This window comes from Hordeum vulgare, chromosome 1H, assembly GCF_904849725.1.
Source record: "Hordeum vulgare subsp. vulgare chromosome 1H, MorexV3_pseudomolecules_assembly, whole genome shotgun sequence".
Taxonomy (NCBI): Eukaryota; Viridiplantae; Streptophyta; class Magnoliopsida; order Poales; family Poaceae; genus Hordeum; species Hordeum vulgare.
The window spans coordinates 37,120,782-37,192,870 of NC_058518.1; the positions used below are offsets into that span (position 1 = coordinate 37,120,782).

The 72,089-nt window shown below is 43.3% G+C and overlaps 1 protein-coding gene across 1 annotated transcript; it reads left to right on the top strand.

Moving 5' to 3' along the window:
- Window positions 1-30,237: 30,237 nt before the first annotated feature.
- Window positions 30,238-33,522, top strand: LOC123406147 (the record flags this gene model as incomplete). The annotated part of the gene is made up of 3 exons (XM_045099626.1): window positions 30,238-31,926; window positions 32,041-32,290; window positions 32,567-33,522. Coding segments are annotated over exons 1-3 (2,895 nt in total), but the record flags the coding sequence as incomplete, so codon positions are not given.
- Between the last annotated feature and the right edge of the window lie 38,567 nt (window positions 33,523-72,089).

Below are 72,089 nucleotides of genomic sequence, written 5' to 3' on the forward strand. Positions count from 1 at the left end.
GCAACGACATCGATGTGTACCTAAGGCCATTAGTTGATGAACTTTTATAGCTGTGGGGCAGACCTGGTGTCCGTGTGTGGGATGAGCACAAAGAAGAGGAATTTGACCTATGAGCGTTGCTTTTCGTAACCATCAACCATTGGCCTGCTCTTAGTAACCTTTCGGGACTGTCAAATAAGGGATACAATGCATGCACGCACTGCTTACATGAGACTGAAAGTGTACATTTGCCAAATTGTAAGAAGAACGTGTACCTTGGGCATCGTCGATTTCTTCCGAAAATTCATCCAGTAAGAAAGAAAGGCAAGCATTACAACGGCAAGGCAGATCACCGGCCGAAGCCTGCGGAACGCACTGGTGCTGAGGTATTTGATATGGTCAAGGATTTGAAAGTCATCTTTGGAAAGGGTCCTGGCGGACAATCAGTTCCGAAGGGAGCTGACGGGCACGCAGCCATGTGGAAGAAGAAATCTATATTCTGGGAGCTAGAATATTGGAAAGTCCTAGAAGTCCGCTCTGCAATCGACGTGATGCACGTTACGAAGAATATTTGCGTGAACCTCCTAAGCTTCTTGGGCGTGTATGGGAAGACAAATGATACAAAGGAAGCACGGCAGGACCAGCAACGTTTGAAAGACCCTGATGACCGGCATCCGGAATGGTTTCAAGGTCGTGCCAGCTACGCTCTGACCAAAGAAGAGAAGGTCATCTTTTTTGAATGCCTGAGCAGTATGAAGGTTCCGTCTGGATTCTCGTCCAATATAAAGGGAATAATAAACATGGCGGAGAAAAAGTTCCAAAACCTGAAGTCTCACGACTGCCACGTGATTATGACGCAATTGCTTCCGATTGCTTTGAGGGGGCTCCTGCCGCAAAATGTTCGAGTAGCCATTGTGAAGCTATGTGCATTCCTCAATGCAATCTCTCAGAAGGTAATCAATCCAGAAGTTCTACCACGGTTACAGAACGATGTGATCCAATGTCTTGTCAGTTTCGAGCTCGTGTTCCCGCCATCCTTCTTCAATATTATGACGCACCTCCTGGTTCACCTAGTCGAAGAGATTTTCGTTCTCGGTCCTGTATTTCTACACAATATGTTCCCCTTCGAGAGGTTCATGGGAGTATTAAAGAAATATGTTCGTAACCGTGCTAGGCCAGAAGGAAGCATCGCCAAGGGCTATGGAAATGAGGAGGTAATTGAGTTTTGTGTTGACTTTGTTCCTGACCTTAAGCCGATTGGTCTTCCTCGATCGCGGCACGAGGGGAGACTAAGTGGAAAAGGCACGATCGGAAGGAAATCAACGATATGTATGGACGGCCATTCTCTGACTGAAGCACACCACACTGTACTGACCAATTCCAGCTTGGTGGCTCCGTACTTTGAGAAACACAAGAATATTTTACGCTCGGACAACCCGGGGAAGCCTGAATCCTGGATTAGGAAGGCCCACATGGAGACTTTCGGCAGTTGGTTGAGAAAACATTTAATGAATGACAATGATGTTGTAGATCAGCTGTACATGTTGGCCAAGACACCATCTTCGACTATAACGACTTTCCAAGGGTACGAGATAAATGGGAATACATTTTACACGATCGCCCAAGATAAAAAGAGCACCAACCAAAACAGTGGTGTCCGCTTTGATGCAGCAACCGAGAATGGGCAAGAGGTCACATATTATGGTTACATAGAGGAGATATGGGAACTTGACTATGGACCCTCCTTTAAGGTCCCTTTGTTCCGGTGCAAATGGTTCAAGCTAACAGGAGGTGGGGTAAAGGTGGACCAGCAATACGGAATGACAATGGTGGATTTCAACAATCTTGGTTACCTTGACGAACCATTCGTCCTAGCAAAAGATGTCGCTCAGGTTTTCTATGTGAAGGACATGAGTAGCAAACCGAGGAAACGGAAAGATAAGAAAACGATCAGTACATCATGCGATGATCCAAAGCGCCACATTGTTCTTTTAGGGAAAAGAAACATCGTGGGAGTGGAGGACAAGACAGACATGTCAGAAGATTATAATATGTTTGCTGAAATTCCGCCCTTCAAAGTGAACACCGACCCAAGCATTAAGTTAAATGATGAGGATGCTCCATGGATACGGCACAATCGTAAGCAAGCAGGGACACAAGGGAAGAAATGATGTGTAATAATTTATTGTACCAAACTTTGTTGAATGGATCATGTGAATTATATTACCCGTGATGTGTTTGGTGTCCATTTTCGAATGATTCGAGATACCACTGATGATACATGAAATTTGGAGTGATTTAGTCATACTCCTGCCTAGGCGTATAATATGCATACTCGTAGTCTTCATAGCCGCTGTCGTCGTTGTACTGGTAGTCGTCGCCTTCTAAGTTGCCGCCGTCGTCGTCGCTGCTGTCGTCGCTGTCGTCGGGCGGCGCTCGTGGCTCGAACTGAGGGTAGCGCAGGCGGGGGATATCGCCGGCCGTGATGTAGTCCATGACGCTCTGCAGAGTCCGGCCGTACCACCATAGCCGACGGCCGGCCTCGTGGAAGTTCCCAGGAGGCAGACCGTCCTCCTCATACCTGGCGAGCGCCCTCTCACGCCGATTGATGAAGAAGGCGTCCCAAGTATGCTGGTTATCGGGATGCCAGCGGGGATTCATCCGCTGCTCCGGCGTGAGGTCGAGGTAGTAGTGGTTCGTGATGGCCGCCCGGCGCGCAGTACCCTGAGGGACGGGAGGGACCGGCACGCCGCCGGCGCTTAGGCTCCAGCCGGTGGGGACGCGGTAGCCCGGTGGACAAGGGTAGTTCGAGGCGCAAAGCTCCTCCACCTGCTGGTAGGTTAGAGTGGGTGCGGTGGAAGCCATGAGAGAGTGATGAGAGATTGTAGAGATGTGATAATGCTGGCCAAGCCGGGCTACATATATGTAGTGAGAAATGGCGGGAAAAATGGGAGCGGGAAGACAGGAGGCGGGAAGAAAGTGGCGGGAAGAAAGAGGCGGGAAGACAGGGAAGAAATGGCGGGAAGAAGAGGAATCCAGAGCTGGTCATCTAACCTTTAGTCCCGGCTGGTTGGTGCAACCGGGACTAAATGTGGTTTTTGTGTCATCTAAGAAAACTGTCGGTGGGATAAGGACGTTTGAATTGAATTAGTTTTATTTTTCTGAATTTTTTGATATATTATTTGTATTTTTAACATTTTGAATTGAATTAGTTTTATTTTTCTTAATTTTTTGATATAATTTTTGTGTTTTTAACATATTGAATTGAATTAGTTTTATTTTTCTGAATTTATTGATATATTATTTGTATTTTTAAGATATTGAAAAAGAAAAGTATTTTGAAAAATACCTTTAGTCGCGGTTGGCCAGACCAACCGCGACTAAAGGTCGTTGCGCGCGGGAACGAAAAAACCCTTTAGTCGCGGGTCGGCTCCCCAACCGCGACTAAAGGGGGGGGGCGCGGGAACGCAAAAACCCGCCAAAAACCCTTTAGTCGCGGTTGGGGAGGCGACCCGTGACTAAAGGTAACCGTTAGTCGCGGGTCGCCTCCCCAACCACGACTAAAGGGGGGGGGGCTATAAATACAAGGGCCTGCCGCCGTCTTCTCCGATTCTCGTCTTCTCCAATTTTCTGCCGCGCGCGCCGAAGGCCTGCCGCCGTCGCCGTCGCCCTCGACGCCGCCCTCGCCGCCCGCCGTCGCCCTTGCCCTCGACGCCGCCCGCTGTCGCCCGCCGTCGCTCTCGCCCTCGACGCCGCCCTCGCCGCCCGCCGTCGCCCTCGCCGCCCGCCGTCGCCCTTGCCCACGTACGCCGCCCGCCGTCGCCCGCCGTCGCCCCTCGCCCTCGCCGCCGGCCGTCTCTTGTCCGAATTGCTAGATTAACTTTGCGGAGTATCTGTGGGACGAGACTTAGTTAAAAATCTCTATCCCCACACTAATCTTTGTCAATACGCGTGACCCCGTGCAGATCATCATCTACATGCCACTTCGTGTTTGCGAGAATTCACTATTCTTGACTATGAGGTTGTCCAAATAACTGGTAGCAAATCGTTGACAACCAAAGTCAATCGATTGTCAGAACTTTGTAGAAAGCTATATCATGCCTCTAATGAACGAAGCCGAAGTAACACTTGAGGGAAGAAAACAAGAACATCAAGTAAAAGATTGTGTCTAACATAATAGATTTATCTTCTACTCGCACAATTTTATTAAGCACTAGAACTCATCTAGTTCCTAATTCTTTTTAGCAATAAATGAAATTCATCACTAAAAACTTTGTGCAATACCCTCATAATCACATGTGATCTAGATTGTAACCTGCATGTACTCATAGAATTGCTCATGATGTCACTGTTTTGAAATACAGTAGAAAACAAAAGAAAAATAGCCCTACGATCAAGGTCCTGGTTCACTATGAAGATGCATATAAGGTTAGATCGGATCTTTACCAACTTCGAGATGCAGAGGAAGAAGAGTTGGTGTAGGTTGTTCTTGATGTCCCTTGAACAGTCCACAACAACCCCTCGAACAAAAGATCAAAAGCACAACCTCTATAGATTGCAAGCATACAAACTTCACGATCCGGACACCCTCTCCCACCCCTTCCTCGCCCCCTCCTTTTGCCACCGCCCTTTCGCCACCGCCACCGCCACCGCACCCCTTCTTCACTTAATTAATTTGTTTTTACTACATGTTTTCAGGACTGACATAATGGCGGACGATAGAGCTGACCCGATTATGGACAACTATGATCCGGACGGTGAAGCACATATGTTCGGCATCATAAACGGCGATATTCTATATGTGCCGACCGGACAAGATCAAGAAGATGATATCTCTTCTTATCTGAACCTTGACGGTGAAGATGAAGGGCGCCGTCAGCAAGATGATGCCGAACAAACGTCGATAAACGACGATCTTCAAATGGAAGTAGCAACCACCTCCGGCGCCGAGGTATATATATATACATTGAGCCTCTGGTGATACAAACTAACTGATTTGAATAAATATGTGTGTACTAACGCGCGCGACTCTCTTTCTTATTTTAGCCCTCGGCCGGATCGTCGAAACAATCGAGTACGTCGTCAAAGCGTGGCGCAACCAAGACGATGAAACAAGGAGAAACATGCACCATCGAGGTTGTCGACAGTGCAACCGGCAGGCCGCTGGAGCCCCGCAAGAACGCCACCAAGTTTGTCAGCCAATGCGGAGCCGTTGTTAGAGACAACGTCTCGATCACCGTCCAGGAGTGGAATGAGCCAAAGAAGGCACGAAATGCTGGTTTCACTTTTGTCGATAAGAGAACAAAAAAAGATTGCTTCAAGAAGCTTATGGAACATTTCGTTCTACCTCCGGAATACAACAAATTCGATGAGGAGGGTAACAAGATTGAGGAAAACAAGGAGAGGAGGAGGCTAGTCAAACAGTTCGCTCTTCATAAGATGGCCGACGCATTCCGGAAATTCAAGCAAAATCTAGCCCATGACTTTGTCAAGCAGAACAAGACTCCGGATTTCAAAGGACAATATGAGAAACTGAAACATGATTGGCCAGAATTTGTGAAGCAAAAGAAATCGGAGCAGTTCATTCAAATATCGAAAAGAAATAAGGAAAATGCGGCTAAGAAGGAGTACAATCATATTATGGGGCCAGGAGGGTATCGCATTTGGGTGCCTAGGTTGGAGAAGATGGAGAACGAGCTGAGGGCGCGAGGAATCCGTCCAGGTACGGAGGGATGGGACCAAAGGGCCAAAAGCTGGTGGTACGGGCATGGGGGAACGCTGAACCTGGAGACAGGGGAGTGTGTTTACCGGGGCAAATTAATTAAACCCACCCAAGCCCTTATTGACGCAATGAGGGATGCTCAAGAGGGGAAGATCAAGTTCAACAGAGAGAACGACGCGCTGACAAAAGCCCTCGGGAATCCTGAACACGGAGGACGTGTACGAGGCATGGGGAACATTCCGTGGAAAATAGGGTTCCCCCAGAACGATGACCCGTACGGTTACAGAAGCCGTAAGAGAAAGATGGATCGGGAAGCAGATGTTGTGGCGCGGTTGGCATCGGAAATGGATGTGATGAAGAAAACCGTGAGTGTACTATTAGCCGAAAGAGATGTAGCTCGGGCGCAGCATGAAGATCATCCAGCGGATCTCGGAAGCCAGCAGCGGAGAAGCAGCGTGGCTTCCACGGAGGCCCCACCAGCTGGTGCAGATGCACCGACGATCGAAATTACTGCACCGGAGCCTCTGGTGGTCGAAATTACTGCACCGGAGCCTCCTCGCTACCCCGTGGACGATATAAAGGAGATGAAAGAATGTCATCTGTATTATCCTATCGGGAACATGTCCATGAAGGTAGCCATCGGCAGTGCTTTACCATGTTTACCTGGAGCACTCCACCACAACAACCCCATTCAAGATGGCTATGCTCGTGTCACGGTGGAGGACATAGTCCAAGGGTTTGAGGACCTGGAGATTGACATTGCTACACCTGAAGGGGAGAAAAGACTTGGAGATGTCAAGCGCCATTTCATTCTATGGCAAAAGAAGTTTATCAAGTTTCCAGGCGAGGCGCCAAGGACAACAAGTCCACCCCCCTACGGTGGTGGTGGTGGCGGTGGCGGTGGTGGTGGTGGTGGTGGTGGTGACGGTTCACCTACACCTCCGTCACGTCAGCCGACGCCCCCCAGTCCACAACGTCCGGCGGGTGATCAGACGCCGCCCCCCAGTCCTCGTCCGGCGGGTGATCAGACGCCACCCCCCAATCCACCTCCGGCAAAGAAGCAGAAGCAGTCCTGGATTATTAACCCGGACCCTTATGTACGTAAGACCACAAAGGTACCGGAGCCATCACTGAAGCCTCTCCCCACAAGGCCTTGGGAACGTAGTGCCGAGGAAACTGCCGCGAGGGCGGCTGCTGATCATGAGAAATGGAAGGCGGACTGCAAGAAGAAAAGAGAGCCCGAGCCCAAGCCAGTATTTTCTGATGAGCAAAAGAAGTGGGCTAAGTCATTTTTGAGCACACCGTCCCAAGCCGCGAAGAATCTGCCTGACGACTATGCACGTGAACTTCGTAGGCAGGCACTCATGTTGAAGGAGAAGAAAGAGCGGGCGGAGAACCAGGAGAACAAAGCCTTGGAGGAGGCCGAGAAAACGGAATTAGAAAGTAAAAAAAGCGGGAAACGAGTTGCCCAGCTCGGGGAACAAAGTAAACAATCGATTGCCCCGCTTATAGTGAAAGCCGCCGGTCCGGATGACCCCAATATCATAGCAGCTGCGGCAGCACATGGATTGACTGTAACGAGTGCCAGAGAACAAGCGGCCAACTTAGGTATTACTCTTCGTGAAATGTTAGGCCTTGATGAGGCGCCAGTGAAGGAGGTAGTAATTACATATGTGAAGAATGGGCCTCTCGTCGAGCCTGCGCAGGAAGAGGATCTACCTCCACAAATGAAAGGTCTGCTGAAATGGTACAAGGGTTACATAAAAAATAAAAACGCCAAAGATTATATTTATGCGGAAGTTAGATATGAGCATCACTTCAAACATTACTATGTACAAATTCATCTGAGTGAATTGTTCCAGCTTTTCAATCTGCGCGAGCTCGACAAATCTATCATCAGTTGCTACGTTCTGTAAGTGATTTATTTATACCCCATCTCGTTCATATTGCCTGCACTATATATATGTCGTAACTATATTGTTGTGTCCGCTATTATACATGCAGAATGAAGATTAAGGAATGCAGAGTAAGGAACATCCATGATGTTGGGTTCATTGACCCACACATCGTTAATGGATATGTGTTGGAGCATCACCCCGCCGACATGGAGGCAGACCTGTGGCAGTTTCTTACAAAGCAGGAACTCAAAAGTGATATTCTATTTCCTTACCATTTTGGGTGAGTGTTTCTGTCTTGAGCACATTCCCTTTTGTTTACTCCATGCATGATATGTGGCCGGCTAATCGATGAGTTATGCATGACGTACTGTGCATGTATCGTGTCCGCAGGTTCCACTGGATTCTGCTAGTAATTAAAGTTGACACCTCAGAATGTCTCGTCCACGACTCTCTGAATATGGATCCAAAGCTTTGGGGCGGCATGAGAAGAATGCTGCAGAAGTAATTATTTTCATTCATTTGCACTCTATATCGATCGGCCTATTTCGTTCATTTCCTAATATCAAGTAACTAATAACTCTCTTGTTCATTTAATTTTCTTTGCCTCGTAGGGTTTGGAGACGGTTCATAGATACAAAGGTCGGTGAATTCAAAAAAGAGCTAGAATTCAAAAGGTCAAAGGCTAAGAATGGTGGGGATATTCAGCCAGCGGGGACCAATCTATGTGGATACTATGTCTGTGAGATGATCCGGAGATACACCTCTGAGCGGGTTCCGAGTGATACCAATGCTCAGCGGAATAACCTCCGGGTGATGCTTAGTCCAGAAGCTCGCTTCCGACCACTTCAAGAGGAACTAGCTGGATGGTTCAGGAGGGAAGTCCTCCATCGTAAAGGAGAACACCATTACGAGGACGTAGAACTTCATATGCATTAAATTATGTATGGAAACTTGTTCAAAATTGTATATGGTCATCCGATGATATTGAATATATATTGTATATTCCTCTTGAATTCTTTTTGGTTCTAATTTCAAATTTGTTTGAAATTGTACATTCATATGCATGTATGTAGTACCGTAGAATATGTGAAACTCCTTCAAAATTAAAATAAAGCACAAAAGAAATAAAACAATACAAATTAAACAGAAAACAGGTTTAGGGGGGGGGGGCTAAACCCTGTGGCGGCCTTTAGTCGCGGTTGGCCAGAAGAACCGCGACTAAAGGTCCTCCGCCCCGACGGCCGCCTGGCGCCCACGTGGACGGGCCTTTAGTTGCGGTTCTTAAGCAACCGCGACTAAAGGGGGGGCCTTTAGTCGCGCCTATTTGGTCGCGGTTGCGCAACCGCGACTAATGGCAGTTGCGAACCGCGACCAAAGGCCCTTTTTCCACCAGTGTTTGAAGTACAAGTGACTAAACAATGGTGATTTTTTTTGCTTGAGCAATGAGAAGTCATTAAGATCCACATTAGATGTAAATAATCTGTTTTGAAATGCAAATGACTAAACAATGGTGATTGTTTTTTTTGCTTGAGCAATGAGAAGTCACTAAGATCCACATTAGACGTAACTTATTATTTATATTATATGTAGCTTTCTTGGATGTGTGATCTACGTACCCTTGTAGACCGTACAACAGAAGCGTTAGTGAACGCGGTTGATGTAGTGGAACGTCCTCACGTCCCTCGATCCGTCCCGCGATCAGTCCCACGATCTAGTGCCGAACGGACGGCACCTCCGCGTTCAGCACACGTACAGCTCGACGATGATCTCGGCCTTCTTGATCCAGCAAGAGAGACGGAGAGGTAGAAGAGTTCTCCGGCAGCGTGACGGCGCTCCGGAGGTTGGTGATGATCTTGTCTCAGCAGGGCTCCGCCCGAGCTCCGCAGAAACGCGATCTAGAGGAAAAACCGTGGAGGTACGTGGTCGGGCTGCCGTGGAAAAGTCGTCTCAAATCAGCCCTAAAACCTCCGTATATATAGGTGGGAGAGGGGGGCCTTGCCTTGGGGCTCAAGGAGCCCCAAGGGGGTCGACCGAGCCAAGGGGGGAAGGTCTCCCCCCCAAACCGAGTCCAACTTGGTTTGGTGGGTGGAGTCCTTCTTTCCTTTCCCACCTCCCTTCTTTTTTTTCTTTTCTCTTTGATTTTCTTCCTATGGCGCATAGGGCCTTCTTGGGCTGTCCCACCAGCCCACTAAGGGCTGGTGTGCCACCCCCAAGGCCTATGGGCTTCCCCGGGGTAGGTTCCCCCCGGTGAACTCCCGGAACCCATTAGTCATTCCCGGTACATTCCCGGTAACTCCGAAAACCTTCCGGTAATCAAATGAGGTCATCCTATATATCAATCTTCGTTTTCGGACCATTACGGAAACCCTCGTGACGTCCGTGATCTCATCCGGGACTCCGAACAACATTCAGTAACCAACCATATAACTCAAATACGCATAAAACAATGTCGAACCTTAAGTGTGCAGACCCTGCGGGTTCGAGAACTATGTAGACATGACCCGAGAGACTCCTCGGTCAATATCCAATAGCGGGACCTGGATGCCCATATTGGATCCTACATATTCTACGAAGATCTTATCGTTTGAACCTCAGTGCCAAGGATTCATATAATCCCGTATGTCATTCCCTTTGTCCTTCGATATGTTACTTGCCCGAGATTCGATCGTCAGTATCCGCATACCTATTTCAATCTCGTTTAACGGCAAGTCTCTTTACTCGTTCCGTAATACAAGATCCCGCAACTTACACTAAGTCACATTGCTTGCAAGGCTTGTGTGTGATGTTGTATTACCGAGTGGGCCCCGAGATACCTCTCCGTCACACGGAGTGACAAATCCCAGTCTTGATCCATACTAACTCAACGAACACCTTCGGAGATACCTGTAGAGTATCTTTATAGTCACCCAGTTACGTTGCGACGTTTGATACACACAAAGTATTCCTCCGGTGTTAGTGAGTTATATGATCTCATGCTCATAGGAACAAATACTTGACACGCAGAAAACAGTAGCAACAAAATGACACGATCAACATGCTACGTCTATTAGTTTGGGTCTAATCCATCACGTGATTCTCCAAATGACGTGATCCAGTTATCAAGAAACAACACCTTGTTCATAATCAGAAGACACTGACTATCTTTGATCAACTGGCTAGCCAACTAGAGGCTTGCTAGGGACAGTGTTTTGTCTATGTATCCACATATGTAAATGAGTCTTCATTCAATACAATTATAGCATGGATAATAAACGATTATCTTGATACAGGAATTATAATAATAACTATATTTATTATTGCCTCTAGGGCATAATTCCAATAGATAAATGTCTGACTAATTAGATCAGTTTGTTAACTAGAGTGTATTATTGGGAATAAACACAGATTTTGTCAGCACATGAAATTTGGGATGCATTAGAAGTCGTTGATGTTATCGTTATATTTATTTTTCTTTAGAAAGTATACCTATTCTCTCACATGGTTACTGATATGCGATTTTTATTTGCCTCTTCTTGTGCTACAGGATGGAATTGGAACCAAACTTGGTAGTTTGAAATAATTCTCTCTCGTAAGTTGGATATCCTAAATAGTAATTTATAAAATTACGTTTTCACCCTTATGATATGAACATCAATGTTTCTTTTATTTTGTTTCATGGTAATGATGTTGAGGAACGTCGCATGGGAAACAAAAATTTTCCTACGCGCACGAAGACCTATCATGGTGATGTCCATCTACGAGAGGGGATGAGTGATCTACGTACCCTTGTAGACCGTACAGCAGAAGCGTTAGAGAACGCGGTTGATGTAGTGGAACGTCCTCACGTCCCTCGATCCGCCCCGCGAACAATCCCGGGATCAGTCCCACGATCTAGTACCGAACGGACGGCACCTCCGCGTTCAGCACACGTACAGCTCGACGATGATCTCGGCCTTCTTTATCCAGCAAGAGAGACAGAGAGGTAGAAGAGTTCTCCGGCAGCGTGACAGCGCTCCGGAGGTTGGTGATGACCTTGTCTCAGCAGGGCTCCGCCCGAGCTCCGCAGAAACGCGATCTAGAGGAAAAACCGTGGAGGTATGTGGTCGGGCTGCCGTGGAAAAGTCGTCTCAAATCAGCCCTAAAACCTCCGTATATATAGGTGGGAGGGAGGGGGCCTTGCCTTGGGGTCCAAGGACCCTCAAGGGGGTCGGCCGAGCCAAGGGGGAGGACTCTCCCCCCCCAAACCGAGTTGGACTAGGTTTGGTGGGAGGGAGTCCTCCTCCCTTCCCACCTCCTCCCTTTTTTTTTCCTCTTGATTTTTCTTCTCTTGGCGCATAGAGCACTTGTGGGCTGTACCACCAGCCCACTAAGGGCTGGTGTGTCTCCCCCAAGGCCTATGGGCTTCCCCGGGGTGGGTTGCCCCCCCCCGGTGAACTCCCGGAACCCATTCGTCATTCCCGGTACATTCCCGGTAACTCCGAAAACCTTCCGGTAATCAAATGAGGTCATCCTATATATCAATCTTCGTTTCTGGACTATTACGGAAACCCTCGTGACGTCCGTGATCTCATCCGGGACTCCGAACAACATTCGGTAGCCAACCATATAACTCAAATACGCATAAAACAACGTCGAACCTTAAGTGTGCAGACCCTGCGGGTTCGAGAACTATGTAGACATGACCCGAGAGACTCCTCGGTCAATATCCAATAGCGGGACCTGGATGCCCACATTGGATCCTACATATTCTATGAAGATGTTATCGTTTGAACCTCAGTGCCAAGGATTCGTATAATCCCGTATGTCATTCCCTTTGTCCTTCGGTATGTTACTTGCCCGAGATTCGATCGTCAGTATCCGCATACCTATTTCAATCTTGTTTACCGGCAAGTCTCTTTACTCGTTCCGTAATACAAGATCCCGCAACTTACACTAAGTTACATTGCTTGTAAGGCTTGTGTGTGATGTTGTATTACCGAGTGGGCCCCGAGATACCTCTCCGTCACACGGAGTGATAAATACCAGTCTTGATCCATACAAACTCAACTAACACCTTCGGAGATACCTGTAGAGCATCTTTATAGTCACCCAGTTACGTTGCGACGTTTGATACACACAAAGAATTCCTCCGGTGTCAGTGAGTTATATGATCTCATGGTCATAGGAATAAATACTTGACACGCAGAAAACAGTAGCAACAAAATGACACGATCAACATGCTACGTCTATTAGTTTGGGTCTAGTCCATCACGTGATTCTCCCAATGACGTGATCCAGTTATCAAGCAACAACACCTTGTTCATAATCAGAAGACACTGACTATCATTGATCAACTGGCTAGCCAACTAGAGGCATGCTAGGGACGGTGTTTTGTCTATGTATCCACACATGTAAATGAGTCTTCATTCAATACAATTATAGCATGGATAATAAACTATTATCTTGATACAGGAATTGTAATAATAACTATATATTTATTATTGCCTCTAGGGCATAATTCCAACAGTCTCCCACTTGCACTAGAGTCAATAATCTAGCCCTCACATCACCATGTGAATTACATTCTAATAAATCTAACACCCATACAGTTCTGGTGTCGATCATGTTTTGGCCGTGGAAGAGGTTTAGTCAGCGGGTCTGCTACATTCAGATCCGTGTGCACTTTGCATATATTTACGTCCTCTTCCTCGACGTAGTCGCGGATGAGGTTGAAGCGTCGTTTGATGTGTCTGGTCTTCTTGTGAAACCGTGGTTCCTTTGCTAAGGCAATGGCACCAGTGTTGTCATAGAACAAGGTTATTGGATTCAGTGCGCTTGGCACCACTCCAAGATCCGTCATGAACTGCTTCATCCAGACACCCTCCTTAGCCGCCTCCGAGGCAGCCATGTACTCCGCTTCACATGTAGAATCTGCTACGACGCTTTGCTTGGAACTGCACCAGCTTACTGCACCCCCATTAAGAATAAATACGTATCTGGTTTGCGACTTAGAGTCGTCCGGATCTGTGTCAAAGCTTGCATCGACGTAACCTTTTACGGCGAGCTCTTCGTCACCTCCATACACGAGAAACATCTCCTTAGTCCTTTTCAGGTACTTCGGGATATTCTTGACCGCTGTCCAGTGATCCACTCCTGGATTACTCTGGAACCTGCCTGCCATACTTATGGCCAGGCTAATATCCGGTCTAGTGCACAGCATCGCATACATGATAGAACCTATGGCTGAAGCATAGGGGACGGAGCGCATATGCTCTCTATCTTCATCAGTTGCTGGGCACTGAGTCTTACTCAATCTCGTACCTTGTCAAACTGGCAAGAACCCTTTCTTGGACTGTTCCATTTTGAACCTCTTCAAAACTTTATCAAGGTATGTGCTTTGTGAAAGTCCTATCAGGCGTTTTGATCTATCCCTATAGATCTTAATGCCTAGAATGTAAGCAACTTCTCCTAGGTCCTTCATAGAGAAACTTTTATTCAAGTAACCTTTTATGCTCTCCAAAAGCTCTACGTTGTTTCCAATCAGTAATATGTTATCCACATATAATATTAGAAACGCCACAGAGCTCCCACTCACTTTCTTGTAAATACAAGATTCTCCAACCACTTGTATAAACCCAAAAGCTTTGATCACCTCATCAAAGCGTTTGTTCCACCTCCGAGATGCTTGCACCAGTCCATAAATGGATCGCTGGAGCTTGCACACCTTGTCAGCATTTTTTAGGATCGACAAAACCTTCGGGTTGCATCATATACAACTCTTCCTTAAGGAAACCGTTAAGGAACGCCGTTTTGTCATCCATCTGCCAGATTTCATAATCGAAAAATGCAGCTATTGCTAACATGATTCTGACGGACTTAAGCATCGCTACGGGTGAGAAAGTCTCATCGTAGTCAACTCCTGGAACTTGTGAAAAACCCTTTGCCACAAGTCGAGCTTTATAAACGGTCACATTACCGTCAGCGTCCGTCTTCTTCTTAAAGATCCATTTGTTCTGAATAGCCTTGCGGCCCTCAGGTAGTATCTCCAAAGTCCACACTTTGTTCTCATACATGGATCCTATCTCGGATTTCATGGCTTCTAGCCATTTGTTGGAATCTGGGCCCACCATTGCTTCTTCATAATTTGCAGGTTCATTGTTGTCTAACAACATGATTGATAAGACGGGATTACCGTACCACTCTGGAGCAGCGCGTGATCTCGTTGACCTGTGTGGTTCAACAGAAACTTGAACTGGAGTTTCATGATCATCATCATTAACTTCCTCCTCAACCGGCGTCGCAATGACAGAGGTTTCCCCTTTCCCTGCGCCACCATCCATAGGGATGAGAGGTTCGACAACCTCGTCAAGTTCTATCTTCCTCCCACTCAATTCTCTCGAGAGAAACTCCTTCTCGAGAAAAGCTCCGTTTTTAGCAACAAACACTTTGCCCTCGGATTTGAGATAGAAGGTGTACCCAACTGTCTCTTTTGGGTAACCTATGAAGACGCACCTTTCCGCTTTGGGTTCCAGCTTTTCAGGCTGAAGCTTTTTGACATAAGCATCACATCCCCAAACTTTAAGAAACGACAACTTTGGCCTTTTGCCATACCACAGTTCGTATGGTGTCGTCTCAACGGATTTTGATGGTGCCCTATTTAAAGTGAATGCAGCTGTTTCTAATGCATAACCCCAAAATGATAACGACAAATCAGTAAGAGACATCATAGATCGCACCATCTCTAACAAAGTACGATTACGACGTTCGGACACACCATTACGCTGTGGTGTTCCAGGCGGTGTTAACAGCGAAACAATTCCACATTGTCTTAAGTGAGCACCAAACTCGAAACTCAGATATTCACCCCCACGATTAGACCGTAGGAACTTGATCTTCTTGTTACGATGATTTTCCACTTCACTCTGAAATTGCTTGAACTTTTCAAATGTTTCAGACTTGTGCTTCATCAAGTAGACATAACCATATCTACTTAAATCGTTAGTGAAGGTGAGAAAATAACGATATCCGCCGCGTGCCTCTACGCTCATTGGACCACACACATCGGTATGTATGATTTCCAACAAGTCACTTGCACGCTCCATTGTTCCGGAGAACGGAGTCTTAGTCATCTTGCCCATGAGGCATGGTTCGCACGTGTCAAGTGAATCAAAGTCAAGTGACTCCAAAAGTCCATCAGCATGGAGTTTCTTCATGCGCTTTATACCAATATGACCCAAGCGGCAGTGCCACAAAAATATGGCGCTATCATTGTTTACTCTAACTCTTTTGGTCTCAATGTTATGTATATGCGTATCGCTATCAAGATTCAATATGAACAATCCTCTCACATTCGGTGCATGACCATAAAAGATGTTACTCATAGAAATAGAACAACCATTATTCTCAGACTTAAAAGAGTAACCGTCTCTCAATAAACAAGATCCAGATATAATGTTCATGCTCAATGCAGGCACTAAATAACAACGATTTAAGTTCATCACTAATCCCGATGGTAGCTGAAGTGACACTGTGCCGACGGCGATTGCATCAACCTTGGAACCATTTCCTACGCGCATCGTCACTTCGTCTTTTGCCAGCCTTCGTCTATTCCGCAGTTCCTGCTTCGAGTTGCAAATGTGAGCAACAGAACCGGTATCGAATACCCAGGCACTACTACGAGAGCCGGTTAAGTACACATCAATAACATGTATATCAAATATACCTGATTTTTCTTTGCCCGCCTTCTTATCTGCCAGATACTTGGGGCAATTGCGCTTCCAGTGACCCATACCCTTGCAATAGAAGCACTCTGTTTCAGGCTTAGGTCCAGCCTTGGGTTTCTTCGGCGGATTGGCAACAGGCTTGCCGCTCTTCTTCGAATTGCCCTTCTTGCCTTTGCCGTTTCTCTTGAAACTAGTGATCTTGCTCACCATCAACACTTGATGCTCTTTACGGAGTTCAGACTCTGCGACTTTCAGCATCGCAAACAACTCGCCGGGAGACTTGTTCATCCCTTGCATGTTGTAGTTCAACACAAAGCCTTTATAGCTTGGCGGCAGTGATTGAAGGATTCTGTCAGTGATAGCTTCTTGCGGGAGTTCAATTCCCAGCTCTGCTAGACGGTTTGAGTACCCAGACATTTTGAGCACATGTTCACTGACAGACGAGTTTTCCTCCATCTTGCAAGTATAGAATTTATCGGAGGTCTCATACCTCTCGATCCGGGCGTTCTTCTGAAAGATAAACTTCAACTCCTGGAACATCTCAAATGCTCCATGACGCTCAAAGCGACATTGAAGTCCCGGTTCTAAGCCATACAAGACTGCACATTGAACTATTGAGTAGTCCTCCTTACGTGCTAGCCAAGCGTTCTTAACATCCTGATCAGCCGTAGCGGGTGGTTCATCTCCTAGCGCAGCATTAAGGACATAATCCTTCTTCCCAGCTTGTAAGATTAGCTTAAGATTACGAGCCCAGTCTACAAAGTTGCTTCCATCAACTTTCAACTTAGCTTTCTCTAGGAACGTATTAAAATTCAGGATGACTGTCGCGTGAGCCATGATCTACAACACAAATATATTCAAAGTGGACTATGTTCAAGATAATTAGAGTTCAACTTAATCAAATTATATGCTAAACTCCCACTCAAAAAGTACATCTCTCTAGTCATTTGAGTGGTTCATGATCCACTTACGCTATCCCAAGTCCGATCATCACGTGAGTTGAGTATAGTTTCAGTGGTAAGCATCCCTATGCTAATCATATCAACTATATGATTCATGATCGACCTTTCGGTCTCATGTGTTCCGAGGCCATGTCTGCACATGCTAGGCTCGTCAAGCTTAACCCGAGTGTTCCGCGTGCGCAACTGTTTTGCACCCATTGTATGTGAACGTTGAGTCTATCACACCCGATCATCACGTGGTGTCTCGAAACGACGAACTGTAGCAACGGTGCACAGTCGGGGAGAACACAATTTCGTCTTGAAATTTTAGTGAGAGATCACCTCATAATGCTACCGTCGTTCTAAGCAAAATAAGGTGCATAAAAGGATTAACATCACATGCGATTCATAAGTGACATGATATGGCCATCATCATGTGCTTCTTGATCTCCATCACCAAAGCACCGACACGATCTTCTTGTCACCGGCGCCACACCATGATCATCCATCAACGTGTTGCCATCGGGGTTGTCGTGCTACTTATGCTATTACTACTAAAGCTACATCCTAGCAAAATAGTAAACGCATCTGCAAGCACAAACGTTAGTATAAAGACAACCCTATGGCTCCTGCCGGTTGCCGTACCATCGACGTGCAAGTCGATATTTCTATTACAACATGATCATCTCATACATCCAATATATCACATCACATCGTTGGCCATATCACATCACAATCATACCCTGCAAAAATAAGTTAGACGTCCTCTAATTTTGTTGTTGCATGTTTTGCGTGGTGACCAAGGGTATCTAGTAGGATCGCATCTTACTTACGCAAACACCACAACGGAGATATATGAGTTGCTATTTAACCTCATCCAAGGACCTCCTCGGTCAAATCCGATTCAACTAAAGTTGGAGAAACCGACACTCGCCGGTCATCTTTGAGCAACGGAGTTACTCGTAGCGATGAAACCAGTCTCTCGTAAGCGTACGAGTAATGTCGGTCCGAGCCGCTTCAATCCAACAATACCGCGGAATCAAGAAAAGACTAAGGAGGGCAGAAAAACGCACATCACCGCCCACAAAAACTTTTGTGTTCTACTCGAGAAGACATCTACGCATGAACCTAGCTCATGATGCCACTATTGAGGAACGTCGCATGGGAAACAAAAAATTTCCTACGCGCACGAAGACCTATCATGGTGATGTCCATCTACGAGAGGGGATGAGTGATCTACGTACCCTTGTAGACCGTACAGAAGAAGCGTTAGAGAACGCGGTTGATGTAGTGGAACGTCCTCACGTCCCTCGATCCGCCCCGCGAACAATCCCGCGATCAGTCCCACGATCTAGTACCGAACGGACGGCACCTCCGCGTTCAGCACACGTACAACTCGACGATGATCTCGGCCTTCTTGATCCAGCAAGAGAGACGGAGAGGTAGAAGAGTTCTCCGGCAGCGTGACGGCGCTCCGGAGGTTGGTGATGACCTTGTCTCAGCAGGGCTCCGCCCGAGCTCCGCAGAAACGCGTTCTAGAGGAAAAACCGTGGAGGTATGTGGTCGGGCTGCAGTGGGAAAGTCGTCTCCAATCAGCCCTAAAACCTCCGTATATATAGGAGGGAGGGAGGGGGCCTTGCCTTGGGGTCCAAGGACCCTCAAGGGGGTCGGCCGAGCCAAGGGGGAGGACTCTCCCCCCCCAAACCGAGTTGGACTAGGTTTGGTGGGAGGGAGTCCTCCTCCCTTCCCACCTCCTCCCTTTTTTTTTTCTTTTCCTCTTGATTTTTCTTCTCTTGGCGCATAGAGCACTTGTGGGCTGTCCCACCAGCCCACTAAGGGCTGGTGTGTCTCCCCCAAGGCCTATGGGCTTCCCCGGGGTGGGTTGCCCCCCCGGTGAACTCCCGGAACCCATTCGTCATTCCCGGTACATTCCCGGTAACTCCGAAAACCTTCCGGTAATCAAATGAGGTCATCCTATATATCAATCTTCGTTTCCGGACTATTCTGGAAACCCTCGTGACGTCCGTGATCTCATCCGAGACTCCGAACAACATTCGGTAACCAACCATATAACTCAAATACGCATAAAACAACGTCGAACCTTAAGTGTGCAGACCCTGCGGGTTCGAGAACTATGTAGACATGACCCGAGAGACTCCTCGGTCAATATCCAATAGCGGGACCTGGATGCCCATATTGGATCCTACATATTCTACGAAGATCTTATCGTTTGAACCTCAGTGCCAAGGATTCGTATAATCCCGTAGGTCATTCCCTTTGTCCTTCGGTATGTTACTTGCCCGAGATTCGATCGTCAGTATCCGCATACCTATTTCAATCTCGTTTACCGGCAAGTCTCTTTACTCGTTCCGTAATACAAGATCCCGCAACTTACAGTAAGTTACATTGCTTGCAAGGCTTGTGTGTGATGTTGTATTACCGAGTGGGCCCCGAGATACCTCTCCGTCACACGGAGTGACAAATCCCAGTCTTGATCCATACTAACTCAACTAACACCTTCGGAGATACCTGTAGAGCCTCTTTATAGTCACCCAGTTACGTTGCGACGTTTGATACACACAAAGCATTCCTCCGGTGTCAGTGAGTTATATGATCTCATGGTCATAGGAATAAATACTTGACACGCAGAAAACAGTAGCAACAAAATGACACGATCAACATGCTACGTCTATTAGTTTGGGTCTAGTCCATCACGTGATTCTCCCAATGACGTGATCCAGTTATCAAGCAACAACACCTTGTTCATAATCAGAAGACACTGACTATCATTGATCAACTGGCTAGCCAACTAGAGGCATGCTAGGGACGGTGTTTTGTCTATGTATCCACACATGTAAATGAGTCTTCATTCAATACAATTATAGCATGGATAATAAACTATTATCTTGATACAGGAATTATAATAATAACTATATATTTATTATTGCCTCTAGGGCATAATTCCAACAAATGATCCGTTGGAAATGTTTTAGTGAATTGAGGAATCTGAGAACCCATAGTGATTTAACCCTAACCTATTAAATGGTTACATGGATGTTCATTCTTATAGGAATATTACCTCACCACCCTTCATCCTAATTCATAATGAAAATACTTGACCAATGTTCGATCTTGCACAACCAACTTTCCACTTTTATCACAAAGGTGAGAAGACTACCGAAGTGGTCAATGCCGACGTGAAGAAACTTGAAGCTGCCATGCATGGAAAGTCTCCACAAATAATATCTTATTTTCATCTTTTATCTTGCAGTGATAGTACACTGTTTCAATGATCTTGGCTATTGCAAAGTAAACAAGAATATACAAGCATGGCCAAGATCATCTGAATCGTGTAGGCTTGTTGCTAAACTAGCCACCGAAAGGCACAAGTGATGTTTACGGAAGGATTCAGAGATCATGTCTACCTTTTGTGATTAATAACAAATCCATGTGTTGGTCTTCACTAAGTTTTGCTACTTTTGTTTAACTTTGTTGTTGTAGGAGCTGGCAAAACACTTTTTCTTACTATTCATGAAAAAGGTTGCATATTTATAAATTAACTATAGTGGGGAAGTATTACTTGTTCGGGATGAACACCAAACTGTTCTAGGGAAAACATCTGTAACATCTCACCGATTTTTTCATGGACTCGGGACACCTATTTCAATTGGTCTTCATTCAGCCGTTAAACATCCTTCAAGTATGCTTGTGAAAACCACAAGACCAATATAGATTATATGAATCTTGGAGTACATTGTTGGTTTCACAAGCGGCGATGACTACATGAGGAGGGCAATATCAGTGAAGTGAGAATCGGCTAGCAGGGAGGACGGTAACCAGCTTGAAAACGGACTTCATCGATATAGATGCACTTATTCATATTTATTTTGTAAATGGTAATTATCCTTAAGAGGTTTTTATCTTTCAAATCGGAAATAATATACCCAGTTCATATGCAATGAACACACACGAAATATATGAATACTAATGAAGGCCATGTGTCTTTCTTATTTCATGCACTCTATGCCCAGTTACCTACTTAGAGTTTCAGTTTAGTGCATAATTCTCGTGCCACTGAAATATGTAATGTGGAACCCACTCCCATCTGTTGTCATTGTATAAGAGTGTAACTTTTTATATAACCAGACCCCTTCCAGGTGTTAGATTTATAGTTCATTACTACTTAGCTTAGTATCCAGGATGTTTCCATATTTTTCTTGGGTACACAATAATTTTCATGCTTCATGCAGGTTTGGAGATGACATGTACTAAAAATATAATTATTTTCTATCACCATTTTTGTGGCTAATTCAAGTAGGACCCTACATCTAAATGTAACAGAGGAGTTTATACCATATTCCATTGCTGGATTTCTAGAAGAATGAAAAAAGGAGAAATGGGTGTTTCATTTGGTGTGTGAATCTGGTTGAAAATATGTGTGCTTATATCTAGAAGATCTTGGTTGCAGAAGTATATAAGGAAGATTGATCTTGGTTGTAAAAGTAATCATATACACTCCTCTGTACCAAAATATAAGAAGTTTTTTCAGTTCAAGGTTGGTTCTGTAACTAAATCCCTAAGATCTTGTAATTCTGAATCAAATAGTTTGATTACACAAAGAATGATATTTGCTTTGCCAAAATATTGTATTTCTGAACCGAGTTAATTTTGTATCAAATATTTTGTCTGCTATTGTATATGTAATAAATAGAGCACAAAGAATGATATATTTTTTTCACCATGTCTACCATTGATCTTTTTTCTGAAACTCATCATAGCTTTGTGTTGTAGTTTTAGTTCAGACTTCAGAGGGGGATAGAAATAAAAAAAAGTGTACTAGCTTCTCTCAATGGTATGGTATAAAATATGCACATTCGTGTGCATGTGAAATTTAATTTTTTTTATCACAGCCTTGCCATTAAGAGACGGGAAAAATATCCATTATAATGACGGTTGGCTATGAGAGAAAGAAACAGTAAGAAAAATCAAACATCAAAATTGTTGTACAAGAATAGAGCCGGTCTTCATCTTAATAAAGACGGATGACTCAACTTTTCAGGACTGATTTATTTGTATCTATATATTTAGTTTGAACTTATGCAAGCAGATAGCACACAGATCCTTCATGGATGAAACTTTTTTTAAAGCATAAGTTTCTTTTTCAATGTGATTGCAAAGCTAGCCTAATTCCATGGTTATCTGGGATCTTTTTATCAATGAGGTTGAATTGACTCATGTCCATTTTTTGGTAATGTAGGTAAATTTGCATCGTTATTTATTTGTTTTCCTAAGCTATTCAGTTTGTTTCAAAGTGATTGCAGAGCTAGCCTAATTCCATATTTGTCGAGACCCATGGTCGAAGTCGCCGACAAGCCCCGTCGCGCATCACTTGGGGACTCCACCTTCCCGCCCCCGTCTTCCACACTCAGCTGCTAGCAGCAACGACCATGACCATGGCTTCTCCTTGCCAGTGCTCCCCTTCCCCCTGGAGGCCTCCACCAGAGGTGCAAAACAAGCAGCGCTGACAGAAGGAGGTGGGTTCAAGGTTGCGACGGACAGGAGGTAGTTCACAACCTTTTTCTCACGTCATACATTGCTCCTTTTTTAAAAGAAAGAGACCGATCCGCAGATGGAAGAGAAATCAACATGAATTTTACGAGACGGTTAATGCCCCTCAGTTCCTTTGCTTAGTTTAATCTAGTTTTACAGCTACATGGGATACCATGCATTCATAGTACTGGTGCATGGTATGCATTTTTCTAAGTTGATACAGGCGTTGGTGAATTTTTTAGGGTCTAATTAACTATGTTGACATTGGAGTTTGCAATGAAGATCAAATATGTCTCTGCAGTTAATAAATAGCAATCTAACGATTAGGGTTGAGTTTGGATTTTGTTTCGGTGACGGTATCATTGAGTTTGACGACTGAAGCAGGATTTAGCGTGACGCCCGTGGGTCGAATCGCAGCACACGCCCCGATATCAGACGCTGCTTGAATAATTTTTTGCTCCTCCCGATTTGGCCATTTTTGTGACGATGTTGCGATGGAATTGTTCTGATTGGAGCATATGGCGCTTGTGATTGTAGTCCTACACGGTGGTGGATCACACCTGCAATGTGGTCGTGGTTAGAGCTGGAGGCGCGGGGCTCAGGGCCGCGATTGGGCTCTTAGAGCATGGGTTCAACACTGCAAACAAGGATGGGTTCAACCTGTGTACATTGGGCTCTCGGAGCATGGGTTCAACACGTAATTGATAGCCTGCTTTTCTATACCTGTGTTTTTTAATCAGACTGCTGCTGTATTTCGTGTGTGATGCAAGCCGCCAACTAGAAGAAGATTTTGTTTATCAGGTTGCGTGCTTGGTTTCCATGGAGCTTCAGTTAGATATGCTGATGCTGCCACTAGATTTATTCATGCCGATAAATTTGCAAAATATAAAATAGCAATTGCGTGTTGTTCATGGACTTATTGGCTGGTCATTTTGGGGGTATACGTTACTGTGTTGTGAGTGTTATGGTTTTGTGCATTCCATGCTTTTTTAGGTTACACTCAGTGTTTATTAGCATCGAGCTAGATGGTAGACACGGGAGGAGAAATAAATCTAGAGAAACACATATCTTTTATTTGTGGGTCTTTATTTTCTTGGAAACGTCATTGTACTTCCAAGACCAGTTCACATGTTAATTGTGATGGATTATGAAGTATCCACTGTCCCACTAGAAATTTCATTCGTACTATGCAATACTGTATTTGCATTGCATTATGAAATATTGTATTTGCATTGCATAAACTTGTAGGTGGTGTAGTTTTAGCAGCATTCTTAGAAGAGAAGGTAGCTCGACCCAGAACTCAAGTTGCATCAGTGTATATGTTAATTGAGACATCAGGGTTTACATTCAGAATTTCTCACACGAGAAAGTGTGTTACAAAATTGGAATCTATTTCCCCCCTTTATTTTAACCCATTCTTTCATGTTTCTTGTGGAGCTAGCTGTGATTTTGACATTGCTTTTGTTGTGGCCTCGTCCATGGTTTGCAGGTGCTGCTTCTATTGGTAGATCCCCTCCTTGGATTCTTGTTTGATCTGTGCCGGTTAACCACTCTTAGATTCGGTTGGTGTGCAGGTTAGCCAAAGAGTCTATCCCTTCTTTGTGTTATTGTTGGTGGAGACAAAGGTTGTATCCCCCGCTTGGATTTTTTTGGCCTGTATATCCCATGATTGGGTTTTTGTGGCCTCCTTTCCATCCTTGTTTTGTTTCTGTCCGTTCCCACATGGATGCTTGTTGTTGTGGTCTCTTATTTGTTTACTGCTCTAGCTAAGTTTCAAGGAAAGGGCTTTTTGGAGCTGTCTTATATTGTTAGTGCCTTCCTGTCCAGGGGAGCATTGGATTCACATACATTTTTATGAAGTATGGCTTCATTATCATGAAGAGATTTAGTCTTGAGATCATATGATATCCTTAACTAGCAAGCCCTTTTTGGTATATGATATTCATATATACTTTTTAGGTGAGCATCAATGAGTGCTTCCTCGGTACAGGGTAGCTAGATGCAATCCTGGTTATAAATATATATTCATTCTAGCCTTCTCTAGACTAGATCTGATCATTATATACATAAGGTAGAAAATACATTGATCACATATATGTTTGCATTTCTTATTCTTTTGAACAATTGTCTAACAAACTAATTTGATATCTTTCATTTTTCTTGTGATTCTGCATTTTAGATACAAATAAGTATTGGTCCATTGATATTTACAGCATATTTAGTAGTCGAACATTTAGAAAAATAGGTTGGTGCATGTCATCGATCAACATCTGATATTTCTCAAGCAGATTAGTTGGTACACTTTTAGTTCATCTTTTGGTGGAAGTATATTCAGGTGGTGGAACTTCTTGGCATCTGTATTTATTACTACTATTTAGCTACTGAGCTAACAATCCAAATCATAATTTGGAAAAGATTTTGAAAACTAATTGAAGATAGCGCACTTGCCTTTTTATGCTGCATTCTTAAAAATACTAATTATAGTTTTAATGTACTCTTTTTAATGATTTGTGTTCTCTCTATTTAATCAACATAGTAAATTTGGGTCCCTACCTCTCGACATGTTTTGGTTGTAGTGGATACACTTTGTAATTTTTGTTTCTCTTTGTAAATTTTGTTTTTAGGTTCCTACCTCTCGACATATAGCTTTTAGGTTTAATTTTGTTTCTCTTTGTAAAATTTGTTTTTTGTTTGATCTCCTTGTTATCAACTCTTTAATGGTTTGGAAATCAGTGCGGGCACCTCGAAATGAATTCAGTTTAACTCTGCAATTAACCCGTATATTATAACTGTTCTGGCTGCACTCATCCATAATTCATAGCTTCACCAACAGGTGACCATATTTTCATAATATAACGTTGTCCGTTGTATTTGAATGGTGCCAGTTTATATGAGACAAACGGCCAGTGAGCTTATGTCATAAGAAACATAAAATATCTTTGATTATTTTAGGGATCACTATTGTTGTCCTTCTATAAATTAAGACCGCACTTGCTAACCTTTGTTGCATTGTTATTCATGACTCTATAATTGTCAACCTGGACACAGTAACAATACTCAAACATAGTTTTATCTATCAAATGTGAGCAAATCAGAATTTTTTTCATGAGTTTTATTCTTTTGGAATATTTTTCTATAACAGAAGTTCATGCTCGATCTTGTTATTCATTTCTTGGGATCATTTATTTATCTACTGTATCATTAACAACAGCTTGGGTATTGCTTCTAGGATTCTATGGATTTTCTCCCAGAACCTCTCGAAGTGATGCAATGCTGTAATCTTCAACCATGAAAATGAAACTATCACCAGTGACATACTGCTCCTATGATCTCACACGTACCAACAAAATGCAGCTCATAAATCTCTTTTTAAGAATTGGGTCGTGATGTTCTTGCATTTAGCTACTCATATATAGCTTTTATGTTTAATTTTGTTTCTCTTTGTAAAAAAAATTGGTTTGATCACCTTGTTATCAACTCTTTGATGGTTTAGAAATCAGTCCACGCACGTGGAAAGGAATTCAGTTTAACTCTGCAATTAACCCTTATATTATAATTGTTCTCGCTGCACTCATCCATAATTCATAGCTTCACCAACAGGCGACCAGATTTTCATAGTTTAACGTCGTCCGATGTATTTGAATGTTGCCAGTTTATATGAAACAAACTGCCAGTAAGCATATGTCATAAGAAACAAAAAATCTCTTCGATTATTTTTGGGGTCACTATATTCAAAAAGAATATAATACAATTAAGTGTTTAAAAGTTACATCATAATTCCGTGAAAAAGATGGCATCTTCTACGAGGTAACTAAGTGATAATGGTAAAGAGTTATATTCTTTGGGCAATCTCCATGTCTACAAGGTTTAAACTTTGAGATATTAGGATGTATGCATTAGTACTCCCCATGAAAAAACAACCGGCGGGAAATGAGAATAGCAACACAAATTCTTGATCCTATGATGTGTTTGTGTTCGAATTAAGAAAAGTATATGATAATAAAAAATGTCATGTGTCTTGATAAATGTTTAAAAAAAGTTGGATAGTAGTAGACACACGACCAATACACACATGCAATCACACATGGATGGTACCACCATCATGCTAACCATTTAACTATTGATTGGTTTTTAATATAAAAAATTGCACGCGGGGGCACATGCCATTTTTCTCCTTCACCATGAGCGCTGAATTGGCTGAACTCATGGCATGTCGATGGGTTGCTCAGCTTACACGTAAATTAGAAGTGGCAAAACTTATCCTGGAGACAGACACAAAAGATAGCGGCTTCTAAATTAAGAAGCTGAGATATTGATAGATCAATCTATGGCCCTATCGCTAAGGAGGTAAACAAATGCATGCAATCAAGGGAGGAGTACATGGTGGTGTGGGTGAGATGCTTGGCTAATGGACATGTTATATAAAACTTGGGTTGGGTATCCATCGGATTGTATTCATGATGCTATGGAATAAAAACATATTTTCTATAGTTCTCACTAAGATAGCATCTATAACCGGATTTAGCAAATCCATCCCCTAGACACGCCTGATAAGTGAGCCATTTTTCTCTCTGCATGCAGTCATGTTTCTCATTTTCTCCCTCTTATCTCTGATCACTTGTATGTGATTGATGAAGATGAAGAGGAAGAAAGAGAAGAAAGAAAGATGGTCCGGGGTGGGCAGTGTCCTATGTGACAGACTACCCGGACCCGTCCGGAGCCCGCATATCCTCTTCATATTTTGTGCATATTCAAGGGTTTGTGGACAACCTGGTCGTATAGTGATGATATGAGGGGTGTGGTTGGGTCACCTCTTTCCCTTCTCTCTCATGTTTGTGGAGGATATGAGCGGGAGGGTTGGAGATGCTCTAACATTATTGTGTGTGATATTATGAAGTGTGTTAGCTGAGATGACATTGTTTTCGATTATTTTAGCTAGCTCTATCATTAGCATCTTAATTTCTTTTCAAAAGCTCGTGACAACGCACGGGTGTTCTACTAGTGTTTATAATTTACGTTTCAATAGAGCGGGATGGTTCTCAAATAATACTCAGTAACTCAGGACATGCAGATCCATGCACAGTTCTTTTTTACAATAAATGTATCTCTTTATTTATTAGAGCATAATCATATCACAAGCACAATTCCGCAACAAGTGTATGCGACGATGCCAAGCTAACCGAATCTGGCAGCAATGTATAGTTCCCAAGACCTGCTAAGACAACGTACAACCTTTAGTTTTTTGTACGTGCAAAGTAAATAGTATAATTGTGGATATGGATTCGAAATTTATGTACTACAAATATTAGTATTTGTACAAATCATTTACCTTGTGTCATTTATATGATTACCTTTCTGAGAACATGATTTCTAAGGTGTACAATTAGCTTCCAGGATAAACAAGATACTGAGTTGATCAAAGGTTCGATGCATGCATGTGAATTTATTCGAAGTTCATGATCCCTATGTTCATGAGGTCATTGCCCAGTGACTCAGTTCTTATACGCTTGATCTTTGTTGTGGTTGCTAGTCACAACTTTTGGTATGGCGCTTCAGGCCATCAAGTTTATCTCCATGTGTTGTGCTAGGTCTAGGTGAGCTAGGCATCCTTTGTTGGTCGGTTTTTTTTACTCTAGGAGATTGAAGCAAGACATTGCTCTAGAGGTTGTTACACCAAGCTATTAGATATTCCAAACGTCAGTTAGAGTTTTAATCGTACACGTGAGTTAGTATGAGTCCTAGTTGGAGTTAGGTTGCAGGTTAATCGATTTTGTGTCCGTATAAGTATAAGTCATGTAATCAGCTATTATCTTTCCCGAATAATAAAGCAATTAGTGCCCCTAAAGATTGCATGAATTACGCCCCTATGCCACCGGCAAGTGAAAAAAAGAATCGTTTTCTTTTCTTTTCAGTTCAGGCGGTAATGTATGTTCAATATAAAACAATCCCTAAATACAATATAGACCTACGAGCGTCCGAATGGCTTGAGCCATGCTCTTCCACGTCGGAGACCCGAGTTCGATCCCTGTTGCTCTCTTTCAAAAGCCTTTTCTTCATCTTCAGTACAAAACAAAGTTTGACAGTACGTGCCATTTAGAGGAGTACTGCCATCAACATAAACTTTTTGTTTTGTCCCTCAAATTTTCCAGTTTTCTTTTAGATTTGAACGTGTTGTTGGTAGTTTGCCTTCATAGATTTTTCGTAGCAACTGGTAGAATATATTGTTATCGAATCCATAACTATACCACGATAGTAAATTCCACCAAGAGCTCGGGCGAGTACTGCCATCAACATAAACTTTTTGTTTTGTCCCTCAAATTTTCCAGTTTTCTTTTAGATTTGAACGTGTTGTTGGTAGTTTGCCTTCATAGATTTTTCGTAGCAACTGGTAGAATATATTGTTATTGAATCCATAACTATACCACGATAGTAAATTCCACCAAGAGCTCGGGCGAGTACTGCCATCAACATAAACTTTTTGTTTTGTCCCTCAAATTTTCCAGTTTTCTTTTAGATTTGAACGTGTTGTTGGTAGTTTGCCTTCATAGATTTTTCGTAGCAACTAGTAGAATATATTGTTATCAAATCCATAACCATACCACCATAGTAAATTCCACCAAGAGCTCGGACGAGCAGACTGTCACTGGGTCACATATCCTCATTTTTCTCCATCAAGTTTCATTAGATATTTCTCCCAGTTTAACTGAGAAGAAAAAAAACATCTGCTGAGTATTTCAAATGTGTAAAAGTAATAAAATTAGTAGCAAGCTTAGAAATTTTGCTTCGGTTGTGTTGTACATTCATGTCATAATGACACTTTCATCATGGATAATTGTCCATCTTTCCAGTGAAATAATGTGTTTTCACTGGTAGAAAAAGAGGCTTCCGTCCAGCCCCATAAGTCGCGAAACTGTAGGAACCGCGACTAATGAATTCTTTAGTCGCGGTTCGGAAGACGAACCGCGACCAAAGTCCTGGGCCCAGGGCGCTCGGTGGCCAGCTGGTGCACGTGAGGGGCTTTAGTCGCGGTTGGCCAGGCCAACCGCGACTAAAGGTCTTTAGTCGCGGTTTGCCATGCCAACCGCGACTAAATCTCCTCCCCTATAGATACCAGTTCAGCACACTCACTTAGCCATTTGGTGCCACTTCTCTTCACAAGCTTCACAAGGGGGTGTAGGTTTGCTTTTGGTTCCTCTTATGCACACAAGGTGTTTGATGAAATGCCCCAAGAGCGTGAAACAAACATGATATGAAGTGTTGGAGCCACACTTGAGGTTCCTCATTTATTTTTTCCTCCTCGATCGCGGTTAGCAACTTGAACCTTTCATGCATGTGTGTCATTGATAAAATATGCATGTGTGTTGTTCATTGTTTAATTTCTATTGTTTATAGCTAGTTAGTTTAACAAATGCATGATGGTTAATTATATATTTTATATTATAATAATGCAGATGAATCGGCAATGGATGTACGGTAACCGACTCTCCCGCGAGTTCACTACGGGTTTGAAAGATTTCCTCGTAGTGGCTAATGCGAACAAGCAAAAGGGTTTTGTTATCTGTCCATGTGTTGACTGTAAGAATCAGAAGGGTTACTCTTCCTCAAGAGAAGTTCACCTGCACCTGCTTCGGCACGGTTTCATGCCAAGCTATAATTGTTGGACCAAGCATGGAGAAAGAGGGGTTATAATGGAAGAAGATGAAGAAGGGGATGATTTCATGGATGAAAGCTATCTTGCTCATTTCGGTGATACTTTCATGGAGGATGCTGAAGGTGAAGGGGAAGGTGAAGGGGAAGGTGAAGGTGAAGAAGAGGCACGTGATGAGACCGTTGATGATCTTGGTCGGACCATTGCTGATGCACGGAGACGCTGCGAAACTGAAAAGGAGAGGGAGAATTTGGATCGCATGTTAGAGGATCACAGAAAGTCGTTGTACCCCGGATGCGATGATGGTCTGAAAAAGCTGGGCTGCACACTGGATTTGCTGAAATGGAAGGCACAGGCAGGTGTAGCTGACTCGGCATTTGAAAACTTGCTGAAAATGTTGAAGAATATGTTTCCAAAGAATAACGAGTTGCCCGCCAGTACGTACGAAGCAAAGAAGGTTGTATGCCCTCTAGGTTTAGAGGTTCTGAAGATACATGCATGCATCAACGACTGCATCCTCTACCGCGGTGAATACGAGAATTTGAATGAATGCCCGGTATGCACTGCATTGCGTTATAAGATCAGAGGCGATGACCCTGGTGACGATGTTGAGGGCGAGAAACCCAGGAAGAGGGTTCCCGCCAAGGTGATGTGGTATGCTCCTATAATACCACGGTTGAAACGTTTGTTCAGGAACAAAGAGCATGCCAAGTTGTTGCGATGGCACAAAGAGGACCGTAAGTCGGACGGGGAGTTGAGACACACCGCAGATGGAACGCAATGGAGAAAGATCGACAGAGAGTTCAAAGATTTTGCAGCTGACGCAAGGAACATAAGATTTGGTCTAAGTACAGATGGCATGAATCCTTTTGGCGAGCAGAGCTCCAGCCATAGCACCTGGCCCGTGACTCTATGCATCTACAACCTTCCTCCTTGGTTGTGCATGAAGCGGAAGTTCATTATGATGCCAGTGCTCATCCAAGGTCCGAAGCAACCCGGCAACGACATCGATGTGTACCTAAGGCCATTAGTTGATGAACTTTTACAGCTGTGGGGCAGACCTGGTGTCCGTGTGTGGGATGAGCACAAAGAAGAGGAATTTGACCTACGAGCGTTGCTTTTCGTAACCATCAACGATTGGCCTGCTCTTAGTAACCTTTCGGGACTGTCAAATAAGGGATACAATGCATGCACGCACTGCTTACATGAGACTGAAAGTGTACATTTGCCAAATTGTAAGAAGAACGTGTACCTTGGGCATCGTCGATTTCTTCCGAAAATTCATCCAGTAAGAAAGAAAGGCAAGCATTACAACGGCAAGGCAGATCACCGGCCGAAGCCTGCGGAACGCACTGGTGCTGAGGTATTTGATATGGTCAAGGATTTGAAAGTCATCTTTGGAAAGGGTCCTGGCGGACAATCAGTTCCGAAGGGAGCTGACGGGCACGCAGCCATGTGGAAGAAGAAATCTATATTCTGGGAGCTAGAATATTGGAAAGTCCTAGAAGTCCGCTCTGCAATCGACGTGATGCACGTTACGAAGAATATTTGCGTGAACCTCCTAAGCTTCTTGGGCGTGTATGGGAAGACAAATGATACAAAGGAAGCACGGCAGGACCAGCAACGTTTGAAAGACCCTGATGACCGGCATCCGGAATGGTTTCAAGGTCGTGCCAGCTACGCTCTGACCAAAGAAGAGAAGGTCATCTTTTTTGAATGCCTGAGCAGTATGAAGGTCCCGTCTGGATTCTCGTCCAATATAAAGGGAATAATAAACATGGCGGAGAAAAAGTTCCAAAACCTGAAGTCTCACGACTGCCACGTGATTATGACGCAATTGCTTCCGATTGCTTTGAGGGGGCTCCTGCCGCAAAATGTTCGAGTAGCCATTGTGAAGCTATGTGCATTCCTCAATGCAATCTCTCAGAAGGTAATCAATCCAGAAGTTCTACCACGGTTACAGAACGATGTGATCCAATGTCTTGTCAGTTTCGAGCTCGTGTTCCCGCCATCCTTCTTCAATATTATGACGCACCTCCTGGTTCACCTAGTCGAAGAGATTTTCGTTCTCGGTCCTGTATTTCTACACAATATGTTCCCCTTCGAGAGGTTCATGGGAGTATTAAAGAAATATGTTCGTAACCGTGCTAGGCCAGAAGGAAGCATCGCCAAGGGCTATGGAAATGAGGAGGTAATTGAGTTTTGTGTTGACTTTGTTCCTGACCTTAAGCCGATTGGTCTTCCTCGATCGCGGCACGAGGGGAGACTAAGTGGAAAAGGCACGATCGAAAGGAAATCAACGATATGTATGGACGGCCATTCTCTGACTAAAGCACACCACACTGTACTGACCAATTCCAGCTTGGTGGCTCCGTACTTTGAGAAACACAAGAATATTTTACGCTCGGACAACCCGGGGAAGCCTGAATCCTGGATTAGGAAGGCCCACATGGAGACTTTCGGCAGTTGGTTGAGAAAACATTTAATGAATGACAATGATGTTGTAGATCAGCTGTACATGTTGGCCAAGACACCATCTTCGACTATAACGACTTTCCAAGGGTACGAGATAAATGGGAATACATTTTACACGATCGCCCAAGATAAAAAGAGCACCAACCAAAACAGTGGTGTCCGCTTTGATGCAGCAACCGAGAATGGGCAAGAGGTCACATATTATGGTTACATAGAGGAGATATGGGAACTTGACTATGGACCCTCCTTTAAGGTCCCTTTGTTCCGGTGCAAATGGTTCAAGCTAACAAGAGGTGGGGTAAAGGTGGACCAGCAATACGGAATGACAATGGTGGATTTCAACAATCTTGGTTACCTTGACGAACCATTCGTCCTAGCGAAAGATGTCGCTCAGGTTTTCTATGTGAAGGACATGAGTAGCAAACCGAGGAAACGGAAAGATAAGAAAACGATCAGTACATCATGCGATGATCCAAAGCGCCACATTGTTCTTTCAGGGAAAAGAAACATCGTGGGAGTGGAGGACAAGACAGACATGTCAGAAGATTATAATATGTTTGCTGAAATTCCGCCCTTCAAAGTGAACACCGACCCAAGCATTAAGTTAAATGATGAGGATGCTCCATGGATACGGCACAATCGTAAGCAAGCAGGGACACAAGGGAAGAAATGATGTGTAATAATTTATTGTACCAAACTTTGTTGAATGGATCATGTGAATTATATTACCCGTGATGTGTTTGGTGTCCATTTTCGAATGATTCGAGATATCACTGATGATACATGAAATTTGGAGTGATTTAGTCATACTCCTGCCTAGGCGTATAATATGCATACTCGTAGTCTTCATAGCCGCTGTCGTCGTTGTACTGGTAGTCGTCGCCTTCTAAGTTGCCGCCGTCGTCGTCGCTGCTGTCGTCGCTGTCGTCGGGCGGCGCTCGTGGCTCGAACTGAGGGTAGCGCAGGCGGGGGATATCGCCGGCCGTGATGTAGTCCATGACGCTCTGCAGAGTCCGGCCGTACCACCATAGCCGACGGCCGGCCTCGTGGAAGTTCCCAGGAGGCAGACCGTCCTCCTCATACCTGGCGAGCGCCCTCTCACGCCGATTGATGAAGAAGGCGTCCCAAGTATGCTGGTTATCGGGATGCCAGCGGGGATTCATCCGCTGCTCCGGCGTGAGGTCGAGGTAGTAGTGGTTCGTGATGGCCGCCCGGCGCGCAGTACCCTGAGGGACGGGAGGGACCGGCACGCCGCCGGCGCTTAGGCTCCAGCCGGTGGGGACGCGGTAGCCCGGTGGACAAGGGTAGTTCGAGGCGCAAAGCTCCTCCACCTGCTGGTAGGTTAGAGTGGGTGCGGTGGAAGCCATGAGAGAGTGATGAGAGATTGTAGAGATGTGATAATGCTGGCCAAGACGGGCTACATATATGTAGTGAGAAATGGCGGGAAAAATGGGAGCGGGAAGACAGGAGGCGGGAAGAAAGTGGCGGGAAGAAAGAGGCGGGAAGACAGGGAAGAAATGGCGGGAAGAAGAGGAATCCAGAGCTGGTCATCTAACCTTTAGTCCCGGCTGGTTGGTGCAACCGGGACTAAATGTGGTTTTTGTGTCATCTAAGAAAACTGTCGGTGGGATAAGGACGTTTGAATTGAATTAGTTTTATTTTTCTGAATTTTTTGATATATTATTTGTATTTTTAACATTTTGAATTGAATTAGTTTTATTTTTCTTAATTTTTTGATATAATTTTTGTGTTTTTAACATATTGAATTGAATTAGTTTTATTTTTCTGAATTTATTGATATATTATTTGTATTTTTAAGATATTGAAAAAGAAAAGTATTTTGAAAAATACCTTTAGTCGCGGTTGGCCAGACCAACCGCGACTAAAGGTCGTTGCGCGCGGGAACGAAAAAACCCTTTAGTCGCGGTTGGTTTAGCCAACCGCGACTAAAGGTTACCTTTAGTCGCGGGTCGGCTCCCCAACCGCGACTAAAGGGGGGGGGGCGCGGGAACGCAAAAACCCGCCAAAAACCCTTTAGTCGCGGTTGGGGAGGCGACCCGTGACTAAAGGTAACCGTTAGTCGCGGGTCGCCTCCCCAACCACGACTAAAGGGGGGGGGGCTATAAATACAAGGGCCTGCCGCCGTCTTCTCCGATTCTCGTCTTCTCCAATTTTCTGCCGCGCGCGCCGAAGGCCTGCCGCCGTCGCCGTCGCCCTCGACGCCGCCCTCGCCGCCCGCCGTCGCCCTTGCCCTCGACGCCGCCCGCCGTCGCCCGCCGTCGCTCTCGCCCTCGACGCCGCCCTCGCCGCCCGCCGTCGCCCTCGCCGCCCGCCGTCGCCCTTGCCCACGTACGCCGCCCGCCGTCGCCCGCCGTCGCCCCTCGCCCTTGCCGCCGGCCGTCTCTTGTCCGAATTGCTAGATTAACTTTGCGGAGTATCTGTGGGACGAGACTTAGTTAAAAATCTCTATCCCCACACTAATCTTTGTCAATACGCGTGACCCCGTGCAGATCATCATCTACATGCCACTTCGTGTTTGCGAGAATTCACTATTCTTGACTATGAGGTTGTCCAAATAACTGGTAGCAAATCGTTGACAACCAAAGTCAATCGATTGTCAGAACTTTGTAGAAAGCTATATCATGCCTCTAATGAACGAAGCCGAAGTAACACTTGAGGGAAGAAAACAAGAACATCAAGTAAAAGATTGTGTCTAACATAATAGATTTATCTTCTACTCGCACAATTTTATTAAGCACTAGAACTCATCTAGTTCCTAATTCTTTTTAGCAATAAATGAAATTCATCACTAAAAACTTTGTGCAATACCCTCATAATCACATGTGATCTAGATTGTAACCTGCATGTACTCATAGAATTGCTCATGATGTCACTGTTTTGAAATACAGTAGAAAACAAAAGAAAAATAGCCCTACGATCAAGGTCCTGGATCACTATGAAGATGCATATAAGGTTAGATCGGATCTTTACCAACTTCGAGATGCAGAGGAAGAAGAGTTGGTGTAGGTTGTTCTTGATGTCCCTTGAACAGTCCACAACAACCCCTCGAACAAAAGATCAAAAGCACAACCTCTATAGATTGCAAGCATACAAACTTCACGATCCGGACACCCTCTCCCACCCCTTCCTCGCCCCCTCCTTTTGCCACCGCCCTTTCGCCACCGCCACCGCCACCGCACCCCTTCTTCACTTAATTAATTTGTTTTTACTACATGTTTTCAGGACTGACATAATGGCGGACGATAGAGCTGACCCGATTATGGACAACTATGATCCGGACGGTGAAGCACATATGTTCGGCATCATAAACGGCGATATTCTATATGTGCCGACCGGACAAGATCAAGAAGATGATATCTCTTCTTATCTGAACCTTGACGGTGAAGATGAAGGGCGCCGTCAGCAAGATGATGCCGAACAAACGTCGATAAACGACGATCTTCAAATGGAAGTAGCAACCACCTCCGGCGCCGAGGTATATATATACATTGAGCCTCTGGTGATACAAACTAACTGATTTGAATAAATATGTGTGTACTAACGCGCGCGACTCTCTTTCTTATTTTAGCCCTCGGCCGGATCGTCGAAACAATCGAGTACGTCGTCAAAGCGTGGCGCAACCAAGACGATGAAACAAGGAGAAACATGCACCATCGAGGTTGTCGACAGTGCAACCGGCAGGCCGCTGGAGCCCCGCAAGAACGCCACCAAGTTTGTCAGCCAATGCGGAGCCGTTGTTAGAGACAACGTCTCGATCACCGTCCAGGAGTGGAATGAGCCAAAGAAGGCACGAAATGCTGGTTTCACTTTTGTCGATAAGAGAACAAAAAAAGATTGCTTCAAGAAGCTTATGGAACATTTCGTTCTACCTCCGGAATACAACAAATTCGATGAGGAGGGTAACAAGATTGAGGAAAACAAGGAGAGGAGGAGGCTAGTCAAACAGTTCGCCCTTCATAAGATGGCCGACGCATTCCGGAAATTCAAGCAAAATCTAGCCCATGACTTTGTCAAGCAGAACAAGACTCCGGATTTCAAAGGACAATATGAGAAACTGAAACATGATTGGCCAGAATTTGTGAAGCAAAAGAAATCGGAGCAGTTCATTCAAATATCGAAAAGAAATAAGGAAAATGCGGCTAAGAAGGAGTACAATCATATTATGGGGCCAGGAGGGTATCGCATTTGGGTGCCTAGGTTGGAGAAGATGGAGAACGAGCTGAGGGCGCGAGGAATCCGTCCAGGTACGGAGGGATGGGACCAAAGGGCCAAAAGCTGGTGGTACGGGCATGGGGGAACGCTGAACCCGGAGACAGGGGAGTGTGTTTACCGGGGCAAATTAATTAAACCCACCCAAGCCCTTATTGACGCAATGAGGGATGCTGAAGAGGGGAAGATCAAGTTCAACAGAGAGAACGACGCGCTGACAAAAGCCCTCGGGAATTCTGAACACGGAGGACGTGTACGAGGCATGGGGAACATTCCGTGGAAAATAGGGTTCCCCCAGAACGATGACCCGTACGGTTACAGAAGCCGTAAGAGAAAGATGGATCGGGAAGCAGATGTTGTGGCGCGGTTGGCATCGGAAATGGATGTGATGAAGAAAACCGTGAGTGTACTATTAGCCGAAAGAGATGTAGCTCGGGCGCAGCATGAAGATCATCCAGCGGATCTCGGAAGCCAGCAGCGGAGAAGCAGCGTGGCTTCCACGGAGGCCCCACCAGCTGGTGCAGATGCACCGACGATCGAAATTACTGCACCGGAGCCTCTGGTGGTCGAAATTACTGCACCGGAGCCTCCTCGCTACCCCGTGGACGATATAAAGGAGATGAAAGAATGTCATCTGTATTATCCTATCGGGAACATGTCCATGAAGGTAGCCATCGGCAGTGCTTTACCATGTTTACCTGGAGCACTCCACCACAACAACCCCATTCAAGATGGCTATGCTCGTGTCACGGTGGAGGACATAGTCCAAGGGTTTGAGGACCTGGAGATTGACATTGCTACACCTGAAGGGGAGAAAAGACTTGGAGATGTCAAGCGCCATTTCATTCTATGGCAAAAGAAGTTTATCAAGTTTCCAGGCGAGGCGCCAAGGACAACAAGTCCACCCCCCTACGGTGGTGGTGGTGGCGGTGGCGGTGGTGGTGGTGGTGGTGGTGGTGACGGTTCACCTACACCTCCGTCACGTCAGCCGACGCCCCCCAGTCCACAACGTCCGGCGGGTGATCAGACGCCGCCCCCCAGTCCTCGTCCGGCGGGTGATCAGACGCCACCCCCCAATCCACCTCCGGCAAAGAAGCAGAAGCAGTCCTGGATTATTAACCCGGACCCTTATGTACCTAAGACCACAAAGGTACCGGAGCCATCACTGAAGCCTCTCCCCACAAGGCCTTGGGAACGTAGTGCCGAGGAAACTGCCGCGAGGGCGGCTGCTGATCATGAGAAATGGAAGGCGGACTGCAAGAAGAAAAGAGAGCCCGAGCCCAAGCCAGTATTTTCTGATGAGCAAAAGAAGTGGGCTAAGTCATTTTTGAGCACACTGTCCCAAGCCGCGAAGAATCTGCCTGACGACTATGCACGTGAACTTCGTAGGCAGGCACTCATGTTGAAGGAGAAGAAAGAGCGGGCGGAGAACCAGGAGAACAAAGCCTTGGAGGAGGCCGAGAAAACGGAATTAGAAAGTAAAAAAAGCGGGAAACGAGTTGCCCAGCTCGGGGAACAAAGTAAACAATCGATTGCCCCGCTTATAGTGAAAGCCGCCGGTCCGGATGACCCCGATATCATAGCAGCTGCGGCAGCACATGGATTGACTGTAACGAGTGCCAGAGAACAAGCGGCCAACTTAGGTATTACTCTTCGTGAAATGTTAGGCCTTGATGAGGCGCCAGTGAAGGAGGTAGTAATTACATATGTGAAGAATGGGCCTCTCGTCGAGCCTGCGCAGGAAGAGGATCTACCTCCACAAATGAAAGGTCTGCTGAAATGGTACAAGGGTTACATAAAAAATAAAAACGCCAAAGATTATATTTATGCGGAAGTTAGATATGAGCATCACTTCAAACATTACTATGTACAAATTCATCTGAGTGAATTGTTCCAGCTTTTCAATCTGCGCGAGCTCGACAAATCTATCATCAGTTGCTACGTTCTGTAAGTGATTTATTTATACCCCATCTCGTTCATATTGCCTGCACTATATATATGTCGTAACTATATTGTTGTGTCCGCTATTATACATGCAGAATGAAGATTAAGGAATGCAGAGTAAGGAACATCCATGATGTTGGGTTCATTGACCCACACATCGTTAATGGATATGTGTTGGAGCATCACCCCGCCGACATGGAGGCAGACCTGTGGCAGTTTCTTACAAAGCAGGAACTCAAAAGTGATATTCTATTTCCTTACCATTTTGGGTGAGTGTTTCTGTCTTGAGCACATTCTCTTTTGTTTACTCCATGCATGATATGTGGCCGGCTAATCGATGAGTTATGCATGACGTACTGTGCATGTATCGTGTCCGCAGGTTCCACTGGATTCTGCTAGTAATTAAAGTTGACACCTCAGAATGTCTCGTCCACGACTCTCTGAATATGGATCCAAAGCTTTGGGGCGGCATGAGAAGAATGCTGCAGAAGTAATTATTTTCATTCATTTGCGCTCTATATCGATCGGCCTATTTCGTTCATTTCCTAATATCAACTAACTAATAACTCTCTTGTTCATTTAATTTTCTTTGCCTCGTAGGGTTTGGAGACGGTTCGTAGAAACAAAGGTCGGTGAATTCAAAAAAGAGCTAGAATTCAAAAGGTCAAAGGCTAAGAATGGTGGGGATATTCAGCCAGCGGGGACCAATCTATGTGGATACTATGTCTGTGAGATGATCCGGAGATACACCTCTGAGCGGGTTCCGAGTAATACCAATGCTTAGCGGAATAACCTCCGGGTGATGCTTAGTCCAGAAGCTCGCTTCCGACCACTTCAAGAGGAACTAGCTGGATGGTTCAGGAGGGAAGTCCTCCATCGTAAAGGAGAACACCATTACGAGGACGTAGAACTTCATATGCATTAAATTATGTATGGAAACTTGTTCAAAATTGTATATGGTCATCCGATGATATTGAATATATATTGTATATTCCTCTTGAATTCTTTTTGGTTCTAATTTCAAATTTGTTTGAAATTGTACATTCATATGCATGTATGTAGTACCGTAGAATATGTGAAACTCCTTCAAAATTAAAATAAAGCACAAAAGAAATAAAACAATACAAATTAAACAGAAAATAGGTTTAGGGGGGGGGGCTAAACCCTGTGGCGGCCTTTAGTCGCGGTTGGCCAGAAGAACCGCGACTAAAGGTCCTCCGCCCCGACGGCCGCCTGGCGCCCACGTGGACGGGCCTTTAGTTGCGGTTCTTAAGCAACCGCGACTAAAGGGGGGGCCTTTAGTCGCGCCTATTTGGTCGCGGTTGCGCAACCGCGACTAATGGCAGTTGCGAACCGCGACCAAAGGCCCTTTTTCCACCAGTGTTTGAAGTACAAGTGACTAAACAATGGTGATTTTTTTTTGCTTGAGCAATGAGAAGTCATTAAGATCCACATTAGATGTAAATAATCTGTTTTGAAATGCAAATGACTAAACAATGGTGATTGTTTTTTTTGCTTGAGCAATGAGAAGTCACTAAGATCCACATTAGACGTAACTTATTATTTATATTATATGTAGCTTTCTTGGATATAAATTATATATGAAAATGTAGGTGTTGCAATATTTAGACTTATTATGTGTGTCGACTCTAGATATGTTCGCCGATTCAAGGAAAATATTATATATTTGCAAATAGTCTAAAATGTTCATGAATGCAAAAATATATTCCTGATTTTAGAAATTGTTTGCGAACTTGAATTTTTTTCATGATTTCAAGTATTTCAAAAAAAAAAATCATGATTTCACGAAAATTAAAGTATGTGGTTATGACATTGAAAATTATGATGCTTTTTCTTCCGCTGCAACGGACGGGCCGTTTTGCTAGTAAATAAAGAAAAAAGGCCCCTAGGTAGCTACGGGCAGAAGGGAAAAAAGATATACAATCTCGTGTATTTGAGTTTCCGGCCGTCCGATGAAATTTCGATCGCTGCTATTGTTAGCTAGCTTTGGTCGTGACTACAAAGATCGATTCAGTAGCTATGTTTGGCCGAAGCTTTGTGTGTGTGCATATCTGTCGGGAGAACTCGACAGCGGCTGCGTCGTGAAGGTCGAGGTTGTTCCAACATTTGATATCTGAGCTAGGTTCAAGGTTGTCAGCTGAGCGCTGTGATTGCGTGGAGTGACGATCAAGATAAAAAGGTGGAAGCGTGTTTATCATGTACCGGATGCTGACGAAGAGCAACTACTCGATTTAGACGATCACCTTGATGCGTACTCAAGGAGATTGGGAAGCGGTGGAGCCCGGTGGTCACCAGTAAGGTCGACGAGAAGATGGATTCGAAGGCGTTGACGGTTACCTATCAAAGTATCGCGGATGATGTGTTTGCCTTCATCGTTGAGAAAGAGATCAGCGTCAGATGAGGCTTGGGAGGCGATAAAGACGAATCATCTGGGAGACGATCGCATCAAGCAGGCGAGATTGCAAACCAAATCTAAGTTTGGTAGGCTCAAGATGAAGGACACTAAATCGATCCATGACTTTGCTCTCAGGATGACAACCATCGCCAATGGGATACGAGGTCTTGGAGTAAAGTTTGATGAAACTATTGATGTCAAGAAAATTCTTCAAGCGGTTCCATCATAGTTTCTTCAGATCGCACCTACTATAGAATAGTTTGGTGATTTCAAGACGATGACCATGGAGGAAGTCATTGGAAGGTTGAAAGTTCATGAGGAACGATTGCAAGGTTATGTCCATGATGAGCAAGATGGTGAACAACTTTTATTGACAAGATCGCGTTGGATTGCAAGGGAGCGAGAACATGGTCGAACTAAATCCAGGGTCCAGTGTTGGACCTGAGAGGAGTTCAGACACTTCAGGAAGGACTGCCCCAATCGGAAGAAAGAGCCTACGAAAAGGAAGGAAGTGGCGTACCAAGCCATGGTGGGAGATGTTGATGATGAGCCGAGGTTGTTCTAACTTCTAAGGATGAAAATGGCGACAAGGTTAAGAGTCGTGTCTTAGTATTTTTTTAATATGTTAGTGGAGTCTACATATTGTTGGTCTACGTGTCTCGACCAGGAGATCAACCCCAAGCATGTAGTGGGACTATAACCAGTGAAGGAGGGGCTCTTCAATGAGGACCTGTCTCTGCATGGGACGGTGTGTGATCCGTTGTCATGTATTGTGTTAGGGTTGACCGATGGTGTCGCCTGGCAGCGTGACCGGGAGTCTGGATCATACGCTGAGTTGAGTCTGTAAGTCAGCAAGTCGTAATTAGGAGAAGATTGTGATGAGCAATCTAGCCTGTGAGTTAAACTTAGCAAGTCGTAAGTAGGAGAAGATTGTGATGAGCAATCTAGCCTGTGAGTTAAACTTGTCGTGGTTGAGTTGGTAAGTAGAAAAGTTTGAACTAGAAGGAGATTGTTAAATATTCCAAATGTCAGTTAGAGTTTTAATCGTACACGTTAGTTAGTATGAGTCCTAGTTGGAGTTAGGTTGCAGGTTAATCGGTTTTGTGTCCGTGTAAGTACAAGTCATGTAATCAGCTATTATAAATAAAGAAGAAAAGGCCCCTCAGTGGCTACAAGCAGAAGGGAAAAAGATATACTATCTCATGTATTCGAGTTTCCGGCCGTCCGACGAAGGTTCGATCGCTGGTATTGTTAGCTAGCTTCCGTACGTGACTACAAAGATCGATCCAGTAGCTAGGCTTGGCCGAAGCTTTGTGCGTATGCATATCTCTCGGAAGAATTCGACAACTGGCTGCGTCGTGAAGGTCGAGGTTGTTTCAACATTTAGTATCTGAACTAGGTTTAAGGTTGTCGGCTGAGCGATGTGATTGTGTGGAGTGACGATTAAGATCATGGCTGAAAAATATGAAAGCGTTTTTATCACGTACTCGATGCTGACGAAGAGCAACTACTCGATTTGGGCGATCAAGTTGAAGTCCTTGATGCGTACTCAAGGAGTTGGGAAGCGGTGGAGCCAGCAGTCACCGGTAAGGTCCCGAATGATGTGTTTGCCTTCATCGTTGAGAAAGAGACATCACATAAGGCTTGGAAGGCGATAAAGACGAATCATCTGAGAGATGATCGCATCAAGCAGGCGAGATTGCAAACCCTCAAATCTAAGTTTGATAGGCTCAAGATGAAGGACACAGAATTGATCAATGACTTTGCTCTCAGGATGACAACCATCGCCAATTGGATACGAGGTATTCGAGAAAAGTTTGATGAAACTATTGCTGTCAAGAAAAAAATTCGAGCGGTTCCATCAAAGTTTCTTCAGATTGCATCTGCTATAGAGCAGTTTAGTGATTTCAAGACGATGACCATGGAGGAAGTCATCGGAAGGTTGAAAGTTCATGAGGAACGATTGCAAGGTTATGTCCATGGTGAGCAAGATGGTGAAAAACTTTTGTTGACAAGATCGCAGTGGATTGCAGGGGAGCGAGAACATGGTCGAACTAATTCCAGGGTCCAGTGTTGGACCTATCAGGAATTCGGACACTTCAGGAGGGACTGCCCCAACTGGAAGAAAGAGCCTACGAAAAGGAAGGAAGTGGCGTACCAAGCCATGGTGGGAGATGTTGATGATGAGTCGAGGTTGTTCTAAGTTCTAAGGATGAAAATGGCGACAAGGTTAAAAGTCGTGTCTTAGTATCTATTCCTAATAATAAAGCGGTTATTTCTTCCGTCGGAAAACCCACCGCGGCAATTTTACAAAAAGGCCCCGGTAATTTTTGTTATTCAACCCGCGCTTCATCATTTATCTGCAACGCAAAAGAAAAATTATACCCGTGCCCATCGCCTCCTCCCGTCGACCCTGGGCCACCCTGGCCCGTGCCCAGGCCGCCGCGGCCGACCTCAACCGTCACCGCTGCCGATCTCAACCCACCCGCCTGCGCGGCCGTACATCTCCCCGCTCACTGCCCCCCGTTGCGGCGCTCGAGCGCATCGCGTCGACCCTGGTCCACCCTGGCCTGTGCCCAGGCCGCTGCCACACGACTCACCGCCGCGGCCGACCTCAACCACCACTGCTGTCGATCTCAACCCACCCGCCTCCGCGGCTGTACCTCTGCCCTCTTGCTGCCCCCGTTTCGGCGCTCGAGCACAGCTTCTGGATCAAATAAACGCGACAGCTATAGTGACTGGGGATGATGCGTCTGCTCGATGCAGAACGGCGGCGGTGCGCGGATAAGGCGCGGCGGAGCGAAGTACTTGCTGGTGGAGGCGGGCCTCCATGGCTCACACGGGGAACTCCGAGGTTATGGCGCGGCAACGACGACTCCTTATGGCCAGATAGAGGTTCCTAACCCTTGCTCCCCTCATCGTATCCCCTCCTCCGGCAGGAACTCATCATCTGGTGAGATCCCCTCCCCATGCCTCTAACCGTGTGCCAAGGACCGGCAAGAAATTTTGTTTTGTGGGGATTTGTTTGCTGATGAATGAATGTATTGAATGTAAGATTGCATTTTTGTAGAGATAGAGAATGGAACACCACCTTCAGTTTGTCATCTGATCCCACATTCTCTACCCCATGAGTGAAATAAGATAACAGTCCATTGATCAATTCACGTAGCCTCTTTGTTTTGCTTTGCTTGTTCTGCTCAATTTTTCATCATGGTGGAATTAACAATGGACGGGTTGATTTCTCAACAAAATAGGATAGGACTGACTACATTAGTTAGTTTATTATTTTAATAAATCAAAATGATTATAAAAAGAATAAAAACGTGTGGTATTTTTTCTCCCGTTGCAACGCACGGCCCCTTTTGCTAGTCTATACTTATACTAATTAGGCACTCCCTAGAAATTTCCACATTTAATCAGTAATTAAGAACTGTTAATCTGGTGAGACCGAATTATAACGGTGTCGTAATTCCATGCTGGAATAATGTTCAGTTCGGCAAAAAAACTCTTACGGTGAAAAACGGACACAACATACAAGTAACAAAGCCTTAACCCAGTTCCAATGTTAATAAAAATAAGGTCATCTCACGTATGTATTAATTGTAGATGCATGCATTAGTTGTATCAAAACTGAGAGCCCATCTCTTCCTAAAAAAGTGAGAATTCATCTCACGTACGTTTAATGGAATCTCTCCTTATTCTTCTAGGCTTTTCAATATTATTCACGTTTGTTGATGTGTGGCAATAGGTGATTCCGGCCAGAACACAATAGGTGATCCCGTTTAATATTATAGAGATCCTCCTCTCAAAATAGAAAACACTTATCTCCATTATCTGAACCCTAGCCGCGCGCTGCAGTCCCTATGCCCCCACCAGATCCCATCTCCCATCACCCAGAACCCATCCTTCACGTCCTTCGTCATTGAAGACCCAACCATTCAGCAAATGGGGCCTGATGTAGGCAATTTCTAGATGCAATTTTTTTCACAAGGTAAAATAGCTATGTGTTGTTCCACTTCTGTACGATCGTTGTACACAGCCGCCACTCAACACATGAAAGTTGTGCCTTCGATCCATCTGATCACCTTGCTTAGAAGTTCTTGCCATCTCAAGATTCCTGATGTACTAATGGTCGCCACAAGTTGACATGCATGCATTCATTGATTTCCATGTCTCTTTCCGACCTATGCCATCTCATCGAATTTCTATTTGCTACTTATTGTGATTTCTCATTGGATTTTCATAATTGCTCATATTACATGGACTAGGTCACAACAAGGCCCATTGGAAGCAAATCATGCAGATGGAAATGCAAAGGTAGGGCAACGGAAAGCATAACCTACACGAAGGAACAGGGGAGAGAACACAAGACTTCCTATCCTCTTGATATTTTTATTTCCAATGTCTTTGATTATCTTTGTGGTGAAAAACCATTTTTAAACCCAGTTATTAGTTGGTGGTCAGCAGATGCATGAGTGTATTCTAATTATTTTATGTTCCGTTGTTTATATTCTAATCAAGAGTAATAATGACAACCATCTGGATAATTTACTATTCTTAGAAGAGATGCACATAAATTAACGGGGTCTCATGGTTGGAAACTAACTTAACAGGCTGTGAGGTACATAGACCCTTGAAAAACAGGATGAATGTCTCCCTCACGGCATGGTTTTACAAATACGCCACATCGATTCATGCACAATGCACAAAGTAAGAAGTTGATGCAATGGTATGTTTGTGTTACCCTACTGGATATGGGAAGAAGATATTAATAAGGTAGGCTGAACGTCGTTGGTGCACGACCAGCCGTGATGATGTCCAACGGCAAGCATGCAACTGGTGGAAAGGCGACATCGAGCAGTGGAAAGGTTGACGATTTGTCGCATGACATTGCGGAATTTTCCTGTCGCATAGTAAGAATTCGATGTGGTTAATGCGGGACTTGGTCAGGACAAAAATCACATGCTGCTGGACTTTCAGTTGAATTTAAAGAAGTGAACAAGGCAAGAGGAGGAGGGAAATTGTTGCTTCCCGGATTTAATATTTGGGTTTTTAGTATGTAAATTAGGATGCGTGCATCATAATTTCAAACAGAGAAGGAGAGGAACAGTCCATGTTTAAATTTGTTGTCGTATTTGATCGCAAACAATAGGTATGTTGGATCAGGCCTGCAAGTAACAGGAGGAAATTGATTTCTCTCAGTTAGTGATGATATTAAAACATATGGTTTCGTGGAATTTTTGGTGCTTGCTCTAGATATACATCTAGGTAATGTACTCACACGTTGTGGTATTCAAGGTGAACATATAGCATTTCTTGACGTTAATACATACGATGCATATTGTCTACCTCGACAACAAATGAAATATTGGAACATAGGTATTGTTTATAATATATAGGTGATGTTTAGAATATTGCATAAATTAATTATGTACTAACATGTTGCTTATAGCTGTATATGTCTGATATGACATATCAACTTAGTATTCATAATTTAATTATTAAAATTATTAAGCAACTTATGTTTTATTTACTGTACATATGATTAATTTGTTATAGTATTGCATAGTGTCCGAGTAAACATGCATGGATATTTATGCGCAAGAAATTTCTACTTTGAGTTTTCTTTAAAAAGGAAATCTTTTTTCTAAGTTGCTGGCACATGAAATTTATCTTATTTCATAGTAATGATGGGGAACCCATCTCATAACTGTTGATCCCAAATCAGGACATAAATATATTCAGATGGAACATAAAAATATACCGATATAACATAGTTGCTACATTTCTATCCAAATACATATGTATCTCCCAGTTTTTACACCAAGATCACAATACAAATTTATCTCTATTATTGTACGTTACAATTAGTTAAGTTACGTAACAATTTTAAGTGGGCTTGCTTGGTCTATGAAAGTTATGTGTAATTATTTCTATTTCACATGAGACCTCGATCTCCTATTAATTGATCTGGAATTTAGTGTAGCTATATCACAAACTCAGGTTTGTACAATCTCCATAAAAATTAGAGGTGAAGTGTTTACTAAGCACCGCACATCTGCATCAAAATTGGAGGTGGAGTCTTTAGCAAGTGATGACGTAAAGTTGTACCATAAAATAAACAAAAAATAGCTCTAGCTGGGTATTTTTATATTAGATCGCTGAAATTGTACCGCATATACATACATATGTAGTGGAGTTCAACATATATTGGTTACTAAAATGTTACTCCATATATATATATTGATTATCCAGCTTTCATCATAAGAGTAAATAGTATATGCACTCAAGTTATACATATATAATAGTCAGTTTGTACATCTAAAAGAATGGTGTGTATTGCCAAATTTGGACATATAAGAGTATTTTTAACAATATGGTATCTAAAGATAAATTTCAAATTTTTATGTGTGAACTCGCAAAATTCATAAATGAAAATAACAAAACGATCATGTATAAATAAATACAATAAAAACAAAAAATACATAAAGAATATGAACTAGCCCGTGCGAATGCACGGGTTGACGACTAGTGTCCTTAATGCACCGCTCGGTGTGCTAAACCCCGAGCGTCGTCTGTAGATGTTGCGAACATCTAACATACACACGTTTTTTATGACTACATTATAGTTTAGTACATAATGCTTAAACGACTTAGAAATGAGGCACCGAAGACGTTTCGAACATCACGGGACATATGAGATGTTCCAAAAGATGACATTGGGATTTCAGGCTCGTGCCCGTGTCGAGAGGTATAAACCTCCGACACGATTCTTTGTCTACAAAGTAAGGGACAAAAGCTCAATCGTTGAGCATGTGCTCAAATTGTCTCAGTACTACAATCGCTTGAATCGAGTGGGAGTTGATCTTCCAGATAAGATAGTGATTGACATAGTTCTCCAAAGTCACTGCCACCAAGCTACAGAGTTTCGTGATGAACTATGACATATCAGGAATAGAGATGATGATCCTCGAGCTATTCGCAATGTTTGACACAACGAAGGTAGAAATCAAGTAGGAGCATCAAGTGTTGATGGTTAGTGGAACCACTAGTTTTGAGAAGGGTATGGGTTAAAAGGGATACTTTATGAAATGGCAAACCAGTTGCCACTGTAGTAAAGAAACCCAAGGTTAAACCCTAACCCGCGACTAAGTGATTCTATTATGAGGGGAACGGTCACTGAAGCGGAACTACCCTAGTTACTTAGTAGATGAGAAGGTTCGCAAAGTCGACAAAAATATTGGATATACATGATTCTCATGTGTACTTTACTAGTACTCCTAGTAGCACCGGGGTATTAGATATTGGTTAGTAACTCGAAATAAAAGCTACAGTATAAACGGAGACTAGCTAAAGACGAGGTGACGATGTGTGTTGGAAGTGTTTCCAAGGTTGATGTGATCAAAAATCGCATGCTCGCTCTACCATCAGGATTAGTGTTGAACCTAAATAAATATTATTTGGTCTTTCCGTTGAGCATGAACATGATTGGATCATGTTTATTGCAATACGGTTATTCATTTAAGTTAGAGAATAAAAGTTATTGTGTTTACATGAATAATACCTTCAATGGTCATGCACCAATGTGAATGGTTCATTGAATCTCGATCGTAGTGATACACATGTTCATAATATTGATGCCAAAAGTTGCAAAGTAGTAATGATAGTACCACTTACTTGTGGCACTGACATTTGAGTCATATTTGTGTAAAAAGCATGAAGAATATCCATACTAATGGACCATGCCTATTGGTGTAAAACGCATGAAGAAACTCCATGCAGATGGATCGTTTGGACTCACTTGATTTCGAATCACTTGAGAGATGCAAATTATGCCATGCTACCTCTTGAGCTTGCGTTGGTTTTTCCCTTGAACAGGAAAGGGTGATGCAGCAAAGTAGTGATAAGTATTTCCCTCAGTTTGAGAACCAAGGTATCAATCCAGTAGGAGTATCAAGATGAGGCACCAATGTACCTGCGCAAAAACAAACAAACTTGCACCCAATGCGAAAAAGGGGTTGTCAATCCCTTCACGATTATTTGCAAGGTGAGATCTGAAGGTGAAAAGTGCAACAAAGTATCTTTGGTATTTTTGTAGATCTGAATATATGATGTGAAGTAGACCCTGGGGCCATAGTGTTCACTAGAGACTTCTCTCATGATATCAAGTATTACGGTGGGTGAACGAATTACTGTCGAGCAATTGATAGAATCGCGCAAAGTCATGATGATATCTAAGGCAATGATCGTACATATAGGGCATCACGTCTGAGACAAGTAGACCGATACTTTCTGCATCTACTACTATTACTCCACACATCGACCGCTATCCAGCATGCTTCTAGTGTATTAAGTTCATGACAAACAGAGTAACGCCTTAAGCAAGATGACATGATGTAGAGGGATAAATTCATGCAATATGATATAAACCCCATCTTTTTACCCTTGATGGCAACAACACGATGCGTGCCTCGCTACCCCTTCTGTCACTGGGTGAGGACACCGCACGGTATGAACCCAAAAATAAGCACTTCTCCTATTGCAAGAATTATAGATCAAGTTGACAAAACAAAACCCATAACTCGAAGAGAATTACAAGGATACGAAATCATGCATATAAGAGATCAGAGGAGACTCAAATAATATTCATAGATAATCTAATCATCCACAATTCATCGGATCTCTACAAACACACCGCAAAACAAAGTTACATCGGATAGATCTCCATGAAGATCATGGAGAACTTTTTATTGAAGATCCAAGAGAGAGAAGAAGCCATCTAGCTACTAGCTATGGACCCGAAGGTCTGTGGTGAACTACTCACGCATCATCGGAGAGGCAATGGTGTTGATGATGAAGCCCTCCGTGTCTGAATCCCCCTCCGGCAGGGAACGAGAACGGTCCCCAGATAGGATCTTGCGGAGACAGAAGCTTGCGGCGGCGGAAAAGTATTTTCGTGGCTCTCTTCTTTGGTTTCGGGATTTTAGAGAATTTATAGGCGAAAGAGGTAGGGCAAAGGATCCACGTGGGGCCCACAAGCCTGCCAGCCCCCCCCCCAGGGCGCGCCTAGGGGGCTTGTGACCTCCCATGAGGTCTCCTGCCTTGGTTCTCAAGTCCCCTGCGTATCTTCTGTTATGGAAAAATTCATCCCGCGGGTTTTATACCGTTTGGACTCCGTTCAATATTCTTTTCTGAAAAAGGTCAAAAACACGGAAAAAAAAGAAACTGGCACTTGGCACTGAGTTAATAGGTTAGTCCCAAAAAAGATATAAAATAGCATATTCATGCATATAAAACATCCAAAGTTGACAAGATAATAGCATGGAACCATAAAAAATTATAGATACGTTGGAGACGTATCAAGCATCCCCAAGCTTAACTCCTGCTCGTCCTCGAGTAGGGAAGTGATAAAGACCGGATTTTTGATGTGGAATGCTACCTAACATATTTGTTCTTTGTAACTTCTTTCTTGTGGCATGAATGTTCAGATCCATAAGATTCAAAACAATAGTTTACTATTGACATGAAAACAATAATACTTCAAGCATAATAGCAAAGTAATCATGAACTTTTGAAATAACAAGGCCAAAGAAAGTTATCCCTACAAAATCATATAGTCTGGCTATGCTCCATTATCCCCACACAACGAATTTAAATCATGCAAAACCCCGGTATTGGCCAAGTAATTGTTTTCGCACTCTTACTTTCTCAAAACTTTTCAACTCTCACGCAATACATGAGCGTGAGCCATGGATATAGCACTATAGGTGGAATAGAGTGTGGTGGAGGTTGTGAGGAAAAAAGGAGAAGATGGTCACATCGACTCGGCGTATCAATGGGCTATGGAGATGCCCATCAATAGATATCAATGTCAATGAGTAGGGATTTCCATGCAACAGATGCACTAGAGCTATAAGCGTATGAAAGCTCAAAAAGAAAACTAGTGGGTGTGCACCCAACTTGCTTGCTCACGAAGACCTAGGGAAATTTTGAGGAAGCCCATCATTGGAATATACAAGCCAAGTTATATAATGAAAATTCCCACTAGTATACGGAAGTGACAAAACAAGAGACTCTCTATCATGAAGAACATGGTGCTATTTTGAAGCACAAGTTTGGAAAAAGATAGTAGCATTGTCCCTTCTCTCTTTTTCTCTCATTTTTTTGTTTGGGCTCTTTGGCCTCTTTCTTTTTATTTCCTCACATGGGACAATGCTCTAATAATGATGATCATCACACTTTTATTTACTTACAACTCAAAACTTAGAACAATGATGACTCTATATGAAATGCCTCCGGCAGTGTACCGGGATGTGCAACGATCTAGCTTAGCGTATGACGTTGAAACATCTCGCTAGCTATCTTACGATCATGCAATGGCAATATGAAAGTGACGGCACATGTCATGAGACGGAACGGTGGGAGTTGCAAGTCAATATATCTCGGAATGGCTATGAAAATGCCATAATAGTTAGGTATGGTGGCTGTTTTGAGGAAGGTATATGGTGGGTTTGTGCACCGACGAAAGTTGCGCGGCACTAGAGAGGCTAGCAATGGTGGAAGGTGAGAGTGCATCTATACCATGGACGCACATTAGTCATGAAGAACTCATATACTTATTGCGAAAGTTTTATTAGTAATCAAAACAAAGTGCTAAACGCATACTCCTAGGGGAAGGGGTTGGTAGGTGTTAACCATCGCGCGATCCCGACCACCACACAAAGGATGACAATCAATAAATCAATTACGCTCCGACTTCCTAACATAGCGGTTCACCATACGTGCATGCTACGGGAATCACTAACTTCAACACAAGTATTTCTAGATTCACAACACCCTACTAACATAACTCTAATATTACCATATCCATATCTCAAAACTAATTGTGAGGAATCAAACTTCTCTTACCAATCAATGCACTTGAATATGAAAGTTTTTATTATATCCTCTTTGGATGTCTATCATATTTGGGACTAATTTCATAGCACATTCCAATTACGAAGTTACTTAGAGAGAGCACTCTCAAAAATATATAAGTGAAGATCGAGAGTTTTTATTTCTTCAAAATATGACACCGTCGTGCTCTACAAAGATTTAAGTGAAGCACTAGAGCAAAACTATCTAGCTCAAAAGATATAAGTGAAGCTCATTGAGTATTCTAACAAATTCACGATGAGTGCATGTCCCTCTCAAAAAGGTGTGCAGCAAGGATGATTGTGACAAAACAAAAAGAAAAGACTCCTATAATACACGACGCTCCAAGCAAAACACATATCAAGTGGTGAATAAAAATATAGCTCCAAGTAACGTTATCGATGGATTGAAGACGAAAGAGGGGATGCCTTCCCGGGGCATCCCCAAGCTTAGGCTTTTTGGTGTCCTTCAATTTGTCTTGGGATGCCTTGGGTATCCCCAAGATTAAGCTCTTTCCACTCTTTATTACATTGTCCATAAGAACATCACCCAAAACTTGAAAACTTCATACACAAAACTTAAACAGAAACTCGTGATATCATTAGCATAAGAAAACAAACCAACAACTCTTTAGGTACTGTAGCAAACTTGATTTCCATTTAGATTGGTGTTATATTACTGTACTGTCACTTTTACATGGCTAGTACCCCCCGATACTAAACATAATTTTATCAAAATAAGCAATCAACACAATAAAAACAGAATCTATCAAAAACAGACCAGTCTGTAGCAATCTGTATACTTTGTATACCTCTGGTATCCCAAATTTTTTGAAAACTTATGACAATTAGGGAAATTCGCATATAAATCAGCAGAAAAAAGAATCAACTCAAAAGCTCTTTCTGGATAGGCATTAAAAATAATTTTGTGGGCACAAAGTTTCTGTCTTTTTCAGCATGATCAAACAACTATCACCTAAACTAATCATAAAGGTTCTACTTGGCACAAACACTAAATAAAACATAAAAAAAGACAATCATAACAGAATTATGATGGTGTGGACACAACAAAACAGAAAGTGAAAAGAAAAAATAAATTTATTCATTGGGTTGCCTCCCAACAAGTGCTATCGTTTAACGCCATTAGTTAGGCATAAGGCGATAGAATCAAGTATCGTCATCTTTGGTGCTCAAACCATAAGTAGCTCTCATCATGGACTCATAAGGCAATCTTATTTTCTTTCTAGGAAAGTGTTCCATGCCCTTCTTTAATGGAATTTGAAATCTAATATTCCTTCCTTCATATCGATAACAACATCAATAGTCCTAAGGAAAGGTCTACCAAGAATGATGGGACATGTCAAATTGCAATCAATATCAAGCACAATGAAATCTACGGGCACATAGTTCCTATTTGCAATAATAAGAACATCATTGATCCTTCCCATAGGTTTCTTAATAGTAGAATCCGCAAGATGCAAATTAAGAGAGCACTCATCAATCTCATTGAAGCCTAGAACATCACATAAAGACTTTGGAATTGCGGAAACACTAGCACCCAAATCACACAAAGCATTCATTCATAATTTTTAATCTTGATTTTGATAGTAGGTTACCACTCATCATGAAGTTTTCTAGGAATAGATATCTCCAACTCAAGTTTCTCTTCAAGAGATTTCATCATAGCATCAACGATATGATCGGTAAAAACCTTATTTTGGCTATAAGCATGTGGAGAGTTTAGCATGTATTGAATCAAGGAAATACATTCAATCAAAGAGTAACTATCATAATTAAATTCCTTGAAATACAAAGTAGTAATTTCATCACTACTCAAAGTTTTGATATCCTCTACTCCACTTTCAGTGCTTTTAGCATCAAGATAAATAGACTCCGAACCATTGGGGCGTTTCTCAACCAAAGTGGATTCATATCCAGCCCCATCATCATTAGGATTGACATTAGAAAACAAGGATTCGATAGGAGCCACACCAAGCACTTTAAGATCTTCGTGATTCTCATCACGAGAACACGCCTTTTTAAGCCATTCTTATCTAGCACGAATTTGGGCAGTTCTTTCTTTACTCTCATTCATGGAAACACGCATAGCTTTAAAAGTTTCATCCATATTAATATTGGGAGGAGCACATCTCAATTTCAAAGCATCAATATCAAGAGATATTCTATCAACGGTCCTAGCCTAGTCATCGATTTTAAGCAGTTTTTCTTCTATGGACGCATTCAAAATCTTTTGCCAATTGATAAACTCTTCAATATTACTCTCAAGATCATAGGGTAATTTATTATAATTTCCATGAGCATTGTTGTAGGAACTGCCAAAGTTATTAGAGGGATTACTAGGAAAAGGCCTAGGATTAAAGTTACCTCTATAAGCATTGTTGTTGCCAAAATTATTCCTACCAACAAAATTAACATCCAAACTTTCATTGCAATTCTAAATCAAGGAAGACAAAGGAATATCATTTGGATCTAGAGGAGCACCTTTACTAGCAAACAATTTCATTAACTCATCCATCTTAGCACTCAAAGAGTTAATTTCTTCTATAGCATGCACTTTTTTACTAGTAGGTGACCTTTCAGTGTGCCATTGGGAATAGTTTGTCATGATGTTATCTAGGAGTTTTGTGGCTTCTCCTAGTGTGATTTCCATAAAAGTTCCACCAGAGGCGGAATCCAAGATATTTCTAGAAGCAAAATTCAAACCAGCATAGAAAATTTGTATAATCATCCAAAGACTCAGGCCATGAGCGGGACAATTTCTAATCATCAATTTCATTCTCTCCCAAGATTGTGCAACATGTTCATGATCTAGTTGCTTAAAATTCATGATATCATTACAGAGAGAGATAATCTTAGCCGACGGAAAATACTTGGAAATAAAGGCATCTTTACACTTGTTCCATGAATCAATACTATTTTTGGGTAAAGATGAAAACCAAGTTTTTGCTCGATCTCGTAATGAGAACGGAAATAGCTTCAATTTAATCATATCATTATCCACATCTTTATTCTTTTGCATATCGCATAACTCAATGAAGGTATTAAGATGGGATGCCGCATCTTCACTTGGAAGGCCGGAAACTTGCTCTTTCATAACAAGATTCAACAAGGCAGCATTGATTTCATATGATTCCGCACTAGTGGTGGGAGCAATCGGAGTACTAATAAAATCATTGTTATTAGTATTCGAGAAGTCACACAATTTGGTGTTTTCAGACATGGTGACTTAGCAAGCAGACAAGCACACAAGCGAACAGAAAGCAAGCAAAAGAAAGGGCGAACGAAAAAGGCAGATATTTTTGTAAATTTTGTTTTTTCAGAAGTGGGGGAGAGGAAAACGAGAGGCAAAAGGCAAATAATGTAAATGCAAGAGATGAGTTTGCGATAGTTACTTGGTATGCTTCACTTGAATACTCCCCGGCAACGGCGCCAGAAATCCTTCTTGCTACCTCTTGAGCCTGCGTTGGTTTTTCCCTTGAAGAGGAAAGGGTGATGCAGCAAAGTAGTGATAAGTATTTCCCCCAGTTTGAGAACCAAGGCATCAATCCAGTAGGAGTATCAAGATGAGGCATGATACGTCTCCATCGTACCTACTTTTCCAAACTCTTTTCCCCTTGTTTTGGACTTTAATTTGCATGATTTGAATGGAACTAACCCGGACTGACGCTGTTTTCAGCAGAATTGCCATGGTGTTGTTTTTGTGCAGAAATAAAAGTTCTCGGAATGTCCTGAAAATTTACGGATATTTTTTCTGGAATAAAAGAAAAATATCTGCGCAAAGATCAACCTGAGGGGGCGTGCCAGTGGGCCACAAGCCCACAGGTCGCGGCCACCCCCCCTGGCCGCGCCGTGCAGGCTTGTGGGGCCCACGTGGCACCACCGCACCCAAACTCAGCTTTATATCTTCTGTTTCGCCTGGAAAAATATCAGAGAGAAGGTTTCATCGCGTTTTGCGATACGGAGGCGCCGCCACATCATGTTCTTCATCTGGAGGGCAGATCTGGAGTCCGTTTCGGGCTCCGGAGAGGGGAAATCGTTGCCATCGTCATCACCAATCTTTCTCCATCGACAGTTCCATGATGCTCTTCATCGTTCGTGAGTAATGTCATCGTAGGCTTGCTGGACGGTGATGAGTTGGATGAGATCTATCATGTAATCGAGTTAGTTCTGGACGGGGATTGATCCCTAGTATCCACTATGTTCTAGATTGATGTTGCTACTACTTGGCTATGCTTAATGCTTGTCACTAGGGCCCGAGTGCCATGATTTCAGATCTGAACCTATTCTGTTGTCGCCAATATATGTGTGTTTTAGATCCTATCTTGCAAGTTGTAGTCACCTACTATGTGTTATGACCCGGCAACCCCGGAGTGACAATAGCCGGAACCACTCCAGGAGATGACCATAGTATGAGGAGTTCATGTATTCACCGCGTGTTAATGCGTTGGTCCGGTTCTTTATTAAAAGGAGAACCTTAATATCATGTAGTTTCCATTAGGACCCCGCTGCCATGGGAGGGATGGACAATAGATGTCATGCAAGTTCTTTTCCCTAAGCACGTATGACTACATATGGAATACATGCCTACACTAGATTGATGAACGGGAGCTAGTTACATATCTCTCCGTGTTATAGCTGTTACATGATGAAACACATTAGTTATACTCATCCATCACCGATCCACTGCCTACGAGTCTTTTACTACTGGTCCTCGCTACATTACTTTGTCTAGGCTTTTCCCTTGCTACAAAAGGGATTGGGCCACTTTGCTGCTACTGTTGCTACTCTTGTCACTTTGCTGCTACTGTTGTTACTTTGCTGCTGCTGCTACTACTGTTCCTTGCTACTCCGCTGTTACTCGTTGCAAGATCTTTTCCGAGATTGTTGTCGGGGAAGAATAGTTGCTCCTCAACGTACCTTTTTCTGGCGCCATTGATACAACAGTTAGGAATAGTCTGCCGTCAACAGATCGTTTCTGGCACCGTTGCTATCATACTACTTTGCTACTGATACTTTGCTTGCAGACACTGATCTTTCAGGTGTGGTTGAATCTGACACACTCAGCTGCTAATACTCAAGAATATTCTTTCGCTTCCCTTGTGTGAACCAACAAATTTGGGTTGAATACTCTACCCTCGAAAACTGTTGCGATCCCATATGCTTGTGGGTTGTCAAGGCTTTTTCTGGCGCCGTTGCCGGGGATGCACAACTATGTCCTCTGAGTCACTTGGGGTTGACGTCTGGTTATCACTATGAGGAATCCGAAAGATCCAAGAAATAAAATCTTGCCTTCCACTACGAGGAGAGGTAAGGAACTGCCATCTAGCTCTGCACTTGATTCACCTTTACTTTTGAGTAAGTTTGCGACTTCGCCTCCTGCTAGAAATCTTGATATGTCGCATGTGCTTGATGATCCTACTTCTGCTGTCCATGATGCTTATGATGATGCTATGCTTGATACTATGCCTGATGCTATGCTAGATACTATGCCTGATGATGTTATGCTTGATACTACGCCTGTTATGCTTGATACTGCTTTGCCACTAGGTGCGTTCCTTGATGCACAACTTGCTAGAGTTGCTTCTAGATGTGATGATACTTCTGAAACTGCGGATACTATTGAAGTAGAACCTGCTACTATGCCTGAATTGCTTGTTATGCCTGATACGCGCTATGTTATGGAGGGACAGATAGCTGAGGACTTTCTTGCATGTAAGGATAGCTATGATGTTGAGAAACTTTTGCGCAAGTGGAAAGAAAAATCTCTGAACGCTAGGATGAAATACAACCCAAAGCTTGCCACTTCACCTATCTTTGTGACCGATAAGGATTATGAATTCTCTATCGACCCTGAGTTAATCACTCTGGTCGAATCTGATCCTTTTCACGGTTATGAGTCTGAAACGGTTGTAGCCCATCTTACCAAACTACATAATATAGCCACCCTATTCACTAGTGAGGAAAAGATCCGCCACTACTATATGCTCAAGTTGTTTCCTTTCTCGCTAAAGGATGATGCTAAGACCTGGTTCACTTCTCTTGCTCCTGGTTGTGTGCTTAGCCCCCAGGATATGGTCTACTACTTCTTTGAAAAATATTTCCATGCCCATAAGAAGCAAGCTGCCTTGCAGGAAATATACAACTTTGCTCAAGCTGAAGAAGGGAGTCTCCCACAAGCTTGGGGGAGGCTTATCTAGGTACTGAATGCTTTGTCTGATCACCCTCTTGAGAAGAATGAAACACTTGATATCTTCTATAATGGACTTGCCGATGCTTCCAAAGACCACTTAGATAGTTGTGCCGGTAGTGTTTTTAGGGCACGAACTGTAGAACAAGCTGAGATTCTGTTGAACAATATCTTGTGCAATGAGAATGCTTGGACTATTCCCGAACCACCTCCTAAGCCAACTCCAAAGAAAAGAGGTATTCTATTCCTCAGTCCTGAAGATATGCAAGAAGCCAAGAAATCTATGCGAGAGAAAGGCATTAAATCTGAAGATGTCAAAAATCTACCACCTATCGAAGAAATCCATGGTCTCGATAACTCGATACAAGTAGTAGAAGTAAATTCTCTGTGTAGGTTTGATGAGAGTGATATTCCTTTTGATAAACCTGCTAGCTTATGCATGGATGAGTTTGATAACTTCGTTGCCAAAAAACAAAGTTTCAATGATTATGTTAGCAGACAATTGGAAAAGAATGCTCGTATGCTTAGTCATTTAAGTGCTTGTGTGGACAGAAACGTCAATCATCTTAAACTTCTGAGTAAACATGCCTGTGTGGTTACTACTCAGGTAGAACAAGTACTTAAAGCTCAAAATGACTTGCTCAATGAGTTGAATGACAATTCCGTCAGAGTCGTCACTAGAGGCGGAAGAATGACCCAGGAACCTCTGTATCCTGAGGGTCATCCGAAGAGAATTGAACAAGATTCTCAAGGAGTTAGCACTGATGCACCTAGTCATCCTAGAAAGAAGAAGAAAGATGATAGGAACCTGCACACTAGCAACCCTGTTGCTACTACACCTGAGAGTCCAAATGATGCCTCTGTCTCTGATGTTGAAACACAATCTGGTGATGAACATGAGCCTAATGATAATATCAATAGTGATGTTCATGTTGATGCTCAACCTAGCAATGATAAGGATGTGGAGATTGAACCTAGTGTTGATCTTGATAACCCACAGCCTAAGAATAGAAGATATGATAAGAATGACTTCACTGATATGAAGCATGGTAAAGAAAGGGAGCCATGGGTTCAGAAACCCATGCCCTTTCCTCCCAAACCATCCAAGAAAAAGGATGATGAGGATTTTGAGCGATTCGTTGAGATGATCAGACCTGTCTTTCTGCAAATGCGTTTGACAGATATGCTCAAAATGTCTCTGTATGCTAAGTACATGAAAGATATTGTGACTAATAAGAGGAGGATACCTGAGATTGAGATTTCCACCATGCTCTACAACTACACTTTCAAGGGTGGAACTCCGAAGAAACTAGGTGATCCCGGTGTGCCCACTATACCTTGCTCCATTAAAGGCAACTACGTTAGAACTGCGTTATGTGACCTTGGAGACGGTGTTAGTGTTATGACTCTCTCTCTTTATCGTAGGCTTGAACTGGATAAGTTGACACCCACTGAAATCTCTCTGCAAATGGCCGACAAATCAACTGCTTCCCCTATCGGCATATGCGAGGATGTGCATGTTGTGGTTGCTAACGTCACTATCTTAACAGACTTTGTTATTCTGGATATTCCCGAGGACGATGCCATGGTGGTCATCCTCGGAAGACCCTTTTTAAACACTGCAGGAGCTGTTATAGATTGGAACAAAGGCAATGTCACTTTCCATGTCAATGGTAATGAGCATACGGTACACTTTCCAAAGAAACAATATCGAGTACACTGCATCAATGTTATCAAAAAAACTTCATCGATTCTTATTGGGAGCTTTGAATGCCCTATTTCTTGTGTCAAGATGAAGTATGATTTGCTTGTTGGGGAGATACACATCCCCATTGAGGTGACCTAGTGACTATTCGGAAATTCTCCGTCTTCTTTTGCGATTCGAGAAAGTTTTGTCGAGGGGACTTGATCAACCCCATTGACGGATTTCTTTCGATGACCATGGGATGGATGAATCAAGGAGTCACAAACTCTGTTCCAAGCTTTCACTTTAGGTCGCTTAGAAGAAAATTGATAGATTTAGTTTAGTTTTCCTTGTTTTCTGTTTTAGCGTCCGGTAGAAAAATACCCCGAAAATAAAAGTTCTCCGAACGCTGTGAAAATCAAGTAGGATTTTTTCTGGATTTTTTGAAAAATACTGGGACAAAGAGTCTGACTGGGGGCCACACCAGTGGGCCACAAGCCCTAGGGCCACGAGCACCCCCCTGGTCGCACCACACAGGCTTGTGGGGCCCACAGGCACCCCCTCCACTCATTCTTGCTCTCATCCGCTTCTCCTACCTCCACAAAAAATCATTTCGCAGCTCAAACCCGTATTTTTGCTCCTCTTGTTGGGATTTTCGATCTCTTTGCTCAAATCACCGTTCTCCGAACAGTTTTGGGGAAATTACTCCTTGGTAAGTGACTCCTCCATTGATCCAATTAGTTTTTGCTCTAGTACCCTATACTTCGCGTATTTTTTCTGCCTTGGTGACCAAAGTCTTGAGCTTTGCATGCTAATTTTAGCTGGTCCCAAGTAGTTTTGATGCACTTGTTCACAACGTCGGACTCGAAGAATTCATCTCCGATAAATGTGAACAGTATGTTGCTCTCATTGCCTCTTTTGTCTATAGATTGAATTTTCAGCCGGCTGTGAGCCATCGGTACTGTTTGATCTCTATGATAAATCGTATACCATGGATTTAGAGGATTTCAATAGAATTTGCAAAATACCTAGTTGGGGTAGCCTCAGTGATCCTCCTAAATCTTCGGTTAGAGATTTTTGCGCTCGTATTACGGTTGGAGAAACTAGAGACATTACGCAAGCTACCATGGGGAGTATTCATTTTCCTGCCTTGCATTACTTTGCCCTCTTCATAGGTGATGTCTACTACGCAACCTTGTCCTTGTAGACGTTGTTGGGCCTCCAAGTGCAGAGGGTTGTAGGACAGTAACAATTTTCCCTCAAGTGGGTGACCTAAGGTTTATCAATCCGCAGGAGGCGTAGGATTAAGATGGTCTCTCTCAAGCAACCCTGCAACCAAATAACAAAGAGTCTCTTGTGTCCCCAACCCACCTAATACAATAGTAAGTTGTATAGGTGCACTAGTTCGGCGAAGAGATGGTGATACAAGTGCAATATGGATGGTAGATATAGGTTTTTGTAATCTGAAATTACAAAAACAGCAAGGTAACAAATGGTAAAAGTGAGCACGAACGGTATTGCAATGCGTGGAAACAAGGCCTAGGGTTCATACTTTCACTAGCGAAGTTCTCTCAACAATGATAACATAATTGGATCATATAACTAGCCCTCAACATGCAACAAAGAGTCACTCCAAAGTCACTAATAGCGGGGACCAAAAGAAGAGATTATTGTCGGGTACAAAACCACCACAAAGTTATCCTTTCTGATCAATCTATCATAGAGTTCGTACTAGAATAACACCTTAAGATACATATCAACCAAGACCCTAATGTCACCTAGATACTCCATTGTCACCTCAAGTATCCGTGGGCATGATTATACAATATGCATCACATAATCTCAGAATCATCTATTCAACCAACACATAGAACTTCAAAGAGTACCCCAAAGTTTCTACCAGAGAGTCAAAACGTGTGCCAACCCCTGTGCATAGGTTCCCAATGTCACGAACCCGCAAGTTGATCACCAAAACATACATCAAGTACTCACATGAATCCAATGTGTGCCAATCCATATGCATAGGTTCCCAATGTCACAAACCCGCAAGTTGATCACAGCAGATAGACACGTGCAAGACATAATTCAAGTGTTCTCAAAGACTCAAACCGATAAGATAACTCCAAAGAGGAAACTCAATTCATTACAAGAGGGAGAGGGGGGAAGAACATCGTAAGATCCAACTATAGTAGCAAAGCCCATGGTACATCGAGATCAATACATCTCAAGAACACGAGAGAGAGAGAGAGATCAGACACATAGCTACTGGTACATACCCTCAGCCCCGAGGGAGAACTACTCCCTCCTCGTCATGGAGATCACCGGGATGATGAAGATGGCCACCGGAGATGGATTCCCCCTCCGGCAGGGTGCCAAAACGGGATCCAGATTTGTTTTTGGTGGCTACAGAGGCTTGCGGAGGCGGAACTCCCGATCTAGGTTTCTTTCTGGGGGTTTTGAATTTATAGGAATTTATGGCGGTGGAATTGTGTCAGTTGGCCCCACGAGGAGGTCACAAGCCTGTGCGCCACCATCGGGGGGTGGTGGCGGCGTGAGGGCTTGTGACTCCCTTGTGGCCCATCTGGCCTTCTCCCAAAACTTCGGGGGTCTCTTTTGGTCCAAAAAAAATCATCGTAAAGTTTCATTCCATTTGGACTCCATCTGAAAATGGGCCAAAAACACAGAAAAAACAGAAACTGGCACTTGGCACTGAGTTAATAGGTTAGTCCCAAAAAAAGATATAAAATAGCATATTCATGCATATAAAACATCCAAAGTTGACAAGATAATAGCATGGAACCATCAAAAATTATAGATACGTTGGAGACGTATCAAGCATCCCCAAGCTTAACTCCTGCTCGTCCTCGAGTAGGGAAGTGATAAAGAATGAATTTTTGATGTTGCATGCTACCTAGCATAGATGTCCTTTGTAACTCCTCTCACGTGACATGAATGTTCAGATCCGTTAGATTCAAAACAATAGTTTGCTATTGATGTGGAAACAATAATAATTCAAGCAAACTAGCAAGGTAATCATGAACTTTCAAAATAACAAGGCCAAAAGAAAGGTATCCCTACAAAAGCATATAGTATGGCTATGCTCTATCATCATTGCACAACAAATTTAAATCATGCACAACCCCGGTATTGGCCAAGTAATTGTTTCACACCTTTACTTTCTCAAACCTTTTCAACTCTCACGCAATACATGAGCGTGAGCCATGGTTTTAGCACTATAAGTGGTGTGGAGTGTGGTGGAGGTTGCAAGACAAAAAAGGAGAATATGATCACATTAACTAGGCATATCAATAAGCTGTGGAGATGCTCATCAATAGATATCAATGTGAATGAGTAGGGATTGCCGTACAAATGATGCACTAGAGCTAAGAGTATGTGAAAGCTCTTAAAGAAAACTAATGGGTGTGCATCCAACTTGCTTGCTCACGAAGACCTAAGGCAATTTTGAGGAAGCCTATCATTGGAATATACAAGCCAAATTATATAATGAAAATTTCCCACTAGCTATATGGTGATGACAAAACGAGAGACTCTCAATCATGAAGATCATGGTGCTTAATATGCACAAGTGTGGAAAAGTGGTAGCATTGTCCCTTCTCTCTTTTTCTCTCATTTTTTTATATTTTTTTGGTGGGGTCTTTGGCCTCTTTTTTTTTGGTGGGCATCTTTGGCCTCTTTTATTTCCTCACATGGGACAATGCTCCTTCAATGATGATCATCACACTTTCAACTCCAAACTTAGAGCAATGATGACTCTATCTGAAATGCCTTCGGTAGTGTACCGTGACAATGATCTAGCATGGCATAGACATTAATGGAAACATCATGCTAGCTATCTTATGATCATGCAATGGCAATGTAGACGTGGTAGCACATGTCATGGTGGTAGTTGCACGACAATATATCTCGGAATGACTTTGAAAAAGCCATAGTAGGTAGGTATGGTGGCTGTTTTGAGGGAGGCTAATGGTGGGTTTTGTGCACCGACGAAATTTGCACGGCACTAAGAAGATAGTGATGGTGGAAGGTGAAAGTGCATCTAAACCATGGACTCAACATTAGTCATGAAGAACTCATATACTTGTTGCAAAAGTTTTATTAGTAATCGAAACAAAGCATTCAACGCATACTCCTAGGGGAAGGGTTGGTAGGTATAAACCATCGCGCGATCCCGACCGCCACGCAAAGGATGACAATCAATAGACTAATCATGCTCAGACTTCATCACATAGCGGTTCACCATACGTGCATGCTACGGGAATCACTAACTTCAACACAAGTATTTCTAGATCCACAACACCTTACTAGCATAACTTCAATATTACCACAACCATATCTCAAAACTAATTGAGAGGAATCAAACTTCTCTAACTATTCAGTGCACATGAAGGTGGAAGTTTTCGTATCCCTTTGGATAACTACCCCTTTTGAGACTACTTTCAAAGCATAGATCAACTACCAAGCCACGCACCGCTGTGCTCTAAAAGATATAAGTGAAGCACATAGAGCAAAAGTATCTAGCTCAAAAGATATAAGTGAAGCACATGTGAGCTGAATTGTCTACCAAAGGATATAAGTGAAGCTCGACAAAATCACGGTGAGTGCATGTCTCTCTCTCTCTCTCTAGGTGTGCAGCAAGGATGATTGTGATACAAAAACAAAGACTCCTACGATACAAGACCCTCCAAGAAAAACACATAACATGTGGTGAATAAAAATATAGCCCCAAGTAACGTTACCGATGGATTGAAGACGAAAGAGGGGATGCCTTCCCGGGGCATCCCCAAGCTTAGGCTTTTATGGCATCCTTGTATCTCTTCGGGTGCCTTGGGCATCCCCAAGCTTGAGCTCTTGCCACTCTTTATCTCTTTGTCCATAAGAACTTCACCCAAAACTTGAAAACTTCACAACACGTAACTTAAACAGAAACTCGTGATAACATTAGTATGAGAAAGCAAACCAGCACTTCCTTAGGTCCTGTAGAGAACTTAAATTCTACTTATGCTGATGTTGGGTTACTGTACTTTCAATCTTCCATGGCTAATACCCTCCGATACTATCCATAGTTTCATGAAAATAAGCAACCAACACAACAAAAACAGAATCTGTTAACAGCAGACCAGTCTGTAGAAATCTGTATATTTCGTATACCTCTGGTACTTTCAAAATTCTGAAACATTACGAAAATATGAAGAAATTGCATAGAAATCAGCATAAAATAGAATCGCCTCAAAATCTCTTACAGAATAAAAATGAAAATTCTTTTCTTGAGCAGAACGTTTCTGTCTTTTTCCAGCATGATCAAACAATCATCACCAAGACTAATCATAACGGTTTTGCTTGGCACAAACACAAAAAGAAACACAAAATACACAATAATAACAGAATTATGATGGTGTGGGGAAAACAAAACAGGAAGCAAAAAAGCAAAGAAAAATTTATTCATTGGGTTGCCTCCCAACAAGCGCTATCGTTTAACGCCCTTAGCTAGGCATTGATTTCAATGATGCTCACATAAAAGGTAAGGATTGAAACACAACGAGAGCATCATGGAGCAAATGGCTAGCACATTTAAGTCTAACCCACTTCCTATGCACAGGGATTTTGTGATCAAACAATTTATTGGAGCAAGAATCAACTAGCATAGGAAGGCAAAACAAGCATAGCTTCAAAAATTTCAACATATGGAGAGGAAGCTTGATACTATTGCAATAAGTAGAAGCATATGATCCTCTCTCATAGTAATTTTCAGTAGCATCATGAATGAATTCAACAATATAACCAGCACCTAAGGCTTTCTTTTCATGATCTACAAGCATAGGAATTTTACTACTCTCCACATAAGGAAATCTATTCTCAAAAATAGTAGTGGGAGTATCGTAAAAGACTTGAGCACTACAAATTGATGTCTACTACTCAACCTTCTCCTTGTAGACGTTGTTGGGCCTCCAAGTGCAGAGGGTTGTAGGACAGTAGCAATTTTCCCTCAAGTGGGTGACCTAAGGTTTATCAATCCGCGAGAGGCGTAGGATTAAGATGGTCTCTCTCAAGCAACCCTGCAACCAAATAACAAAGAGTCTCTTGTGTCCCCAACACACCTAATACAATGGTAAGTTGTATAGGTGCACTAGTTCGGCGAAGAGATGGTGATACAAGTGCAATATGGATGGTAGATATAGGTTTTTGTAATCTGAAATTACAAAAACAGCAAGGTAACAAATGGTAAAAGTGAGGACGAACGGTATTGCAATGCGTGGAAACAAGGTCTAGGGTTCATACTTTCACTAGCGAAGTTCTCTCAACAATGATAACATAATTGGATCATATAACTAGCCCTCAACATGAAACAAAGAGTCACTCCAAAGTCACTAATAGCGGGGAACAAACGAAGAGATTATTGTCGGGTACGAAACCACCACAAAGTTATCCTTTCTGATCGATCTATCATAGAGTTCGTACTAGAATAACACCTTAAGATACATATCAACCAAGACCCTAATGTCACCTAGATACTCCATTGTCACCTAAAGTATCCGTGGGCATGATTATACGATATGGATCACATAATCTCAGAATCATCTATTCAACCAACACATACAACTTCAAAGAGTGCCCCAAAGTTTCTACCAGACAGTCAAAACGTGTGCCAACCCCTGTGCATAGGTTCCCAATGTCACGAACCCGCTAGTTGATCACCAAAACATACATCAAGTACTCACATGAATCCAACGTGTGCCAACCCATATGCATAGGTTCCCAATGTCACAAACCCGCAAGTTGATCACAGCAGATGGACACGTGCAAGACATACATCAAGTGTTCTCAAAGGCCTAAACCAATAAGATAACTCCAAAGGGGAATCTCAATTCATTACAAGAGGGAGAGGGGGAAGAACATCATAAGATCCAACTATAGTAGCAAAATCCCTTGGTACATCGAGATCAAGACATCTCAAGAATACTAGAGAGAGAGAGAGATCAAACACATAGCTACTGGTACATACCCTTAGCCCCGAGGGAGAACTACTCCCTCCTCGTCATGGAGATCGCCGGGATGATCAAGATGGCCACCGGAGATGGATTCCCCCTCCGGCAGGGTGCCGGAACGGGCTCCAGATTGGTTTTTGGTGGCTACAGAGGCTTGCGGCGGTGGAACTCCCGATCTAGGTTTCTTTCTGGGGGTTTCTGAATTTATAGGAATTTATGGCGGTGGAATTGCGTCAGTTGGGCCCACGAGGAGGTCACAAGCCTGCGCGCCACCACCCGGGGGGTGGTGGCGGCGTGAGGGCTTGTGACTCCCTCGTGGCCCATCTGGCCTTCTCCCAAAGCTTCGGGGGTCTCTTTTGGTCCCAAAAAATCATCGTAAAGTTTCATTCCATTTGGACTCCGTCTGAAAATGGGCCAAAAACACGGAAAAAACAAAACCTGGCACTTGGCACTGAGTTAATAGGTTAGTCCCAAAAAACATATAAAATAGCATATTCATGCATATAAAACATCCAAAGTTGACAAGATAATAGCATGGAACCATAAAAAATTATAGATACGTTGGAGACGTATCAATAGGCAGATACATTAATGGCAAGGTTGAGCATTGTCACCTCTGCGCACCCGACCTTTGTATCCTTAAGAGCGCAGTGACGGGTGACAAAAGCTTCAACATGGGAGCTATTATAGCAAGGAGGCTGAATAAGAATGCTATTGAAGGGGATTTCTTTGGTGGCATCTATGCCACTGGCATAGCAAATTTTCTTGGAGTACCCATCCGCGAAGGAGATCCTCCGCTCCATACAGCTTTCCTTGACCGCGTCGCTTTGACACGCTACCAGGTCCTTGAGAGGGATGATGAATTCCTCCTATACCGTTTGATATTTACCCGGCAGCGTGTTTTCCATATTACCCTTCCTGCTCCTGCCTTATTTGACTTTCAGGTAAAACGGAGATATTACATAACCAGAGGAGAGGCACAGGAGTATGAGAGGGAGGCAAATGTTGCTCGTCTCCGTGAGGCAGCTATTCAGGCAGTGACTGCAGCGCTCCCCTATAACCCTCATTATGATTTTGGGTTTCGCCAGGACCATCCTTGGGAGTAGACCAAGCTAGGCCAAAAGCCTAAGCTTGGGGGAGTACGTGTTCTCACCGACTTTACATTCTTGCTTATGCTTTCACTTTGTTAGCCGGTATTCACACTTTGCCACTGTAACATCCATGCTAGTTTATTTTCTTTTTCTCGTTTTCTTTTCGTGTGTCTGTCTAGTTTGAGAAAAACCAAAAAGATTTTCTTTTTCTTCTTTTGCTTGTTGGGAGCTTTCCCGTGTAGATAGTTTTCTTTTTCTTTGGGTCAAGGTAGAAGACCATGGTTACACTGTTTAGCGGCTCTTGCATGCATACCTGTTTAGCTTTCAAAGAGCCATATTACTTTGTCTTCTCCTTTGTGTTTGCCTGCAGATTCCAGCTTTAGTCCAGTGCACGAGCACTCTTATTATTGTTCATATCGTTCGGTCGTGCAAGTGAAAGGCAATAATGACGATATATGATGAAGTGACTTAGCCTGGAAAAGCTGGTATGAACTCGATCTATTTTGTTTTTGTAAATATGACTAGCTCATCATGCCTGATTCAGCTTTGTTGTGAGAGAAACATGTTTGCAATGACAACTTAGAGATCATAGTTTCTTATGCCATGCTACTTAGCTAGGAGCTTATAATGGTTTGTCTTGGTTACCAACATGAATGTTGAGATGACTATGATATAGTATGATAGGATGGTATCCTCCTTTGAATGTTTCTAGTGGCTTGACTTGGCGCATGTTCACGCATGTAGTTGAAACAAAATCAACATAGCCTCTATGATGTTCATGTTCATGGTGATGTCCTACTCATGCTTGCACTCAATGTTAGTTAATCTCAATGCATTTTGATGACTGTTGTCGCTTTCTAGTTGGTCGCTTCCCAGTCTTTTGCTAGCCTTCACTTGTACTAAGCGGGAATACTGCTTGTGCATCCATTTCCATAAACCCAAAGTTGTTCCATATGAGTCCACCATACCTACCTATGTGCGGTATCTACCTGCCGTTCCAAGTAAATTTGCATGTGCCACTCTCTAAATCTTCAAGAAATAATTTGTTTTGCATGCCCGAACCGCTCATGTGGTGATAGGGGGCTATTGGTATCTTACATGCTAGGTGTGTTATCCTAGATATGTGTTTATTCACTATCATTCATGAGAAAGGGGCCGGTAATTGGAATTCCCGGTTCCATGCTCTAATCGAAAAGATAATTGCAAACAAAACTACCCCAGGATTGTTGTTGGTATGGACGGTACCCGAGGATTTGGCTAGCCGTGGAGTGTGATTGATTGGTTGTGGCGGAGTCAAAACTTTACTTTTCTGTTTGGGAACCGCCTATAGCATGTGTAGCATGGAAGATGTTGAGAACTCTTAGTCATTGCGTTGACAATGAAAGCATGCCACCCAAAATTATTATCTCTGTTTTCAAAGCTTGAGCTCTGGCACCTCTACAAATCAATGCTTCCCTCTGTGAAGGGCCTGTCTATTTATGTTCCTGTTGAGTCATCCTCCTCTTACAAAAGAACCAATTAGAGAGCACCTCTGTCATTTTTATGCTTTTCTTTTAACCGTATTGAGTATGACTATGACTGGATCTTCTTTTCCATGAATTACAATGTTTAGTCAGCCCTTGGTCTTTGAAGGTGCTCTGCATTAATGTTTTGCGGTCTCAGAAAGAGCTAGCGAGATACCATCTATTCGTACTGCTTCATGTTGTTTTCATTGAAGTGTTGACATTTGAGGCTTATTATTATTTGCTCGCTAGTTGATTATGCCATTGATATGAGTTTACCGTGAGACCTAGATGTCATTTGCTTATGTGGTTTGCTTGTGATCTTGCTGAAATTCTGGTTATGAGCTAGACATAGTTGCAACAACAAGATCAAACAGAGTTCGTCAAAGTTTTTCTTTTGTCTCTTTCAGATTGTCAACTGAATTGCTTGAGGACAAGCAAGGCTTTAAGCTTGGGGGAGTTGATACGTCTTCGTTGTATCTACTTTTCCGAACTCTTTTGCCCTTGTTTTAGACTCTAATTTGCATGATTTGAATGGAACTAACCCGGACTAACGTTGTTTTCAGCAGAATTGCCATGGTGTTGTTTTTGTGCAGAAATAAAAGTTCTCGGAATGTCCTAAAAATTTACGTAGATTTTTTCTGGAATAAAAGAAAAATACCTGCGCAAAGATCTACCTGAGGGGGCATGCCAGTGGGCCACAAGCCCATAGGCCACGGCCACCCCCTGGCCACGCCGTGCAGGCTTGTGGGGCCCACATGGCACCACCGCCCCCAAACTCAGCTCTATATCTTCTGTTTCGCCTCGAAAAAAATCAGAGAGAAGGTTTCATCACGTTTTGCGATACGGAGGCGCCGCCACATCCTGTTCTTCATCTGGAGGGCAGATCTGGAGTCCGTTTCGGGCTCCGGAGAGGGGAAATCGTCACCATCATCATCATCAACCTTTCTCCATCGACAATTCCATGATGCTCTTCATCATTCGTGAGTAATCTCATTGTAGGCTTGCTGGATGGTGATGAGTTGGATGAGATCTATCATGTAATCGAGTTAGTTCTTGACGGGGATTGATCCCTAGTATCCACTATGTTCTAGATTGATGTTGCTACTACTTGCCTATGCTTAATGCTTGTCACTTGGGCCCGAGTGCCATGATTTCAGATCTGAACCTATTATGTTGTCGCCAATATATGTGTGTTTTAGATCCTATCTTGCAAGTTGTAGTCACCTACTATATGTTATGACCCGGCAACACCGGAGTGACAATAGTCGGAACCACTCCAGGAGATGACCAAAGTATGAGGAGTTCATGTATTCACCGCGTGTTAATGCGTTGGTCCAGTTCTTTATTAAAAGGAGAACCTTAATATCCCGTTGTTTCCATTAGGACCCCGCTGCCACGGGAGGGATGGACAATAGATGTCATGCAAGTTCTTTTCCCTAAGCACATATGACTACATACGGAATACATGCCTACATTAGATTGATGAACGGGAGCTAGTTACATATCTCTCCATGTTATAGTTGTTACATGATGAATCAAATCCGTTATACTCATCCATCACCGATCCACTGCCTACGAGTCTTTTACTACTGGTCCTCGCTACGTTACTTTGTCTAGGCTTGTCCCTTGCTACAAAAGGGATTGGGCCACTTTGCTGCTACTGTTGCTACTGTTGGAATTATGCCCTAGAGGCAATAATAAATATAGTTATTATTATAATTCATGTATCAAGATAATCGTTTATTATCCATGCTATAATTGTATTGAATGAAGACTCATTTACATGTGTGGATACATAGACAAAACACCGTCCCTAGCAAGCCTCTAGTTGGCTAGCCAGTTGATCAAAGATAGTCAGTGTCTTCTGATTATGAACAAGGTGTTGTTGCTTGATAACTGGATCACGTCATTAGGATAATCACGTGATGGACTAGACCCAAACTAATAGACGTAGCATGTTGATCGTGTCATTTTGTTGCTACTGTTTTCTGCGTGTCAAGTATTTATTCCTATGACCATGAGATCATATAACTCACTGACACCGGAGGAATGCTTTGTGTGTATCAAACGTCGCAACGTAACTGGGTGACTATAAAGATGCTCTACAGGTATCTCTGAAGGTCTTAGTTGAGTTAGTATGGATCAAGACTGGGATTTGTTACTCCGTGTGAACGGAGAGGTATCTCGGGGCCCACTCGGT